The sequence below is a fragment of the Vigna umbellata genome, chromosome 6 (assembly GCF_029865625.1).
Source record: "Vigna umbellata cultivar VRB3 chromosome 6, Vumbellata_1.0, whole genome shotgun sequence".
Classification (NCBI taxonomy): Eukaryota; Viridiplantae; Streptophyta; class Magnoliopsida; order Fabales; family Fabaceae; genus Vigna; species Vigna umbellata.
Genome location: NC_142170.1, coordinates 24,199,939 through 24,272,027, shown reverse-complemented (window position 1 = coordinate 24,272,027; position 72,089 = coordinate 24,199,939). Strand labels below are relative to the sequence as shown.

Sequence of the window (72,089 nt, the reverse complement as noted above, 5' to 3'; positions counted from 1 at the left end):
AGACAACTTCAATGAATAACGGCAAACACAGCTTCGATGAGCGATGACAGATGTAACTCCGATCAACCGCGACAGTTGTAGGTTGGAAAACATTCTCTCGTGTGGGAAATTAAATTTTTAATTTTTGAAATTCTGAAAATGAAATCCATGAAAACCCTACAACCTCAAATCCTTTGCATTTCTATGTCATTTAATTTTTTTTTTTCAACTAGATAATCAAAGTGCGACACGTGTGAAAAGTTTATCATGTGTGAAATTATCATTATCCCAAATGAGGTGAGTAGTTTTCGGTGATTCATGGACCAGCTGAATTAGCATGACGTCATGTACCAAAAGTTCTGGCCCAAAGAAATAATATAGAAAAGGAAAACTGTCCCACCCATGTGATTAACCAGATTTATAATATAATATATTAAAGAATAACTCAATGTTGAAAACAATCAGCAGCTCCAAAGGCATTTTAAATCAAAGAAAGGAATAAAGCTAACTGGTGCAGTAAAAAATAATAAAGAAAATATACACCATTTGGAATGATTGGATGAACAACTTATACTGCGTTCGATCGGAGTGATTTACCGTGGACGAGAATTTAAAAGGACAGATTTGTGTGGTAAATGGTTTTCACTTGGTGTGATTTGTGACGATGAAAAGCAAGTAAAAGAAATGATTTGCAAAGATTGTTATTTTTCTTAAGTAATGTAATATTATAATTTCTTTTAATTATTTATTTATTTAAAATTAATCATTCCCACTCCTGTAATAAATAAATTGAAACTATTTGATAGTAAATTATAGGCTTAATATCCTATTTTGTTCCTAGTTTCGCTCGACAATGTCAAATTAGTCCATCCCTTAAAACGTGCGTCAATTACGTCTTTACTTAATAAAATTTATATCTTCCGTTAAATCCGTACAAACGGCGTTAATAGAAGAGAGAGAAAAATAATTAACGCTGTTTGTACGGATTTAACGGAAGGGATTTCATTGATATAAATTTTATTAAGTAAGGACGTAATTGACGCACGTTTTAAAGGATGGACTAATTTGACATTGTCGAGTGAAACTGGGGATAAAATAGGGTATTAAGCCTAAATTATATTACAAACAAATATTACATATAAAATAAATTTATTTTATTACATTATAATTTTTATAATTTTTAAAAATTAATTTTCAAAATTATTTATAATTTTTGTCTTTTTATAAACATTTTTACAATTAAATATAACATTAATAAATAATATTTTATATTACTTTAATAACTACGGACATTTTGGTAATCTTTAATTTCTACGAATTAAACTAATCTTTTAAATCTATCACATCAATTAAATCCTACACTAATTCTCAGAAACTTTACTTCCAAATTCACTCTCAATTACCCACAAATCCATTCAAAAAGACAATTACAAAATTACCCTCAAATCCACTCAAATTCATTCAAATCATCTCCCCAAATCATCTTTTTCAAATACACCCAAAAGAAGAAAGCCTTAGATAGGATAGCAAAGTGTTCCAAAAATTTTAGAAATAAACAAGGTGCAGCAATCAACATAAGGAATTTGACTCTGCGTTAAATAAAGTCCAGTATCAGTAAAAATTGGTTTTATAACAAAATTACCTCACTTTGTTTAACTTATATGAAATTAAAAAATAAACTAAGTACCCATAATCTTTTCAAGAATGACTGGTTTTCAATAATTAAACAAAAGATGTAGCTTGTTCCGAGGATAACTTAAAGAGACAACAGAATTAATTAAATGTCATTTAAAATGGTTTAAACTCACAAGGATCCTTTGGAATGTTTATCTACGTCATATCGTGATGTCTTCTCATCACGATCAGATATTCTCTGATTTTGGACAGACCAAAAGAAATGACATGCTGCAGTCTTTCTTACTAAAGAATTAATAATTAAACAGCATATGCAATGGTTGAAATATTTTATGACAGCAGAAAACAACAAAGATTTACTACAAGGTAGGGTAAGAGTGAGAGAAGCTACCAGCCCTATGTTTGGACGTTTTCAATCAAAAGAAAGAATCAATTTCCTAAATTCATGTCTAATGTCTCGGTAACCTACATCCAAGTTCTGTGCATATTTTGTATCATTTGATTATTTGGAGATAAGTTTGGTTGGAAGTCAAAACATAAAGTTGCTAAGCTGAAAAGAAAGGAACGGTAGATGTGGTGGTGGGTGGGGTGGGGAAGACAACTTTCATCATGGAAGAGAAGAAAGAAAGGGATTACATTTTCATTAGAAAATAATGAGTATTTGCACTGCAGACAAATCATATACTGTATTCTGACTTAATAAAATATCTATACATACTCTGGTAAAATAATACACTGAATAAAATACTAGAATCATACACTCAATACTTAAACATCAAACTATATTATCTCACTAATAGACTTTTTACTTACTAAACTATATTGTGAAAGATTAAAATATCTGTTTCGCTAGGGTATGGAGGTCCCCTGCTAAAACACTATCGGTTTTACTTAAGATTCGGTGGAAGTTGAAGACCGGACGGATGGACTCTGTTCGAAGCGCTTCAGGTTGAAGATCGGACGGGCTTTGCTCCAAGCGGGCGGACGTCACTCGTTCTTACTAAGATCGAGCGGGCTTTTCTCCAAACGGGCGGACGGGCTCCCTAGTTGTCCTCGCACTCCAAGTTGTTCATTCTCCCACCTCCTTCTCCAAGTCCAATGGGCGGGTACATGTTAAAGGCACCCTGACGCTCAAGTCAGTAAAATGAGCGAGCGGTCAACACATCAAATAATGCGTGTGTATTATGCATCGTGGTTAAAGTCATACCTAGGACCTTTATTTATACTAGTTGTGATAGGCTTTTACCTTTTGTCAACCTAATGACGGCCCAATCACACCTTAACCTTTATTAAGGGCTTAATGAGTCATTATCGTTTCTAATTTAACCATGTGGTCGGCCTGGTGGTTAGCCTAAATGATTGGCCTGGATGTTTAGACTGGTGGTTGGCCTAGATGATCGCCCTGGACAGTCGGCCTGGTGGTTGGCCTAGATGGTCGGCCTGGATGGTCAGCCTAGTGATTGGCCTGGATGATCCGCAGTCGCCGACCTACGGTGAGGCTAGCCGGGATTTCCTTTGGTGAAGATCTACAGTCGCCAACCTACGGTGAGGCCCGCCGGGATTCACTTTGGTGAAGATCCACAGTCGCCGACCTACAGTGAGGTTGGCCGGGATTTCCTTTGGTGAAGATCTGCAATCGCTGACCTACGGTGAGGACGGTCGGGATTCCTTTTGTGAAGATCCACAGTCGCCGACATACGATGAGGCCGGCCGGGATTGCCTTTAAGGTGTGGCCGAACGGTTGTGTCTGAATGTTGGAGGCCAAATTTGGCTAAGTGCCTGTGAGGCCATGGACGGCCGAGCAGTTGAGGCCGAAGGACCGAGTATTTGATGGCAAATTTTGGCTAAGTACCTATGAGGCCGAATGGCCGGATGCTAGATGCCAAATTTGGCACCTGAGGCCGAATGGCCGAATGGTTGAGGTCGAAGACTTGTCTTGGAATGATGATCATTAGTTGCTAATATGCCCTACATGAATCCCAAATATTTGGTCGAATAATTTGCCTTCATAAAATATTACATTTAGTAGCATACAAATCAATGTAAGGCACAAGATGTATCTCTCTTTTTGACTCAAATATTCATATTTGTAAATAAGTTTGTTTGTGCTCAAATGTGTTTCTAGAATATTGAATGGTTTATGGTTCAATAAATCCATAAATGAAAGCCCGACCTTGGTCCATAATGACTGTGTCTAAGTACCTATAACGAGATAGTTAAGTATAAACGAAAAAGTAGCAATTCCAAGATTTAAATATAGAAGACAATGACAAATCTTACATGCACAATAGTTGTATGATTGAAATATTCCACTTCTTATCTCCCAAAATGACCTTTAATGTATCATTTAGACTAATGTACAATAGGACATGACATTGGAGGCCAAATACTCCTAACTCCCTAGTTTTACTGATCCTCTATTTAACCTGTTTAATTTTGTCTTGACCTTTCTAATAGGATCATCATTTTCTTTTGCCATGTCATCATCTTCATGGATAACAGGTTGACGCATGACCTGCTTCTCAGTACGGGAGAACTGAAGTAAATATTTTCAAAGGTATGGATCATTTATTTATAAAATGTAAGATAAAAATGCTAAGAATGATCAATGATAAAGGCTAAGCTATAAAAGTGCCTAAGGCCTCCCCATAACTTAGATTTATGAAGTTGGCATAAGCACTTGAGCATAGGGATCTCGAACTTCATCAATTATCACAAGTGTATAATGGGGTAGTTGAGGAGCATCATGAATAGGCTGCCCTCTTTCAAGTTGTCATCATATGCTCACTACTCACAGAGGATTTCCATCAACCAATAGCTCATACTGACTTATGTAGTCAATATGATCAGTAGAAAAGCATGAGCCTTTCTTTCTAAAAAGATGTCCTATTGGATCTTTAGTGGGTAACTTCATATTTTACTGCTACAAGGACTGAAGCTTTTCTTCAAGTGTTCTTTGTATTTCTTGTTGTTGTTGAAGTTGTTCCATGAAGCATTGTTTCATAACTACCATGCGTTGGTTGATTTTTTTTTCTCCATTTGGACCTTCACCTTCCTTAAGGCCTCTTAACTCAAGGACTCGTTACTTCTTTCTGGAGGACCAAACTAATCTCGAAGATTAATTTCACCTCTAACACCACGCACACAACCTGGTTGCTCTGGCTTTCCAATGGCTGTTGTTAGTATATCGTCCTGACCATGGCCAACAAATGAACCCGAAGTCTTTTGCTCAACTAAATTATCTTGCATCACATCATAAACAAGTTTAACCATAAATCACTTCATATGAACTATGGTTTTGGGTTTAGTGTTTGTACTTACTATTTTTTCATATATCAATTGAGTTTATTATGATGTCATGTGCCAATGGGACTTAGTCCGAGCAACGTTCCACATCTCATACCTAAGATATGCATGTACTAGGTCATGGGACTCAAGTCCTAAAGCCTCTACACAAGACTTTCTCAATCGTTCTCTAATAATGCATAGTCACCTTGTGAGAATACTTGTGGTGCATCATTAAGCTTTTGTCTTTGTTGGGCTGTTATCCTTTTTCCTGTGACACATAACATAAACTAACTATAAATCACAAATGTATACCTTGTGTGATTATAAAAATATTTAAGAAACAAGCTTTCTAATTCTTAGACTCTCTAGAGGCAAGAAACTACATCCACTCCTCCTTGATTTTTTTTTTTTGACCTATTACAAGGAATGTAATGTTGTTTGTCTTTGAACACATAAATACGTGAGCCTTGTCATGAAATCCCTCCATCTCATGGCTATGTGAGATAAAAACCTTCTTCTTGATTTGCTTTATGTTCAAAATGTCAAAAATTTTCCTGTTGAAAAGAAAAAAGATGTGAATGAATTAAGTAAACATATTAAACACTATATTTATTTTAAGTAAACATATGGAACATACTAGAATATCTTGCCATAGGAGGTTATTCTCTATCTCTAAGACGTCATCTTAAGCTGAAATCTTAATTAAGACATGTATTTTAACCAACATTCCCAAATAACTACAAAACTTTTCTACATATGAGCCTTTAGGTGTACCCGATCGAGGATCAATCTCGATCACCAACCTCTCCATGGAAATTCGTCGGGTTGTGATATATGACAATTGTGTCACAGATCTACCAGGTCTGCTCTAACCTGATCCATAGCTCATCATACTTGAAACCACATTGGTAGTAAATGTAAATAAGAAATATATAACTAATTAACTTTATAAGGTTAGAATAGGAAAAATAAAAATTTGTAAATGTGGCAATATTAATAAATAAACATCTATTAAGATATTATTTTCTCCCATATGTCTTTATTGTGATCACTTCAAATGACATGGATATCATTGCCTACATCATCGACCATTCCTTCATTGCTCATAATGAGAAAGACGTTGTCTCAAGTATATCTTTGTCTTGCTTGACAAGCCATTATAAATGGTTCATTCGTATAACTCATCTTGTTAAGATTCACCAAAGTGAAATCGGGGTCATTTGTCTCCACACTCGAATTGCTATCAACTCATTTACACTTGAAAACTAACACTCTAAAATTTACATAGTCAACTTCTCATATCTCTTGTATTATTCTGAAATAACTTAGGGATGCCATAATTGGAATTGTGTCCTTAGAACTGACAAAGTGTACAGCCTCAACTTGAAGTATAACCCCACTATTTTGAACTACCAACGTAATTGTTTATGTAGTAGCGCCATTATATGTGACCACATCGGTGTTTGGCTCATGAGCTGCCTCTCAAAAGTGTTTCAGAAATATTTGGAATCTTGTAAACTTTTTTCTTAAACAATGGTAAGAAAATTTTGTTATTGTCATTAAGTATCCATTTTCAATCATTTGTGGGTGTGCAGACTTGATTTCATAAATATGTTGCGAAATGTAAGGAATCACCTCGACAATGTTGTTTAAGACACATAAGTGGGCTTGACCAACTTCCTTTCTACTTTAATTTCACAACTTGGTATATAACTTAAGCAAATTTCAATGGCTTCTTTTGCAATGTACCGCTCTGTAATTGAAGTTTCACGTCGATACTGATTCTTAACATATCCCTTTAAGATCTTCATGTATTTCTCAATTGAGTACATTCATCTCAAAATACCATCCCACATAATCAATTTTTTCTTACTCTATGAACTATAAAATGACTCATGATATCGAAAAAAGAGGGTGTAAAGTACATTTCCAATTGAAACAATAGTCTGATGGCCTCATTTAACACTCGAGGGTTAATAAATTTATTGCATATTAAAGAACATACTCAAACGTGTTAGAATACCTCTAACAAAAGCAAGTAAGATGGCTAGAATAGCCATTGTTAAAAAGTGTTGCATTAGCACGTGACAATTGTGGGACTTTAAACCAACTAACTTCAAATCTTGCATAGAAATAAGGCTAGTAATATTTGAAAAGAATCATTGTGGAACCTTCACACTACTTAAACACCAACAAGAAGTTTGCTTTTCTTTTTTAGGAAGAGTGTGATAGGCTGGAGGGTAGGTATGTGCATCTTCCAATTGATTGTGGATATAACTCAGAACAAATGTCTGTGTTAGCCAAATATTGTCGTACTTTTACTCTATCTTTTGTCTTTCCTTTTACGTTTAGTAAAGTTCCAATGACACTATCACATATATTTTTTCCAACGTCCATCATGTCTTTAAAATGTCGTACATCAATTTCACACCAACATGGAAAATTACACAATATTGATAATTTTTTCCATATGTTTTTCTCGGTGGTCTTCTTCTTTTGATGTTTTCTTAATAAAATGTCAATGTTTTTAACCTGGTTGTATACTTCTTTAGCATTTTGGGGTCTCAACACAACTTTATTCTCAAGACTTCCATTAAATGCTTTTTTTATTCTACAATAAGGATGATTTCGGGAAAAGAATTTTTAATGTCTTATTTACACAGTTTTCTGACCATGTTATAATTTAATATAACTCGTGTTTTCTTCATAAATGAGACATGCAAAATGACCTTTAACATTGCAACCACTCAAGTTTCCATATGTTGGGAAATCATTTAGGGTGCAAAATTTTGGCTCTGCACCAAGTCTTAAGTTACTTAGCTCTGCACCAAATTTGGGAAATGTTTCATCAATCTTCTTCCATTGTGGAGAAGCAGTTGGGTGTCGAAGAAGATTATCACACTTTCTTCCATCAACTCGCCATTTTCATGTTCTTTGAATCTTTTTTAAATGGCAAACAATCGCTTCAACCTAGTTATTATAGGCAAGTATCACACCACCTTAGCAGGTGGACCATCTTTGTCTTCATCACCACTATTTCCATCAATTTTCTTTTTAAACCGCGATAAACCACATGTTGGAAACATATTCAGTGAAGTAAATGTGTCTTTGTAAATACACAATCATTGGGGCATGCATATATTATTTGGTATTCCAAACCCATTAGACATAGAATTTTCTTCGACTCATAATTACGGATAAGTAATGTGTTATTTTTTAGAAGCATCTCCTTCAACATCTCCAATAATTCTATGAAAATTTTATTGGTCCATCAATTCCTTGCCTTTAAACTGAACAATTTCAAAGTTGTCAACAATCATGTAAATTTAATGCATCGTGGGAGTAACTCTTCCTTTGAATCGGACTTAAGAGAGCCATATAAATAGGTTCTTCCAAAATTTTCTTCTTCAACATCATATACTATGTCGTCTAAATGATCACTCGTCTATTTGTCCACATAATTTGTTCCTCGTGATATTGTAGGCTTGTGTAATACTTCTCCATGTCAAGTTCAAATTGTATAACTCCTCACTGTATCAAAGATGAATATATTATCACCCATTGTGCCCAAGTCCTGAAGTATATGATTAAGACAACGAACACAAAGATAAAAATATGTCTTATCCAAAAAGATTATGGGTTCTTGAGCATATTACAAGAACTTATAAACTCCCTTTTCATACTTTTCATTGATATAATTTTCATTCATCTAGCTTCGATCCATACTATGTTCGTAACAAACTCCATCAATCTCAAATTTTTAACTCTCACAAGGTGAGGCCTTACCCATTCGAAAAAAATATTTTTAACATCATAAAGTTGATAAAATTTCGGCAGCATTTTGCATTAGTCTCTGAAGTACACAAATGAAAGTGATCACTCATGACCACAATCAAGTATTCATCTGAAAAACAACACAAAATGGTCTCAATCGAAATATTATCAAATTTATGCATAAACTTCAATGTACACATCATAGAAATTTATGAAAAATATTTTTTCAAACTATTTGATGAACAATTCGAGATTTAATTCAAATGATTAAAATTTTAATCATTTGTACTAAATTTCAAACGAAAACTAAGATTCACTTAGTGTTTATCTAAAATTATAACAAACCTTAATAAAACTAAAATTATTTAAACATAAAACATTTAATAAATATAAAATTAATCAACTATCTAATATAAATTAAAAATACAATTTAATAAATCATCTAAAAATCAATCCAACATAATCAATATTTCCTATCTAAATATTCATTTTAAGACTCGCGTCAAAACTAAATTTGATTGTAAAAATATTCTACAAGTTTAAATGAAACAAACATGTCAACAAAGTTCCTCAAAACCCTAAAAAAAATTGTCAAGATAAATAAAATAATATGAAACCTTACCAAAATCACATGTAAATCAAGTCATATCTGAACTTGAACAAATAAATCAAACTTCAAGTTTCATTCAATATTTAGTGTACATATCCAAACCTTGAATGGAGTTGGAGGGTGATGGAAGAGACATGATTGTTGTTGCGAAGGAGTGGTCGTCGATGGAGAAAGGAGAATTCACACTGCCACTTGAAAGGGTTCAAAACACATTCTCTACATGAAATCAATTGGTGAAAATGAAAGAAAATCATGTCACAAGAAGCCAAGCAACATACATTTGCATTAGATGATCAAATACTTACCTTAGATGGTGGTTTCACAGGTCGTCATAGTTGTTGGGAAAGAAGAAACTATAAAAGGAAAATGGTGGTTTCTTAATTTTTTTAAACAACCTATAAGTTCAAAGCTTATGGGATCAAAGTCAATTAACGATACATATACGGTAGGCGATGTCATTTAGACCATCAAGGAACCATTGTCAATTTTATTCAAGATGTACATATATGGATTGATGTGAAAATTATTTGCTTGCATGACGTTAAATGGGAGACGTGAAAAGCATTGTTTGTGTTAGTGTACCCTTCCAAGACTTCAAGACGTACATATGGATTGATGGATTCAAACTCTTCTTCTATTTTCTCCGACATTTAGAAGTTGAGATAAATTCGAAAAAAAAATTATAAAGAACCTAGAGCTTTGACTTTTGTAAGTTGACTTTTAACCCTTATTAGAGCCCATGTTAGATCCATAATTTCTTCAAAGCTTGAAAAACTAGAATTTATGTCGCCTATTTGAGGCCTAATTTTACTCAAAATACACAAATCAATTGCACAATTTTAAGATTTTAGTTTTTCTCTTTTTTTTATCTACTTTTGTCTTTTCATATTCTTCTTTTTTTTTTCTAATGTGTTTTTGTTATTATCTAACGGAGAATTAAGCCATTGAGATAAATTCACAAAAATTAACATCAAACAGCATAAATTAAGTTTTGCATTTGATCGTTCATCGAGTTCAATGTTTATCACTTTCCTAATTTTGATTTCTCTTCTTTGATATATCAATTTGCATTTCAGAAATTTAAATTTAAATTAAAAATCAATTGAATTTTAATGAACGGTATATATTAGAAAATTAGATAAATTTAATATTTTTGTTTTCACCCTACCATAATGGAAATCAAATTGTCGCCTTTGTCAAGGACTCAAGACGTGTCACATTTTAGTGTTCTTTAATTTTATTTCTTAAATTCTTCTTGTTCTTCATTCGTTTTTTTTTTTTTTGGTTTCTTGTATCGTGGATTCCTGAATTGGATTTCGTTCACTCTTGAATTCTTTTGTTTTTATTTTTTTTTTTAAAATAACAATAAATAAAGAAATTTGAATGAATTTTCGAAAAAAATATTGCAATTATTTTGTCTTATTTTATCTGTATTTGTTATTATTCTTGTTCTTTCTGTTCTTAAATTTTTTTGTTCTTATTTTTTTGTATACTCTTTCTGTTTTTTTATTTTCTATTTCTATTTTCTGTTTTTATATTTTTGTTTATATTATTAATATTTACTATTTCTATTTTATTATTTATTGTTTCTACTTTTTATTTGTTTATTCTGTTGCTGTTTTTGTTTTATTTGTTTCTTTCTCCTTTTTTAATTTGCAGTTTCTATTCCAATTTTTTTTTCTGTTTTGAATTTTTCTATTTCCTATTTTAGTTTTTCTATTCATGTTTTTAATCTTCTTCTATTTTTTTTTATTTGGCTGTTTTTATTTATTAAATTGTTTCTGTTTCTTTTATTTCTGTTTTCAGGGTTTTAATTTACTGTTTCTATTTTTATTTATGTTTCTATTTTTCATTTCTTTTGTTTTTATTTAATCTTTCTGTTCTTGTTTTCTTAAATTTTACTGTTCCGTTTTTTTTTTAATTTTTCTATTTATGTTTCTATTTTTTATTTTGTTATTTTTTATTTTACTTTTAATTCCTATTTTTGTTTTAAATTTTTCTCACAAAAAAAAACACATGCATTGTCGTTGCTTAGTTTATGATTTTTATTAAGATTTTCTCATAGCTAGTTTTATTCAGTTTTTAAAAACTAATTATTTTTATTTGTGAATATAGATTTGACTTTAATAATTAATCAATTAACATATTTACAAAATAACTCTTCAATATCATGTTTATATGGAAGTTATTATTCATTTTAACATATTCAACAATACAAAAATGGGATACATTTCGAGTCATATTGTAAGCAGTCATTACCTACCTTACTATGAGCTGTTGGAAATCCAAGTGTGAGTCTAAGTCTCACATTGGATAGAAATGAGAAAGTAAAGAAGTATATAAAAGTGAAAGATCCATTAACTCATTGCCTTAAGGTTTTGGGTAAAGAGTGGTGTCAATCTCTTATATGGTTGGGCTCAGGTCTCATTGGTATTGTGTCTCTCCCGTGAACCTCCTCTTTGATCTTGGTGACCGGCTCAGATGAGTATAATGATCCCTATACCGAAAGTCTTCCCGGCAAAAGGTATTCAGGTAAGCGAGTTTCGCCGCTGGAGGGGAAGTGTACCTATGTGGAAGGGGACTCACCCTTGAGGGGGAGATTGTTGGGAATCCAAGTGTGAGTCTAAGTCCCACATTAGATAGAAATGAGAAAGTAGAGGAGTATATAAAGGTGAAAGACCCATTAACCCATTGTCTTAAGGTTTTGGGTAAAGAGTTGTGTCAATCCCTTATATGGTTGGGCTCAAGTCTCATTGGTATTGTGTCTCCTAGTGAACATCCTCTTTGATAGACCCAACATGAGCCACATTAGATCATATTGCCATAGTCTTTTAAGCAACAATAGCAACCTTCACAATTGTATGAGGAACCATTGTAGTTTTAGCCATATTTACACTTTGTTCATTTGAATGGATTTGGGGAGAGTGATTGAATGAATTTGAGAGGATTTGAACACAATTGTATGAGGAACCATTGTAGTTTTAGCCATATTTACACTTTGTTCATTTGAATGGATTTGGGGAGAGTGATTGAATGAATTTGAGAGGATTTGAAGGTAAATTTTTTATTGTTTATTTGAGTGGATTTGGAGGTAAGTGAGAGTGAATTTGAAAGTAAAATTTGTGAAAATTAGTGTAAGATTTGATTGATGTGACAGATTTTGGAAGTAAAGCCTTATAGTATCATAACAATCCATATTTTGAACAATCATTATAACCAGATGTTGAGTAGTGCTTTTATGATGAATGTGACCAAGTTAAACCATTAAACAATGTTGTCACTCCTAATTTTGAAGAGCCCTCTTTAGAGGAGTTTTTGAGATTCCAACAAAATATAAAGGCTAGCCTCGTAATACTTAAGAGTCAGATTAGTCAGTGGGCTAGTAATGTGCATAAAATTGTTGATCCTCCAAGCAATGTAATTATCATGTTGTATGGTGTAAATGAAAGAGTTGAAGAGCTTGTATTAGTAGAAGATGACGAAAAAAAGCATGTGTTCCAAGATGTAGTGGAGTTTGTATTAAAAGAAGAGGAACTTAAAGAAGAGATAGAGCAATCTAAAAATCGCATAGATTTAGATTTTGATTTATCACAATTTTCGGAAACTTATTCAACATGCACTTATGGTTATGGTTCTGACGTGTGTTCTATGTGTTGAGATTAATTGTCATACATCAAGTTCTTATTACAGGTACAGAGTTTTATTCACATGACATAACTCTACTGATTATTAATGATCCTGATAACATTCGTAATGCACCTTTTAATACTCATTGAAACTCCTATTCATATTGATATTTCTGCAATTGATGACCATTCTAACATTGATGATGATTATGGACAATATTTGTAATGACCATACTGTCATTCATGTCTTAATTTTGTTTTTCTACAGAGAAATTGAATGAAAGAAGTTTTGTAAATTAAAATAATAAATCAATTATCTTTGGCCTTTCTTGGGTTCTATCTATTATTACTATTTCCTTATATTTTATTTTAGACTTGCTCTTCTGAAATGAATGTAGAATTATTAATAAACTTATCAATTATTACATGAAACTTAGGCCATGAAACTTAATTTTGGTGATGTGGAGTGTTGAGATTGTTAACCCATTGGTCATCTTTGACCTAAGTTCATGCATTTAACGAAGTACAGCGCTCCCCCCTTCAGTTAGATTGATTTAATTCAAATGTCTTCAGTTAGATTGGTTTATTTGCACTGATTTTACATAAAAAAATAAAAAATATTAAAAAAATGAACTCGCCTATTTACATAAAAATTGTTCGAGAGTTTTATGAATTATTTTTCTACCAGCCAACTTGTGGTCCTATTTCTTAGCATCTACACTTTCTTGACATACCGAAATATCTTTAAACAAAATCATAATAAAAACATAAAATTCCAAAACCAGCACTGTTTCATACTCAGATGATATCATCCAAGGGATTTTTGTAATCCGTTGCAGCACACATCACATAACTCGTCCCACTGTAACATTTTAACACTTCAAATTTTACACAAGCTAATAATTGTTTGATCCCCCCACAGTCCCAAAGCCTATTTTGTAATGTGAAGTGTCAGTAAAGCAACCAACTGCAAGCGAAAATCAGTTTCAGAAAAAAGTAACAAAATGTGCTTAACTTTCTCTAAACTTACAAAGGTCTCCAAAACCTTGCTGAGCAGCGTGACACGAGAAAAGGATCAGTCACTGTTAATGCCCGATTAAATGCAGAGATGAGATGCTCCGTCTCTTTAAAACTACCCTAGATACACTTTATGGCATTTGCCAGAACTCCTTCAGAACATTAAATAAATTCAAAAGAGAGATGGAAAGTATATATAACTTTTAAATGGATAAGAACAAAATTAGAAGACTCAACAATCAAAATTCCGTTTTTGCTTTAGCAGTTTTCTTCTATCCGTAAAAACGGCAAATGCAACTACTGTACCACCCTCTGTCTTTCATCACCATCCTCTTGCTCAACCTGACAACAAAAATCAAGGTTGCAATATCAGATTTTGAACCAAAAACTAAATACGGTTAAATTATAGTATAACGATTTTATAAAATTAATTTAGGGTCATAGTATTTCTAAAGTGAAATAAAAGTCTATCTTAGTAAAGATTGCAATATCAAGGTTGCAATATCAGATTTTGAACCAAAAACTAAATACGGTTAAATTATAGTATATCGATTTTATAAAATTAATTTAGGGTCATAGTATTTCTAAAGTGAAATAAAAGTCTATCTTAGTAAAGATTATTAGGCCACACACTTGAGATATCCAATTCTCAATGTGAGAAAGTATGTTGAAGATCTTACATTGACTATAAATATGATCAAATTATAGTCTATAAATAAGTATGTACAAACCTCCCGTTACAAGGTTTTGTGAAGTTTTTAAATTTGAGTTGAAGTTCACTTTTTAATAAAACTCAATTAACGTCAACAGAGAATAAATCCACTCTAATATGCAATGGCATTAAATTCAGCACTGTTTGGCACTCATACAGTTCACTTTATCATTCTTTTTTCTTTCTAAACGTTATTTTTAAAATTGAAGATGGAATGAAGTTAATTAGTGCCTTATTCTATAAACACAAATGCATATTAACAACACGTGTCAGAATGTAGCTTTGGCAAACCAAACACAACAAAAACTAGGTAATATCAAGTTCACTTTAGCATTGTTTTTTTGCTTTCTAAACGTTACTTTTAAAATTGATGATGGAATGAAGCTAATTGGTGCCTTATTCTATAAACACAAATGCATATTAACAACACGTTTCAGAATGTAGCTTTTGGCAAACCAACACAGCAAAAACTAGGTAATATCAAGCAAGAAGGGAAATTATCAACAAGGATTTTATTCACATTATTGTCAGAAATACTCATCACATGGATTAGACATGCATGTATAACATTATTGAAGTAAACATTGGATTAGCTTGTTAATAACTAACTTTCAAAAATAAAGTGGCATTGGCTCTATTTTCAGCTTTAGAAGAACAAAAAGGTTTCCACTTTCTAACAATCTATCTTGAAAGTTCTAAGTCAAGAAATTACAGTCTGGCATCGTTTATTTGAAAACAATATTGAAATTATTATACGCAAAAGTTCCTCTAAGTTAAGATGTTCAGATATTACTATCAAATAGCATTTGAGGTGCCGATAATATTTTCAAAGGAAACGTTGTATAATTACCTCAACAAGAACCCTTGTCTTCTTTGATTTAGAATCAAGGCCATTCTTCTCATGTTTCTTTGAAGCTAAAATCATTTTCCTTTTTGCTCTACTCTGATCAACTGCTTCATCATCTTCCTCTTCATCATCCTCTTCTTCAGAGCTTCCAGCTGCATAAGTACACTTTATCATGCTTTTGCTTTTCTAATGTGTAAGTTTGGAACTTTTTCCAAATTCACGAACACAGATTTCTTCTCAATATGAAAGACTCTCACACACAACAAATAATGAAATAATCAACACACAACATAAGCACCTCACACAAATGAGCATTTCAAGTTCTAGCTAAGCAGAAACTAGCTTTATATGTGACTGTTTATTGTATTTCTTCTATTTGAGGGGCTATCATTTGTGAAGACGTGATTGTAATCACTATACAGTTTAAATTACTTTTTCCCTTTTATCATCATCATAATTACAATTAAGTTCGTGATTCAAAATGAAAAAGAATTGGAAGATCTTATTACTGCATCAAATCTTGAAGAAATGAAGACATGAAAATGTATTATAGAAATTATGCGGCAAACAAAATTCCAATCTGAAACTTAACCCTGAATTTGGGCATCGATCAGGCAAAAGCAAATTTCCTGTCGAGAGACCAATTATTTAAAATAAAAATGGGAACACAATTCACTATTTCGTCACAAATAAAAAAATGACATCCATATACATTTCAACAAATGAAAAATACTCAATGCATGTTCCAAAGCTTCTAAACTAAATTTGAGCATTTTAACCAACATCATAATTACCCTGTGACTTGTGAGTAGCAAAACCACCAAAATCCTCCATATCTTCTTCCTCTTCAAGTTCATCATATCCTTCTACATATTCTACCTCTAGCTCCTGTCCATTCCAAAACAAAAAATAAACAGATCGAAAAGATTAAACACATTTAAAAAGGTAAATTCCAAATAAGTTTTAAATTAAACATGATAACAGACAAAAAAAATCGTTAGTGGACACATACCTCTTCATCCTCTTCCTCAACAGGTTGAAGATTCTCCATATCAAGAACTTTATTGTACTCTTCAAGAGGATAATTATATATATCACTTTGTTGATAAACACCTTTTTGAAGGCGTTCCAATAGCTCTTTTTCAATAGACTAAATAATATTGAAAAGCACCAATGAGTAAAGTGAAAAGTGAAAAAACATACAATATAATGTGTATGGGTTGTATGGGTAACATTAGGATTGACAATAACCTTTTCCAACAAAGCTGCTTTTTCAGCCTTCTCTTCTCTTCGAGCCTCTCTCTTTATCTGTTTCCTTGGAGTCGTCATTATTTTCTCCCTGCAAAACAGCAACCGCTATAAATAATATGATAAACTGCTCATAACAATTAATTGCAACATCAGTTTAAAAAATAGAATCATAGATAAAAGATAGAACACAAAATGTATGACCTCACCTTAAACATAAAATCATATTCAAAATAATGCATAGATACATACATGTGTATAAAAACAGACAGGAAGAATACCTATTAAGTCACAGCATTCAGAATTACTCCAATAAGTTCTGGAAAAAGGAATTTATACTTAAATAATGGGATTAAAATTAATTAACTAATAATGATGTTGTAGAAAACTTAGAGCCTAGCGTTGCAACACAAATGTAGAATAAATTATTACTAAATGCTCAAAATGGTTCAATACAAAAAACAAATCCCACGAGACCATCATTTCTACATAAACATGCATTGGTTGGTGCATTACAATATACAAGTAAATGATTTCATAATAGTGTTTGCTAATTAAACAAATATGGTACGGGAAAAGGACAGAGAGAAGGAAAAACCTGGACAACAGAAATAAATTATTACTAAACACTCAAAATGGTTCAATACAAAAAACAAATCACATGGCACCAATTTGTCCCTCTCTCTCTGTATACATACATATACATACATACATACATATATATATATATATATATATATATATATATATATATATATATATATATATATATATATATATATATACACATATATGTGTAGTGACCAGGTAAACAATATTTGGCTGATGCATTACAATATACAAGTAAATGATGATGAGGCCCAGAAAATGAGTGGGCTACATGAAACCACTAGCCCATAAAGGTAGTAAGACAAGATGTGGAAAAGTGTATGTGAGAAAGAAGAATCGGATGGCTGAGGTGGTATAACTTAGGGGCAGAGCAGTTACGGGAGAGAGAAGAACATTTGGGTGAATGGAAGTCCTATTTGTATTCGGTTTTGCTATTAGTCAAGAAAAAGGATGAATTCTGGTAAAAAAAGGAAGGAACAGCTTGTGTTGCTCCAGAGGAGTGTAGCTCTGGGCAATGGGATTTTTATCCTTCTTGATTATGCTTTCATTAACAAAATAATACAAACATCCGTGTTTCCTTCTTGTAACATGATTTCTTATAGTCTTTCCTAATTAGACAAATATACAGGAGGTAGAAAGAAAAGGGAAAACCTGGCCAATAGAAATCAATCATAAGCAAATAAGCTGCCCCTCTGGCACAAACTTATCCAAGGAATGCATATTGAAGAAGTTTGGAATACAACTAGATGCCAAACTACCAAAAACACACAAAAAAATTCAAAAAATTAAAAGTGAGGAGTAAAATTAAATCTACAAGTGGGGGATCCAATTTTTTCCCTAAGCTGAAGCAATATAACGTGTTACTTTACCCAAAATGAATTTTCAGCAACAGAATTAAGCATGATGATAATAGTACTAGTAGCCCAATTTTTACTTTGCTAGTCTGGCTTCTTTTATTTCAACCAAATTTAGCCCAAAACCAATATAATCAGTAACCATTCAATGAAAATCAGATGAAATATGGAAGGGTATTGAGGTTTTACTCCATGTGACAATCTCATTCATTCACAGAAAATTAATTTTCCTTCACACATGCAAAATTGCCTTTATCAGACGGGTTATTCAAATGATACAAAAATTAGAGCATCTAGACTACAAGCTACTTGCATAAAAATTAGGCATTGGTAAACATGATAAGATAAAACAAACTGAATATGAGAATATGATTTCGAACCTCGTCTTCAAGGCAAGTTTCCTCATACGTATCCGCATTTGGGTCATTTTAGTCAGTCGTTGCTTTATCTTGTGTATAAGAAGCTTGGGCCAATACATCTGCCAATGCAGAAACACATTTAACTTGACAATAACTAACCAGTAAAATGTTGAATACTTAAATATGCCAAAGACTACATATATCAACAGTACCAGTTGTTTGTCTATGACTTCAAGTGCCTTCTCATAATTCCTAGGCAGCTTTACTCTTTCCCACAAATCTTTCGGCATGTGAGCCCGTTCTATAGTTTTCATGTAAAGATAAAACACTCCTGCAACACCCAATGCAAATTTATGATTCTACAAATATTTTGTCTTCAATTACCCATTTATTTTTTGCATTTGTCACTCGTGAAGATAACAATTTAGGAGCGTTCGGAAGAGCATATATGAGCTCATTTAAATTTATCTTCAGAAGTTATGCAGAAAGTTGAAGCTATCTGGTCAAAATTATGAAAGTGGCTGGCATAAACTTTTTCTAACAAATTTCAATAAGTTTTGCAGTGAAGCTTATTAAACTACAGAAATGTTTGGATAAACTTCTCAACGAGTACTTCTATAAACTTAAATAAATAAATAAAAAGTCAACATTGAACACACTACAACTTCTATAAAAGCTCTCCTATCTAACTTCCCCATAAATCGAAGTATACAAGTTAATATTACCTTCTGTAAAATCGAGAAATTTATCCAAACAGGTTATACCAAATTTATAGATCCACCAAAATGATAACATAAGCGTCGTAACCAGCACTACTACATAGTACAAAGCATCAATTCCAGCCAAAACAAAACATAGCTCCAAAAAGGCAAAAAAAAAACGTGTTTGTAAGCAAAAGTACCATTATCTTCTCGAATAGTGGCATATCGACTATTAGCCAAAGGGCACGAACTTCTGTTACAGACCCCAGTTACGTTGTAAGGGTTTCTACAGAAATTCCCCGTCGTAATTCTACCAGGAAAAAAAAAGTGAACGGTTATCTTGTCAGAGCATTATCAATAAAAAAAAATCATAAATCGGAAGAGAGACTAAATAAAAGGAAAATCGAAATCAAAAAGTTAGGGAACTGCTTACTTGGCCAAATAACTGCAATGGTTGTGCCTGATAACTTGCCATATGACCTCGTCGTGCTGCATCGTAAGTTTTAGGGTTCAGCTTCGGCGGTGTTGTTTCACGGTGCGACGGACGTCGTTTTACTGCGGAGTGAGTGTACTGGAGGCGCCGCTGTGAACTACGAAGGGAAGGCTTTCTTTACGAGAGATCAGCAGTGGCCTCCGTTGAAACACTGTCGTCTGCGAATGTTTGGATGGGAGTAGGTTTTACTTGAGGGTTTTATTTGAGGTTTTTAATACAAAAAAAGGGGATTGACCTATTAATTTTAAATATATATATATATATATATATATATATATATATATATATATATATATATATATGTAATCATATAAAAAACTTTTAAATAATAAATTGATCAAAATATTTAATTATATAATTCATTTTAATTTTAATTGTTATGTTCAAGTTTAGGACATCTTTCACATTTATTTGTTTTGATATTGAAATATTTCAATTTTAAAATTTGATATTGTATTGTATGACTGGACGGCCACTTAAACCCAACGTCACCTCCATTGATCTACATAGACATGACCGTCAGGTCATCAAAGAGAATAATTGACCGATATGGACGGTCGGCCGCACACGAATAATGATTAAGGAAATTAAGGCAAATCACGAATTAAGCCTACCAGATCAGAATTGGGCCGAGATTAAAACATTGTTAATCCTAGGCCACGCCAAAAAACTATAAATGTAAATCAAAGGTAACAGGTACGTGGACGCATTTACTGTGCATTAATTTCTACCATTGTTATATTGGATAACCCAACGGTTCAATTACTAACTTTGACGTCGGAGTATTTTTAACAGATACACACCAACCGAAATAAGTATATAATATTTTTGAGATTTCAACACAAGATTCTAAAGGTTCTTACTGTCAATTTAACATAAGAAATCAAATTTATTTTATTTAAAAAATATTAAAATTTAATTAAGTTTAAAAAATATAGAAAATTATAAATTTGAATATGAAAAAAAATTATTAGTTAAATTTAAAAGGGTTAAATATGTTTTTAGTCCCTAAACTATTGGCCGTTTCTGGTTTTCGTCCCTGTTTCAAAGTAAGGTACAATTTTTGGTCCTCATTCTTTTCCAAATGTTCGTCTCAGTCCTCGAAAACTAAACACTGTTTAAAAATTTGGTCCTCATTTAGCAACAAATGAGGACTAAAACGAACGTTTCGAAAAGAATGAGGACCAAATTGTACCTTACTTTGAAAGAGGAACGAAAACCAGAAACGGTCAATAGTTTAGGGACTAAAAACATATTTAACCCAATTTAAAAAACAATAATTGATATAAATATGTGTGATGTTTAATTACCTATTGCCCATAAAAATATTACCACTACGCAATGAACTTTTTAACCGAAAAAAAAAATGCATTAGGAGATTTAGAGTTTTAATTCCTTCTCTTCTCTTCATCCAATTATTTTTATATAGCCTTCTTCGAGAAAAAGTTGTTACTTGGATAAAGTTGACTTCAAAAAAAGCAGGTAACTTCTAGGTACGAAGTCAGATGCAGGGTAGCACCACAACAATAGTGTTTTTCGCAAAGGTGGTGTGTATGACTTCCTCAGAGTAAAAATCATTAAGGAAACATTCTAAGAATGTCTTTTTATCTCTTAAAGTCCTTCTAATCTTGTATAGACTTTTGAATAAAGTTGGTATTGTCATTATCTACACAAACAAAAAGAGGCAAAGCACCACAAACAATAAATAAAAATCGTACATGTATTTAATGTTATAAATGTTGTAAAGCGTTTAGGCATGTTTAGTGTACTAAGGGTTAGCGCACAAGTATGCTCTTTTGAGTAATAAAGTGTTAAGAAGATACAATGTTTAATAAAAGTTGTCTTAAATAGTTTGAAATGTTAAATGCACTTTCGTCACAAATTGTTTATGAATTTTATAAAATATTATTCAAGCTCAACATAGACTATTTGCTCACATTATTCAGTATTGTTTTTATAACGTTCTTTAGACGGTTTAAGCTACAAACACTATTTCGTTAAAGTTTATTTGTTAAATTTCAAAACAAAAGTTGTTAGATCATCTTGTTTCTCTAGACAACCTTTGTTTTAATAGTTTTTATAGATTTAAAATAATATTTTAAAATTCAATTCAATTTTTATGTATTTATTTTATTGATTTTAAAAAAAAATAGACACTGCAATTATACGGTTGTTTTAAGATAGGTTTCATTTTTTCAGTCCGTTTGGACTTAGATATAAACAGATAGCGTTGTAGTAAATATTTACATGGCTAACATACTTTTGGCTGCAATGCAGTGGGAATTTTTTTTAACCGAATTCTGACCTTCATTTTGATGCATGTGGTCACAATTCGTTTATTGGGAAACCCAATTCTAAGTTGGGCATTTTAATTTTTATTTTATTTTAATTTTATTAAAATAAAAGAGAAGGAAAAAAATGGTATATAGAGAAAATATTTATTTATATGTTTGAATTTTTTAAATTACATTTTTTAAATAATATTTTTTATTTTCAATTATTAAACAATAGGAGATAGGAATAAAAATTAGGAAATGAACAGTGTATAAATATATGAAACAAATAAAATTTTCATTATTCTAAATTAACAAGTCTCTCATAAAACACATACATAAAGAAAAGGATATTACATTGACATACTGACAAAACATATCAAAGACTAACATTAGTAACTTTACCATCATCAGTGGATGATGAACCACAAACATAATCAAACTTCTCAACCTTCATGAAATTCACATAAAAAGGCATCGTCTCCATAAGGACCATTACTGGATGTCAACGAATCACATGTTTTTCATCATTCCTTAAGAGAACGAAATCAGAAGCTCCTTCTCAACAAATTAGGAAGGAATGTGGTACCATATTGACTTAACACTAGCTTTCATGATCCCAACATGATCCGTCGCATATGACTAATAGTAACCCCATTTGGAAAAAGTACAAAAGGCAAACCTTCCATCTTGAAAATATACACCAACATTAAAAGAATTGAAATCATTCATCTCCTCAAGAAAAACCATCTCTATTTATTCTACTAAACAACTCCACAACTTTTAAACATACTACAATCATCCTTTTATAGTATTGAACTATCAACCATCACCAGCCTACCAACCCTTGTTTGGAAATTTCACATCAGATAATTCAATTTAGATAGACTTCATTATGAACTTGATAGGACTTGACTTGTTAGCTTTATTGGATAAGTGTGACAAAGACTCAGTCTTTCAATGAATGCTCTAACATTGGTATATTCTTTAGTGACATAGTCTCTTAATGAATGTTACTTTAAAACTTTATTGGGTGTATGTGCCAAAAACATTTTTGCTTTAAGTGCCCTTCAATCTAACATCACTTTGGAGATGTTCTAATGACTCAATCTCTCAATTAATCCTCTCACATGCACTTTGTCCATAAAGACAACACTTAACATTTTTATTGGTTAAGCAAGTGAAACGCATCTTTACATTTATTGACACATATAACACACTATTTTCAATATTATTAACGTAACACGGTTTTGGTTTATGTAAGAATTTGATTTCGAGTAACACAAATTATGGAGCTCATATGAGCATAAATTAAACGAAATAGCAATAAGAATTTGGTTCTTGGAGAACCAAATTTTGAACTGTATTTTTTGTTTGGTTTTTAAAATTAAAAAAAAAAGATAGGAAGATAAAATATTTTTAAGATGAAATAATATTTATATTTAAGTTGGAATTTGTAAAATTATATTTAAGATTGTAAATAATTTAGGTTTAATATTATTTTGTTGTTCAAAAGATTAATATATCACAAAATTATTGTATTAATATATTTTAATTGTGTTAGGTTATGTGGTTACATTTTTTTATATGGTTTTATCTTTTTATTTGTGTGATTTGTTTGATTCTTTAATAATTTATTAAAGAATCAAACAAATATTTCCATGAACACTCACTAAAATAGTGAGTGTTTAAGGTTAAGGTTTTAACAGTTATGGATTTTGAAAGTCGGTTAAGGTTTTAATAGTTTTCGAAATCCGTAAAATTCTTATTTAATTTTTAATATTTAAGCATTTTATTATTAGCATTAATATTATTATTAGAATTTAGTGAGGTATTGACCGATAAACATGTTTATCATGTAGGTGATTAATATTTTAGGATGAACAAGTATCCATTTGAGTTGATGAATCCATAAATAAATTTGAGCTTTCTATCCGAATTTTCTTCTTTCATCAATGAAGTGGCGGGGGTGATTACACAAATAATTTTTCAACTGATAAAATATTTCCCTCACACGATGGGTTAATTGAATGGGTTTAAGGGATTGCATTTGATCTTGGATTTGTTATAGTTATTGATAGCTTCATCCAAGTGCAGAAACCAGCAAAACCTTCGTAAAATCTGGATTAGAGGAAGTAATTGGAAACTGGCAATGGAGAAGGTATTGTTCGGTGCCTGTTTGGAGTGGGTGAAGTGCCTAAGTGAAGTGGCTATAGCTTAGAATACCATCCATCAAGGAAGGAAGCTATAGGGGTGAATGGGGAAGTAAGGGAATGACTCTTGGCTGTAGAGAACATGGCTGGAAATTACATCAGCAAAAATTCTCAAATATTCCAAAAGTGAGTTACAAGAGAGGCAAAGGTGAATTTATAATGGATCCACCTAGCCTTGTACGATGCAGATCATTCTCCTATACTGGTGGATCTTTAGCCACGTAGCAGTGCATGTGACGTGTGAAGAAAATCTAGAAGAAGCAATTGGACTCGTGTTCTAAAAGTGGTAGCCAAGACGTGGACGTTGAGCGGTGGACCGGTTACTTCTTTTCAAGTTCTTGATTCCTCTTCATGGCTTGAAGTGTTTCACATTGAACCATCATGTTAGCTCTGGGTTGCCATTTTTAAGTGAATAACTCAGTTTTGGCCTTCTGGAGATGCATCCTCACAACTTTGTTGTAACCTTTTAACCATTCTATGGTTATTGGATCCTTGATTTGAAATTGGTTTGGACCCCGTCTATCAATTATTATTAGATCTAATACAACAAGTGATGAACTCAAAAGAAAGACGTTTGTGTTGTTAGATTGTGAAAGGAGTGAGAAGTACAAGAAGTACACACCTGATGTTCAGTTGAATGTATCCAGCAAAAGAAAATGTGAATGTCCCTTTAAGTTGAGGGGTAAACCCTATTATAATGGAGAAGGTAATGTTAAAGGTAATCTGCAGATATCAATACCATGAATTGGCTGAGACTTTAGGTGGTCACTCTTTTTTCTGGTAGTTTAAATCCTATTAAACAGTTATTACTTGTTGACAAAATGATTCTACTAATTTTCAAAGAACATAATGATTCTAATGTGACAACAATGAAGCAAATCTAAACACAAGGTATACATATAAATGATATTTGAAAGGCTCGAGAACTGAAATGCAACAGTTGATGATGGTGTTGGCTCGTGATAAATACATCCAATGGAGTAGATGTGTCGACGAATCTGAGGTGGTAAATGACCTCTTATGGACACATCTTGATGCAATGCACTTGTTGAATGCATTTAATATTATGTTCTTGATGAATATCACATACAAGACAAAAAAATATCGACTCCCCTTACTATATATTGTTGGCGTCACATCTACAGGATTGACCTTCTCATCTGCCTTTATTATCAAGTGAATGTCAAAATAATTTCACTTGGGCATTGGAAAGGTTCAGAGGTTTATTTATGACATCTGAGGGCGATTCACATGTGATTGTTATTGGCAGAGAGACCTTGTTTTGATGAATGTCATTGGCAATGTATTTCCCGAGTCTTTATCAGATGTTATGTGGACTCCACATTATGAAAAATGTAAAAGCCAAATGCAAAATATTAGTAGATTCTGTTCAGGCATGAAATGTGTTTATGGAAGCATGGGAAAATGTCATACACTATGAGTAGGAGTTCATGTTTTGTGATTACGTTGATCGTCTTTGGTATGCTTCTACTTCATGACCTTTCTTCTTGGAATATGTCAATCACACTTTGATTATTCCATGTAAGACATACTTTGTTCACGGGTCGACTAATAGAGTTATGCATTTAGGCAACACAACAACAAAGAAGGTAATTATTATTGTTATTATTTTTTTACTTATTTATGTTATGTGTTATGGTATTATTAATGTTGTTTATATCAAAGTTGAGTCTACACACTAGAGTCTAAAGAGAGTATTGGGGACTATTATAGGAGACCTTTGTTCATGTTAGGATGTTATTCATAACATCATCATTCTCCAACATAATAAGATAAAGACAACATTTGAAAAAAGTCTTAACCTCATGAGTGAAGCTTATAAAGGAAGCAGATATAAAAGACTTGTTGGATGCGTTTCGAGATATGCTTTGAGACTCATTGCTAATGAATTTGAACAAGTGAAGCATATGGATAGTGGAAGTTGTTGATACGTTATGAGATCAACGTATGGTCTATCATGTGCTTGTGAATTAGCATGATATGAGCCTAAGATAATTCCTTTGGTTGAAATTCATGTCATTTGGACCAGATTGGGATTTTCAACTATTGTGTCAAATGAATCACAACCAATGTTATGCATTCAACGTGAACCTGATATGGTTCACGAACGCTTCAAAAAGGTTGACATTGGACAAAGGGTGAACATCAAGCAGAAGTTAGTTAAAATTGTTTATCCTGCAATGACATCTATGATACCTCATTCACATAAAGTCAAAACCAAAGGTGAATAGAAAAAGTAAACTTTAGCGAAATGAAAGGTCTACAAAGAGTGACCCATCATATTTTGAACACTTAGATTCCTTACATTCTACGACTGAGTTTTCATCACGAAAAATACAAGTGAAATCCCATGATAAACTAGTTCAACGAAGGAGAGTATCGATGTTAGATCAATTCCATCCCATTTGTCATCTTTCCATTATTGATGTTGTAGTTGATGGTCAATATGGTTATCGATGCGTTGCAGCTTACTTGGGCCTAGGTGAAAAGGCATGACCCATTATCTGACATGACCTATATGAAAAACTTACTTTATGACGTTATGAATATGCAAGACTAGTGGAAAGTTATGATCAATTGGAACAACTATGATAGTCTTTGGAGGTCCACGATTGATCACACGTTCGTATTGCTTTAGTTGAGATATTACTTATTATTTGATACATTTTTCTTTTAATAATAATTGGTTTCATTGCTTACAGAATAATGTGGAGAAATGGAGGACCATACCAATTAGAGTTGTCAAAATGGGTCACAACCCGCGAGCCAACCCGGCCCACCACGAGTTTGAGCCGGGTTGGGTTAGAAAAAATTGTATTTTTTTTACGCGGGTCAGATTTCAACCCGGCTCATTTAAACCCGGCTCATGCGGGTTGAACCTGTGGTGGGTCGGGTTGGCCCACCAACCTAATTTTATTTTATTAAAAATTTAATTTTAATTTTATAAAAAAATATTTATTATTTTGTTTTTGCTTGAAAAAATTATTTAAGTTCCTTATTTTCAAAATTAATTAAACACCCATGTTGGGAGTGAAATTTGGGAGTGAAATTTGTTTAAATTTGTATTATAGAAAGTTTGTAATTTTTTTTTGTTTAAAAAAATTGTAATTAAGTAAGTCAGTGAGCCAACCTGTTTACCCACCAACCCGTGGTGGGTCGAGCCGGGTTTGAATTTTTCTGACTCACTAATAAATAAGCCAGGTTGGATTGGCTCATTAAGTGACCAACCCGTGGTGAGTCGGGTCGGGTCGGACCGGGTGGCCCGTTTTGACAGCTCTAATACCAATATTGGGTATGCTATTGCGAATCAATATAATGTCATCTTAGTTTGTCTCTCATATGGTCAAAGTTAAATGATATTCCCATTGCGTAGTTCACCGCCTCTTGATATTAGACAACATCAATTGATATGCATTGGACACGTTAATGAATGTCATTTCATACAGGTAAAGTTATATTGTTTTTGTTCCATTATAAATTAAGATTCATTTACTAATTTTAACTTTGCAAGTTCACCTACAACAAGATTGTCCATTACCTATGGTGAACATCATATCCTCAACCCATTATTATCCTGAGGTGCAGGCGTGGTCCTCTTTTTACATAAGTAGGATCCAAACATATGTGGAGTTAATGGGCGTTACTACAACTTATATAGACTTAGTTCAACCTGACATTTTTTTGTAATGTGATCACATGTACATATGATCATTGAATGAAATTATTTTTAATTCATCGCATATCGTTAAACTGTCATACATGTATATATTGACATCGTCTCCATGAATATATTAAATCTGTAAATATCATTAAATTGATTAATTCTATAAATAATAAAGGTCTTTTCATCAAAGATATTGCTTAAATAGTCCAAATAAACAAAATACATAGTAGAATAAGGTGATATCCGAATGAAAATGATCGTTTGTCACCTACATTACGACGACCTCTACTAATGAATGATCGTCAATCTACACGCAAACTATCTCTAGGGCCTTGTTAGTATGATCTCACGCCACAGTACCTTCGGTCACATCCTGACGTGATATCAAGGTATGTAAGATCTTTACAACACGCCTAATAAAATCCTGCATTGACGGTAACAAACAAAATAAATAAAGAATCATAAATGTCATGTAACACATAAACAAAGTTTCATTATGTACCAACAAACTAGAATTTAAGGGTGATCTACGACGAGCTAGGACATCATCTAGAATGTGTCGACAAAGTTGTGGTGCGAGACTCGGTTAGTCGTCGTTGGGGGTAGGAATAATATGCAAACGAGATACCCTCCTAAACCACTATAAGTATCCCACATCACAAGCAGATGGAGATGATGTTGGTAAAACATGGGTTATAAAGTGGTTTACATAGCACAATAAAGTACTATCAATGGTTATTGTGTATACCTCTATAATATAGCGATCGTGGAATCAACTGCTCAAAATCAAACTACCTCAACACACGTTCAAGAAGATGTTGGTGAAACATCTCACAAACTCTAATCCACCCAAAATACATACAAATATTCATAAATGGACGAGTATCCCTATGTAACTTATATGGGCACTAGATGACCCCATCGTACATTAGTCCATCTAAATATGACATGCTCTCAAGTAAACTCCAAGCCTGCCTTCCTGTCACCCATTGTGTCACACGAGGATTGTTTTCATCTAACACATGCCTCCTTCCCATCCGAGGGAAGTACTCATAAATCCAACTCTACAAATTAGTTAAGTGTGGTATACATTCTAAAAGTATATGAAATCAAAATGCAAGAGAAATTTGTACCTATAAAAGAGTAGAATATCTAGCCATTTGCTTCATTTTAGCAAACATGGCATCCCCGAGTTGTTGCTCATGCATATGGGCAAGTGCAGCAATGCCTCAAGCATATTCGCGAAGCCTTAACCTTAAGGCTTCATTTTCATTTTCAATCAACCACAAACATACAAATATCCTATTTTCTAGGCATTTACAATGTTGAATTCAAATCAATATCAAACATCTAAATCGCAAAATGAAATTCAAAACTAATGCTTACCTTTTGGTATAGTAAGGATGAAGATGGGTGGACTTGTAATGAGAAAGAAGAAGGGTAGATGTCCAAACCTTCCTAAATTCGGCAATGCACCAAACTATGGAAGGAACGAAGGAGAAAATGAGAGAAAATAATACAAAAAAAGAAAGGCAAACCAATGGAATGCAGCAACGCAAGGAATAGTGGAGGAAAGGGCAAGGAACAACGGTGGAAGGAATGAGTGCAACAACTAAGGCAACAAAATCAAATTTAAAAGCGTACACAGAAAAAAGACAATTACAAAAAATTACTTTGGTCCAAAAAATATCTACTTGGTCAAAAGAGTTTTTACTTTTGTATGAAGGTTATATTTAGAATTTTATCAAAATTGGAGGTGTAGAAAATTTTGTGTAAAATTTATACTTAATTAATTTATAAATCTCGTACAAATTTTGGTATTTTCAAATAGATGTGTCAGAGCGGCGCAGCGGAATGGTTAACGCGTTCAACAAACCAAAAGGGGGGGAATTGGTTTCTTATCTCAAATCGTTCTTTTAATAATTTTCTCACGTAAATATAAATTCCTTAAAACAATTTACACAAATTAAAAGAGTAAGGATGAGAGAAGACTGCATAGATAATTTTTATCCTGGTTCGAATCACAGAGATTTTACATCCAGTTGTTAATCTCAACCGAGAATTAACGCTTCACTAGCACAAACCAACAAACTGTTACAATCACAAAAAAAATAAACAAGTTAAAGGTTAGATCACTTCTCTTTTTACCCTAAGAAATGAAACTCACTTCCCCTGTAACCCACAAGGGATGAACACCTCCTCCGAATGCTTCACAAAGGATGACCACCTCCCTCGAATCTTCACAAAGAATGAACACCTCTTTTGAATCTTCACAAAGGATGATAGGCTTTTAACTCAGTAGTAGCAACAACACTCAATCACACTCCTAGTGAAAGTTCTCACTCTATGCCAACACGCCAAGTTCTCAAAGCCACAACATAAGGGTTATACAAACCCTAGAACACTTACCACCACACTGCAGATAATAATTTTGAAATACACTTATTTCGTATGTTGTATTTTAGAACGAGAGTCTCAATCTAATTTATAGAGATCTCATTCAAGGGTACCTCCAAAAATCTGTTGTCAGCTAATTAATGTGTGATAATCAATTATCCACTTATGGTAATTGATTATGCATTTAATGAATGCACAATGGTAAAAAAAACTTGCTTAAAAATTCTTATAATTGCTCGTGATAATCGATTATGGCAAGTCATAAATGATTATTGATAATCGATTATCTATAAGTTGATAATCAATTATCTTGAGTATAAAATGAGGTTTTCTGATTCAAAACGAATTTTAACGCAACATAAGGCAAACAATACATAGAATCAAAGATAAACCACATTCTATACATAAATCTACTAAATTAAAAAAGCTTTAATATAAAAACAAGTCTTCAGGAAGATCTTCCAGCAATAAAAACACTTTATACTTGACTTTGAGACATAATCAAAATTTCTATTTTTCAGCTTTATGCTAACAATCTCCCCCTTTTTTATGATGATAAAAAATATTTTAATTTAACGCTTTTTGTAACATGTATTGATATGTAACTCATACATAACTTAAAAAAAGAGTTATTAATAGACAAAACATAAATATAATTAAGTCTTTAAACATATTTCTCCCCCTTTTTTATCATTATTAAAAAGGCGTTATGTATGAATAAATCATTTCTCCCCTTAATATAAAACTCCTTCTTTAATATAAGCCAAAAAAAGGCAAAACAAACAAATAAGAGTTATCATAATTTTTATTAAAGGGAAACATGAGGCATAATTCAAAACATAGTAAATACAATAAATTAAGAAATCATAACAAATAAATAAAAACAAAAGTACTCCTCCTTATTGAGTAACTTAAATAAAATTAAAGTGTCTCTAAATTTGATACCTTAAGGTAGAAAGAGAAGTAGTTTTAAAAAAATATCAAAATTTTTCTTTTCATGTTAAAAACTCCTCCTTAATTTGACAAACCATACTTTACCAAGTTTTGGTGCATACCCAAAAGTTTCTTCCTTAATTTTGAAATAACCTGCAAAATAGAAAAATAATATTTTGGTCCCTAAAAATACTTATTTAGGTCCTTTAAAGTTAGAGAAAAATTATTTTATAATAGGAATCTATGCATATATTCCATTTGGAATATCATAATGTTTTATTCTACATTTATTTGGTGGATGACCATTTTTCATGCAATAAAAACATGTAGCAATATTTGGTGATGACCTTTTTTAATGCAATAAAAACATGTAGCAATATTTGGTTTTCTATAATTAATTTCTTGCTCTACCCAAATTTTACAGGTTCTTTTATATTTAATTTTATAATCATAATAATAATTTTGTTGTTATAATTAGGAACATACTTGATTTTGTTTTTATAATTACAATTATGATAATTATAATTATATTTAGAAATATTTTTAATTTTTTTACCATAATTATAATTATTTGTACATGTTCAACCAACTTTTAAATTTTTGAATTATTACTACAATAAGTGTTGATTGTTTTATTTAAAGACTTCTTTTATTTGAACATAAAATACATTCTTCACTTTTGGTATATTTACATTTCTCATAATATAAAATTTTATTTTTCAAATCCTTATTTTCTTTAAGAATATTTTCGTAATTTGACTTTAATTCTTTAAATTTCTTTTTAATTTCTTATGAGCATTATCTAATTTTTCTGATTCAAATAATAATTATTTATATGTGTCAAACAATTCACTCTCACATTAATTTGAATTTTCAGAATCGCTAGAGGAACTTACTTGATTTTCAGAGATGTCATCAGCTATCAAACATATGTTGGCTTGCTCATCAGAGTTACTTGAGCTTGTTGTAGATTCATTATCTTCCTCCCAAGCAATATATGTCTTCTTTTTCTTGAACACTTTTTTTTTTGCCTCTTTCTTCACCCTTATTGGGTTTGGACAATCTGTCTCCATGTGTCCTTTTTCTCCGCAACCATAACAATGATAGTTTGATGATGATTCATTGGTTTCCTTCTTCCCATTTTTAAATTTTATTTTGCCTTGGACTTCATGAACTTGTTAAATTTCTTAATGAAGAGATCCATTTTTCTTCATCTTCTTTAGAGTCTTCTTCTTCATTAAGATGTTTGTTTTTATCAATCTCATATTTCAACGCCAGAGTCTTTTTCTTTCCTTTCTCTTCATCCTCGCTCAATCTCCCGAGATCTAGTTCATGTTCTCTCAACTTACCAAACAATGCAGCCATTGACATGATGTTGAGATTTTGTGACTCACAGATGGCAGTCACCTTTGATTGCCAAGTCCTGTCCAAAGATTTAGGAATTTTTATATTTAATTCATCATTATCAAAGAACTTACCTAACCCAATGAGATGATTCATATATGCGTGAAGCACTTCTGAACATCTACAATAGTTTCTCCTTGCTTCATGCGGAACATCTCATACTCTTGGATTAAAGTATTTCTTCTAGCTCTCCTAGCATCATCAATTCCTTCATGGGTCACTCTCAACATCTCCCACATCTCTTGAGCAATCTTACAGGTTGAGATCCTATAAAATTCATCAATAGTTAAAGTAGATGATATTATGTTACGAGCCTTTACGTTCTGTTGGGATCTTCTTCTATTATCAGCATTCCATTGTTCTATCGGTTTGAATTCTTGCAAATTGTTAATAAACACAATAGGAACCAAAGGACCATTTGTGACAGTTTCTCAAATCTCACTATCACTAGATTCCATGAAAGTTTGCATTCTCACTTTCCAAAAAGAATAGTTTTCTCCAGTAAACAATGGAGGTCTATTGATAGAGGAACCATCAACAAAGGTTTGATGTTGCCTGTCATTTTGAATTACTATCAAAGCAAGCTCTGATATCAATTGTAAGAACGACACAACGAAATTGTTAAGGTGTTCAACAAACCAGAAGGGGGTGAATTGATTTCTTAATGCAAATCGTTCTTTTAATAATTTTCTCACGTAAATATAAATTCTTTAAAACAATTTAAACAAATTAAAAGAGTAAAAGAGTAAGGATGAGAGAAAATTGCACATGTAATTTTTATCTTAGTTCGGATCACATAGATCCTATATCTAGTTGTTAATCTCAACCGAGAATTAATGTTTCACTAGCACAAACCAACAAACTATTACAATCACAAAGAAAATAAACAAGTTGAAGGTTAAAACACCTCTCTTGTTACCCCAAGAGATGAAACTCACTTCCTCTATAACCCACAAGGGATGAACACCTCCTCCGAATGTTTCACGAAGGATGACCACCTCCTTTAAATCTTCACAAAGGATGAACACTTCCTTTGAATCTTCACAAAGGATGATAGGATTTCAACTCAGCAACAACAACAACATTCAATCACACTTCTAGTGAAAGTTTTTGCTCTATGCCAACACGCCAAGTTCTCAAAGCCATAACACAAGGGTTGTACAAACCCTAGAACACTTATCATCGCACACTACAAATAAAATTTTTGAAATACACTTATTTCATATGTTGTATTTCGTAACCGTTGTCAGCTAATTAACGTGTGATAATCAATTATCCACTAATGGTAATTGATTATGCATTTAATGAATGCACAATGGTAAAAAATCTAGCTTAAAAAAATGTGTGATAATCAATTATTTATAAGTTGATAATCGATTATCTTGACTATAAAATGAGGTTTTCTAATTCAAAACGAATTTTAACACAACCTAAGCCAAACAATACATAGAATCAAAGATAAACCACATCGTATACATAAATCTACTAAATTACAAAAGTTTTAATATAAAAACAAATCTTCAAAAAGATTTTTCTCCAATTAGAACACTTGAGACTTGATTTTAAGACATTATCAAAATTTCTGCTATTTAGCTTTAAGTTTTTTTACTATTTCTTTTTGTATATAAAGTATTCAATATTTTTATATTTTTCAATTTAATATATATGTTATTTTAGTTCTTTCCCGACCATCATTATTTATTTGTATTCATATATTAAAAAAATATGAAAATATAAAATAATATTATTGAAAATATATAACAAGTAATCTTTATTATTTTAAAATGTATTAAATAATGACACCATCATAAATAAGACTTAAGAATTCACTTCACACCATCCATGATAGGTCATGATAATACATTATTATCTACCATATTTGTAATAAAAATAATAAAAATCATATACCATTTACTTTAACTAAAATATACTTTTATAGCCTGAAGATGTATGAACAAAATTACAAAAGAATACAATCATATGACCTTGTTAATAAAAAAAACTACAAATACTTTAATGAAAGATATAAAAATTTGGAGTTTTAATAAAATTTAATGAAGTCTAAAATTTATTATAAAATTCAAATATTAATTATTAATCCGAAGCAATTGAGTTCAAACTTAAAAAATTTCATCAATTTCGCAAACTTCGCGAAGGTTTTCGAATATGAATAAGTACTAATTTTTTTCCTTTTTACTTTTCCCGTACCTTGTTCTGTTCTGAGCAGACCATCTTCTTGTTAAGCAAGAAAGATACGGTGATGAAATACGGTCGTGGATCACACGCACCCAACAGAGGTTCCAAATTCGCTTCCCTGTTATCAACTTCGTAGCTCACTTTCCTATTCTCGAGAGATGGTGGTGCTTCCCGTGGTGAAGCTGGCAACACTCGCCCTCAAGACCGCGTGTAAACCAATCGCCAGCAGGCTCAAGAAGGAGGCCGGTTACCACCCTAAGTTCCGCAGCTTCATAATCGCCATTGCCCAGGTCCCACTTTTCTTTCTCCCTCCCGCACGTGTCTTATTTCCGTTTTCACACTCGCACGTGGGTTATTCTGTGCTGTGTGTGACTCTGGTTCTTCCTTGGCTCAGGCCAATCACAGATTGACGACGAGAGTGCAGAGAAGAATCTACGGTCGTGCCACCGATGTTGCAATCCGTCCTTTGAACGAGGAGAAGGCTGTGCAAGCTGCTGCGGATTTGCTTGGAGAACTCTTTGTGTTCTCGGTAATGATAACATAACGTTTTCCTGCTTCATGTTGTGCTTCATACCATTACTATCATGTTCGTTATGTGTCGAGAATTGTCTTCAACCTGTTTGTTTGTTTTACTGTTTTGATCATCACTGAATTCTGACAGAAGGAAATCCCACTTTGATTAGTGATAAAGCTAAAATAGCATTTACGTGATTGACAAATCTTGAGGTATTTTTGGATAAACTTTTTTATAAAGAGAAAAAGAAAAATTATATATAGACTAAAACTAATTTATATATAAGTTAGAAAATAGAAACACTAATATGATATATTTTTGTAAATTAATTTATATATAAGTTAATTTTATTTTATGGAGAAACTAATTTCGTTTTTCTTTCTTATTTTGTTCTTCTATACATCTATGTGAAATTTATAGAAACATACTCTTAGATCAAGAATTAACTTTTTAATTGAGTTTGGTTCAAGTTCAAATTATTAGACAGTGCCGAAACTTATCAGTGTGGTTGTTGTAAGGCATATCGTTTTCTTTTTTATTAGGTTATTCTCAATTTTAGAAATTTCACGCTTGCAATATTCTTCGGTATAGTATGTATACAGTTCAATGGACATGTTCCCCCATTGTTTTAAGACTTTTTCTCAGACTAGATCGACTCAGTTGAAAGGTACTAAAGTCTGGTCAACGATTGTTTCTACCAACTATAGAAATTGGGTTGTGTTAATTCGACCTTAGGTTCAACATATCAGTTACTTGTTCCCAATTCCTTGGTATCGGTATAGTACATATGGGTAAGGGGCAATCCTTACCCATTAGCTAGTTGGGTCTAGTTGTGAAAGATTTAATATTTCTAACACTCCCCCTCAAGCTGGAGCATACAAATTGTATGAACCAAGCTTGAAATAACTAAACTAGGTTTTCAACTTCAAAAATGTACGAAGGAGAGCAGCAGAGAAGGAGAGCAGCAGAGAAGGAGAGCAGCAGAGAAGGAGAGCAGCAGAGAAGGAGCAACAAACACTTCAGATCTGTGTGACAGATACAATAAGAAAGGAAGAAGAAGCAAGAACAGCAATACAGAGGCGAAACCCTCTACAGCAATACAGAGGCGAAACCCTCTACAGCAATACAGAGGCGAAACCTTCTACAGCAAATTACGCAGAAAGAAGGAGGTCCAAAGATGCAAAAACATGCGACGAGAAGAAGACAGATTTTGATGGCAGCAATCACTGCTCTGGAAGGTCTAAACAGAGAGAGGGAGGTCCGGTCATTCAGAGGAGGCAGTGGTTTCTAGGAGACTTGTCTCTGATTCTGGATATTTTTAGGGGCTGCCGGCGACCATGACGGCCAGCCGCCGGCAGACAGCAAAGACCACCGGAAGAGATCAGAAAACCAGGCTCTGATACCATGTTAAACATAATGAAAATTATATATGGAATTAATCTTCCTTGTGTTAAACACACATAGGGTTCTCTATTTATAATAGAAAAAATATGGGCTAAGCCCAAAATACAAATAATAAATATTAACAAACTAACTGAAAGATAAACTGAAAGATAAAAGATTTAATATTTCTAACATGTTAGAAATATTATATCTTTTATCTTTCAGTTTATCTTTCAGTTAGTTTGTTATTATTTATTATTTGTATTTTGGGCTTAGCCCATATTTTTTCTATTATAAATAGAGAATCCTATGTGTGTTTAACACAAGGAAGATTAATTCCATATATAATTTTCATTGTGTTTAACATGGTATCAGAGCAGGTTTTCTGATCTCTTCCGGTGGTCTTTGTTGTCTGCCGACGGCCGACCGTCATGGTCGCCGGCAGCCCCTAAAAATATCCAGAATCAGAGACAAGTCTCCTAGAAACTACTGCCTCCTCTGAATGACCGGACCGAAACCACTGCCTCCTCTGAATGACCGGACCTCCCTCTCTCTGTTTAGACCTTCCAGAGCAGTCATTGCTGGCATCGAAATCTGTCCTCTTCTTGCCGCATGCTTCTGCATCTTCGGACCTCCTTCTTCTTTCTGCGTAATTTGCTGTAGAGGGTTTCGCCTCTGTATTGCTGTAGAGGGTTTCGCCTCTGTATTGCTGTAGAGGGTTTCGCCTCTGTATTGTTGTTCTTCCTTTCTTATTGTATTTGCCGCACAGATCTGCTGCGTCTCCTTCATCCACTTCTGAAGTTGAAGTGTTTATTGCCTCCTTCTCCGCTGCTCTCCTTCATCCACTTCTGAAGTTGAAGTGTTTATTGTCTCCTTCTCCGCTGCTCTCCTTCATCACTTCTGAAGTTGAAGTGTTTATTGCCTCCTTCTCCACTGCTCTCCTTCATACACTTTTCAATCCTTACCCATTAGCTAGTGGGTCTAGTTGTGAAAGTATGGTTCTCGACCCCTACATACGGAAACACTATGAATTCCACTATAAATTCTAATATATATATATATATATATATATATATATATATATATATATATATATATTTTTTTTTTTTTTTTTTTTTTTTTTCTAATAAGAGCACTCTGGACCAATATTGAAGATCTTTTGACTACCATTTGAATCTGTACAAATGACACTTCTGTTCATTAAACTGATTGACCCTTTAGATAGTTGTTTGAAAAATTTTCCTTTAAAAGTACAGAAGGGATAACTTATGTTATGGAAGAGTCGGTCCACCTTCTTTCAAACTTTGCAGGACATATATAAAACTTCATAGAAATAAAAGATCAAATAGTTTGTGTGCATTTTTTCCCGTGTTTGTTTTCATATTGAAAGATGAATTCCCAGTTTGGTTAGCTTTGATCCAAGTAGAGATGAGATAATCTGTCCCGTATTTAGTCCCTTCAAAAGGAATATGTTATAACCCCTTTGTCAGATTAGGGTTTTTAACTCTTTCAGAGTTTAGTTTTCAGTTAGTTGGTTTGTAACAAATATGTTGTTTGGGTCATAAAAACCCTAACTTTTGATAGTAATGGTAAGTAGAAATATTCAGATTACTGTGTTGAAAATTGTGCAGTGTTACCTGAGTTCAGGCAGTATTAGCCGTGAGTTCTGTCGTTGCACTGCTGTAAGGAAAGGAGGCAGTGGGAAAATTGATAGAATAGGTTGTAATCACGTGAAGAGGTGGAAACGGTGAAAGATTGTGACTGGAAGAGGTGGAAAAGGTTGAAGACAGTCAATTGAAGGAAGAGAGTGACAAAGGAAATTCAGTATAAAGAAGGAGACCGTTACAGAATACCATTAGTGAATGCTAGCCGTATATGGCAGGGAAAGCTACTGTTCCTTAAATATATGCATAAGGTACTGGGAATTGAATTAATAGATTTGACTTGTGCAGAGACACCTTGGATGAATATTTTGTTGGGAAGGTCTCAGCTCCTCAATAATAGACGTTCGTTCAATTCATTGCCCAAAAATTCGGTCATATTAGCTTGCTTTTTATTGCCTCTGGTATTAAATTGAGTTATGGTTAATTCTAGGATGTTTTAAGAGAATGCTTGTGTACTTTTCAATTTACTCCCACGAAGCACCTAAGCCAAATAGAGCCATTCTATGAAAAGCTGTCTATGGCCTGTGTGTATGTTTTTGCCATTGTCTAAAAGTATTTATAAACTTGTGTAGGCTAGGTTCTTAATGGACTTCCCTTGTCTAATAGAAGAGAAGAAAAAGATTTAAACCAGAAAATGAGATTTGAATTATATTATTTGAGTGTGTGAAAGAGTCCTCTACGATCAAAGTTGTTCTGATTTTGAAAACTACTAGGCTTTGTATGTATTAACCGACAAATATCTGTCTGAATGGTAGCATCCAAGATTACTGTCGACCATATGAAGATTGTGATTTGATAACCAATGTGACTTGTTTGACTTTTAATCCCATTTCATTTTTGTGATTTTAAAAGAATATTGCAAATATATACGTACGAAGTTCTTACCATAAAATTGTAGAATTTCCACTTTCTTTCATCCATCTGTGTCATCTATCTTTGTATCTGCCATCACCAATTTGTCTTCCTCATAACATAAAACAGGAGTTTTTGCACAACATAAATTTAATTTCCTTCTATTTAGGTTGCTGGAGCTGCTGTCATTTTTGAGGTGCAAAGAAGTTCAAGATCAGAAGCAAGAAAGGAAGAAATACGTAGACAGGAAATACAGGTTGTCTTTCTGCCTTCTCTGTTATAGATGATCCTTTGTGAGGGTGAAAAGTTGAGGGATTCATTGAAGAAAAGTTGGTCTTGTAATCAAATATTTTCTCTGAATGCTATCAAGGATGGAGGTTTAAATTTAGATTTTTGCCATCTCATCTACGCTATACTTTTACCAACCTATCTATTTAGTCTTGTTTTCTTTCATTGGAGTTGGAGGAAAAAGTTATTGGGGGACCAAAAATATTCTAAATCTCATGGACGTACTCAAGTTTTTGTGACTTTGCACTTTTGCAGGCAATACAGACGAGGAATGAAGAGTTGGCTAGAGAAATGGAACTTCTTGCACACAAACTTGAAAAGCTGGAACAACTTTCTAGAGGCCGAGGATTATTTGGCACTCTTAACTTCGGACCCACTCATGTCTCCGAAAATACAAAATCCAATTGATTGCTGCAATTAAGCATTGACCACAGATTTTGTTAAACAAACCATTGCTCTTGGTTTGGAAAGGAAACATAACTGATAAAATAGCAGAACACATAAATTCTGCCTGCTAATTACAATTTTCTAGGCTTTGGATGATCTATACATATGTTTCCTCCAAAATTTTGTTCATCCTCATGGTAGCTCAAATGATATTGTAATTTGTAGCAATTGTCTGATATTCTATAAAACAAATACAAATCAGATACAAGTTGTTTCCTTGGCTCTTAATGAAATACTACATATAAAATATAACCTTAAATGAGTTAGACTACATGATATAATTTATATTGATGTTCTGCAGTGCCACCTGATATACCAGAAAGAAAAATACAGTGCAGTGTATAGAAAACAACCGAAATACAGCTAAATATGATTTAATTAATAAAAATTTAAGAATATATAAAATTGATTAAATACGATTTAATAAAAAATTGATAAATCAAATTTTAGATATAATTTAATAGGATTTACTTTGTTACTAGAAATAAAAATGGAATTTAGTTTTTATTAAATAGAAACAAAAGCTAAATGTGGGTGTTGGGCGAAGATAGAATAAAACTAACTTCAAAATATAGATATTGAAGTGAGAAGCTTACTTTCAAAACTTAAGAGAGAGGTGGCACCAATTTAATTTTAGGCTTAATACCTCTTTTGGTCCCTCAAAAGAGGGGGAATGATCAAAGTGGTCCTACCTTTTTAAAAAAGTTGAAAACTGTCTCAAGTTGTGAAAAAATGAGTCAAGTTAATCCTTTTTCCTTATGGCGTCAAAAATGTAATAATGCAGGTGCCTCCTGGACAAAACATAATAACCTGTCCAATTCTTGTCATTATGTAGCACTATGAGGTTAAATGACGTGTCAATTTTGAATTTTTAAAATTAAAGTTAATGATGTGGGAATATTTTAACATAGCGTTAAAGGAAAAAAGATTTAGGTTAGAATCAATTCGTGATTTGGGGTGGAAGAATTTGGTGAAAGTGGTGTTGAAAATAGGATCGTGGTGTTTTGTTGAAGGTGCAATTTCAAGAGCGTAGCTGAGGTCAGTGTTTTTCTTTGTATAATTTTGTGATTCCTATCTCACCACTACCACTTTCCTCACCTCAATGGTGACGCACAAAGCAAATGGCCATGGTTAGGGGTTTTGAGACTCACGCGAGAGAAGAACAAGTGAGAAACGGGATGAAAAAACAAATTGGGGATTTCCCAATTTTGGGTTTTTCCAATTTGGAATAAGGGTTTTTGATTGAGTTTCTTCCGTGGTGGCACCAGAAAAGAAGGACACTAAAAAATTGGGGATCTTCCTTAGGGTTCCAAAATTGGGGCTTTTTCCAAATTAGGGTTTCTTAACAAATATAATCAGGACTTTCATATATTATAAAAGGAAATACTTTATCGGGTTTTAATTTCCTTTATTTAATCAAACTATAATCATTCTTCCTATTGTTTGCCTCCTGCTTGTATCATTCAACCTGTGTAAACCACTCTTTCAAGTAAAGAAAGTGATACAACTTTCATAAGCCACTGTCAACCACGGTAATAAGAGCTAAAGGACTATGAACCTTAAGCACGAACAAGGGAACAATGGATCAAAATTCACTACAGAGGTATACAATTTGTAATCAATTAAAGAACCTCAAATTTGGTTCATGCTATCTCGCCCCTAGGAAGAAGTCATTCCTATCTCGTCACAACCACTTTCCTCACCTCAGGGACCAAGTTACACGAACCCAAACCTCAACCCCTCTTTTTTAACCTTTGCCAAAACATTACCACGTAATCAATATTTTTTGTCGCAATTTTAATTTTACATGTCATTTAACCTCACACTGCCACACAATAACAAAAATTAGACATGTCATTATGTTTTGTCCAGGGAGACACCTACACCGTTACATTTTTTATGTCATAAGAAAAAATAATTAACTTGATCCGTTTTTTCACAACTTAGGACCATTTCCAATTTTTTTTAAAAAGGTAGGACTACTTTGAACATTCTCCCCCTTTCGAGGAACCAAAAGAGGTATTAAGCCTTAATTTTAAAAGGAACTCTGCTTTTAAGCTTTCGTGGGAATCTGGTTCCACGAGTCATATATTAACACAACAAGATTAGTCTCACTGTGAATCCATAAAGTTTTAGGATCATCACAGTCAAATAAAGTATATTTTCTAAGGGTGTGTTCACTTTATAATATTGATTAAGGGAGAGTGGGTAGATGAATTTGAAAGGATTTGAGAGTGAATTGATTGTTGTTTTTTTAGAGAATATGGAGCTGAGTGAGAGTGAATTTGAAAATAAAGTTTGTGAAAATTAGTGTAGAATTTGACCGATATAAGTTATAACAGATAAAAAAAATTGTTTAATTGGTAAAAATTGAAGATTACCAAAATACTCCTAATTATAAAAGTTATATAAAATAATAATTTTTAATCTTATATTTAATTGTAAAAATGTTTATAAGGAGAAAAAAAATAAAAATTAATTTTTATAGATTATATATATATATATATATATATTTTTTAATTTGAATTTTACTAATCAATAAAGTAAAATAATATTAATTATTTTTGTAATTATGTCTTTTATGATGTGAGTTATTATAAATTTTTAAAAAATAATAATCAGGTTATTAAAAAGTTAAAATTAAAGTTAATTTCAATGTAAAAAAGTTATTTATACGTTTTAAAATTATCTTAAATAGTTAAATCAAAAGAAATATGGTTGCTGATATAAAAATTGTTACATAATAAGAAACTGGTAAATTTAACTAAGTGACATTAAATTATGTAATATGAAAATAAAAAAAATAACGAACGAAAGTTATACTTTAATTATGTATAATGTAAAAATAAAACAAATTTAATGATAAAAGAAACATTATATAAAAAATTTGCTGTGAAGCTATGTGGGGAGGAATAATTGTGTTTTGTTAAATGCTGTGCTTAGAAAGAGGGTTTTCATCATAATTACCCTCAAAAAAACGCAGTTGATCTTCCAAATCAATCTCCTCCAATTCTTCTTAACAGTATTTTCTCTTCAAACAAACATAGTATAAAACGAACGTAGTATAAGGGAATTTACAGTTCAAAAGAATTAGCAAGAACGATTGACAATTTAAAATCTTTTAGTTTTGAAGCATTTATACGTAAAAGAAGACGATTATTTGAAATGATTTCCGATATATCAATTTCTTTGAATTAGGGATGATATATAGATATTTAAATTGATTTAAATTAAATCTTATTTTTATTCTTTTACCATTTTAATAATTTCAATTTTCATATATAAAATATTATAATATTATGTACTGGAATTCAGTTTTGTTTCGTTAATAACAGTAATATTAAAATAAAAATAATCATAAATAATAAAATAATAATTTTGAATTTTTGAAATTTCAATTTTTAATTTTAATTGTTTATATTTTGATATTTTTTATGTTTCAAATTGTATCTAAGCAAAATATTTTTTTATTAGATATGGTTATTTTTAAAAAAAATATTTTTTAAACATTATTATTTGATTTTATTTAAATATAAATTTATTTTATTTTCAAAATTAATTTTAATCTTTTTTCTTTATAATATTTTTTATCAATAAATATATTATTAATAAATATCATTTATATTATTTTTATATTTCAATAATTTTATTTTATATCAATTAAAATAATTTTTATCCATTATATTTATTAAATTTTTTACAAAAATTTACAAACTTTATTTCTAAATTTATTATGAATCATTTTTTATTTTTTGAGTAATAATATCTTAACATAAATTATATAAAGATAAAATAATTAAAAAAGTATAAATTTTTATATTATTTATAAAATAAAAATAAAAAATAAATAAAAATAATGAAATACTTAGACGTGTCAAAAAAATCTTTTATTAATATCTTTTAAAGAAAAGTAAACAGAAAAACTTTTCTTCGTTTTCATTATTTTTATACGTTATTTAAGGAAAAGTATTCATTATTATTTATAAATGTGATTTACAACCTTTATACATAACACTCAGCTTTTTCTGTATGTAATGTCAATCAAGTCTGATCCACCCACTTCTGCAGGTTTTATAAACAGCAGAAACCGTACAAACGAAACTACCCTTCCAAAGCTAACAACATAACACAAAGGATAAAACCCTAATGACAGAATGCAACGTATAAGCAACATGTTATTTATTTTGCAAATATTTGGAGACTAGTTATAGCTCTTATAATTAAAGAATACATAAAGTTTTTTTAATTAATTTCTAATAATGTTTACTTTTTATCGAATGTATATGTTTTCTAGTTCATTTGATAAAATTACATTTTAAATTAAAATTATTTTCTTCTTTAAGTATTAAATATATTCTTTTATTTACAGCTTATTACTAATCTTATTTTTTCAATGAAATTATGTTACTATAATGTTTTATATTTTGTGTATCAAAATTAAATCTAATATATTTTATTTTTGCCTTTGTCTAAACATTATGTATGATAGATATACAATGATACATTTAAATAGCTTTTACTTTGCTCTTTTAGAAGTAAAAACTTAAAATTTAAGATTAAAATAAATAATCTAATCAAACATATTGAAATGACAAAAATATTATTCTCAACAAAAATAAATTGAACCACAAAAATTCTCTTAAAAGTATGATGAATATTTAAAGGACTAGCTTAATTGTAGTTTTTTTTTTGAATTACAATAGAGCAGTCATCCCATCTCTGGAAAGTTTTTTCCTACACTTCCAAAATTCTAATATTATCTCTTCCTTTAATAATATCGAAATTCGAAAACTGGTCAAGAAACTTACTTAAACAGTTTTGTAGATAATTTTTTTCATTTTAATTTTTTAATTTACTTTTTTATTTAATAATAGTAAAAATGAAAAATAACAATAAAATATATTAAAAAAAGTTAAAAAATTAATATTTTAAAATTGAAAACAAATTTGAAAAAATTATTTGTTTAAATTTAATAATAGAAAAAATATTTTTCTTACCTAATAAATATTTAATAAATTTATTATTTTTAAATAATTTTGTATAAAATAATATTTTTATTAATAATAATAATATTTTTTGATTACTAAATTAAAATAAATAATTTTTTTATTTAAAATAATAAATTTTGTTTTTAATTTTTTAATATGTTTTATTATTATTAATGAATAAAAAACATAAAAATGGACTAAAAAAAGTAAAAAAAAGAACATCTTAATCGTTTTTAAAAACTGGTTAAAGAATTTTTTAGTTGACTTTTCGAAAGTTGATAAAAAATTCTTTTTTTAAAAATCTTTCTTAATCAATTTTTAAAAATCGGTTAAATAAGTTTTTTAATTGGTTTTTTAAAATCTGAAATTATTAATTTAAAAGATAATATTAAAATTTTAGAGATAGAGAATAAATTTTACAGTAAAGACTCATTTACTGTGACAAAACAAGTTAAAGTATGATAAGGAATAATTAGAAAAGGCACAGACCAAAATTTCTTGCGTCTAATTGAAGTTTCCAAGGTGCAAAAGATCACCACATCATTATTATTATTATTTATTATTAATAATAAATAGAAAAATAAAATAAAAATCTGCGAATTCATCGTAGGAATTGAGGGCTTCAATTTCCACGATTGGCTTCTGTGAGTCTCTCTCACTCGTCGTGAGCTGATCCCAGTGGAGCCGTCATCTACAGTCATCTTTCCCCTTTCTACGTCGTCGTTTTGCACCCCATTGCTCCCTTCTCTCCAATTCAAGATCAAAGGTAAAATACCCATCGAGCTAATTTCGGTTGAACTAGTTTTAAGTTCAACGTAGATGTAGAAAGCCCCAAGCTTTGTCATTTGGGTGCACCGTCAATGTTGATTTTTTTGTGTCACTTTTTTTTTTTCTGAAGAGTTTTATTGTGGATTGTGGTTTGATCAGTGACATGCATAAAACTAGATTCTGTTATGTACATGTTTGTGAAAAACGTTTGTCTAAGTTAGCCCAATGCTTACGAACTGAATCAGCCTCGGTTGCATGTTACATTTTTAAGATTTTTCTGATGTGATGTTATTTAATTGTGCTAATTAGTGCCCTACATTGGTTATTGTGTGATAATTGTTCTAGGAAGGTATGATGAGAGAAAGTTCCAAGGGCAAGTTTGGATCCTCTTCTATTCAATCCATGAAGGAGAAGGAAAAACACCTGGTGGATAAAATTCAAGGGATTTTCAGCAATCTTCAGTGTGCAAGAAAAGAGGGCAGGGGTAGTGACATTGTGATCTTTGAGGAGCAGATGCATCAGCTTCTCCGCGAGTGGAAGGCGGAACTGGAGTCTCCAGCCACCTCCTTAGCTGTATGTATTTAGGTTTTCGGACATGGCTAATTATTATGTCTGTGCTTTCTTTGTTCATCTCAAAGAAGAGTTGACGGTTGTTGTAATATGTTCTGGCAATAACATTCTGTAGGATGGAAGCTTTGATTCGTTTACCAGTGAACTTGCCCAACTGTTGCAAGTGATTGAGGAGAAAGATGATGCAACTAGTCCATTAACAAAACCTGGGCCGTTGAAGACTGAGCTCCAAACAAGTAACATTAATGACAACAATTTTCAGTTTTTTCAGGAGGTAAGTTTCTTTAACTAGTGCAGGACTCATTTTTGTATTTGTGGTTTGTTTCCTTACCCTATTCACTAAACTTTACCAGCACTATTTTTCTTTATTATACTTGGCTGTTTGCTTTTGTTATATTTGAAGATGGAAATAATGTGTTTTGTTAATCCATACAAGTATTTTCTAAATGGTATCAATTCAACCATATGGAAAAATGTGCCAAGGTCAGGTGAAGCTTGTGTTTGCTGACTGAATTTTATAGGTGTAAAAGTAGAAGGATTATATGTTTTAACTGGCGAATTTGGTTATATCATGCCAACACAGGACTTTTGGTTACATCAAAAGTGTTCACTTCAAATAGTTCGAGTGCTTTTCTTGGTACTAGATAGTTAACCAAAAAAAATATAAAATCAAGGAGAACTTTTGAAGTTATGAAACCCATTGGTTAAGATATTTTCCCAACTTTGTGTATATAGAAATTGAACACGAGTCCAACGCCATAAGTGCAAGGAACATCAAGTTGTTGAAAGTTTTAGTCAGAACATGCAGCCTCGTTTACATTTTAACTTCTAGGTTGCTTCCAACTTGTCAAACTTCATTGGTTGAGGGAGAGATACAGAAAAGTGAACCCTTATAAAATACATCTAGCTAATAATAATTAACAACTTAATTGGTTAATGCTTGAGTGGTTTGTTGTTCCTAAAACAAATTGCAATTTTCTCAAAAAAAAAAAAAAAAAAGAAAAAACTAATGCACATGTATAAAGAAATACATGCATGAACCAAAAGTTCTATTTTTTGAATAATATTTCTGTGCTTTAATAATTGGTACTTGGTATCTTGCAGAAACATTTTGATGATAACCAACCTCTAGGTCATAATTTCGAAGGCTCTGCTTCAACTGTGTACAACAATGCTTTTAATAACTCAGATATGGAACAGTTGGATTTTCATCCATTCAGTTTAAATCAAGATATGAATCACAACCAAGTTGGTCACAACTCTGATTTGATTGGTCAGGTGGATTTATATCAGGACCTCGGGCATAACACAGAAATTAAACACTCAGAATCAAATCAATTTAGCATAGAAGGTTTTGATTGTAGCCAATTCTTTGGAGCTGAGGATACTGTGCATCATGGAGAAAACATTATACCTAACATTCTTCCAAATATCTGCCCTCCACCATCTGCTTTCTTAGCTCCAAAATGTGCCCTGTGGGACTGTTTCAGACCCGCTCAAGGGGTAGAATGGTGCAGGAACTACTGTAGCAGTTGTCATGAGCTGTTGGCAAATAATGAAGGTCTTCCTGGCATGACTCCAATTTTACGACCAGGGGGCATTGGTGTAAAAGATGGTCCTTTGTTTGCTGCTGTTCTTGCGAAGACCCAGGGAAAGGAAGTGGGCATCCCCAGTTGTGAAGGCGCCGCATCAACTAAATCTCCCTGGAATGCTCCAGGTGAGTACACCAAATTTATTACCTCTCTGTTGTATATCACTGCTTAATTTTAGGATAAAGAATACACACATTGGTCATGTGAAAATCTTTGACATTGTTATCCAATCAGAGACTTTGATGTATTGAAAGTTTGTTGATTGTATAATAACTACCATAAAATTATGCTAAGAATAATTTGGCTGATAATATAGAACTTTTTACATTGACTGTGTGTATGAATTAAATTCTTAATTATGTTGAATTGTTCATTAAAGCTTCTCAAATTCTACCTTTAGGCTTGTCTAATGAATGGGTTATAGAAGAAATTGTTACTGTCCATGTTTTATTGTTTTTCATCTACATTGTTTAGGTTTGAAATGTTACCTTTTCTCTGGTGCAGAGTTCTTTGATCTTTCTTTTCTTGAGGGTGAAGCTATTAGGGAGTGGCTATTCTTTGACAAGCCTAGAAGGGCATTTGAAAGTGGAAACAGAAAACAAAGATCACTTCCAGATTACAGCGGACGCGGTTGGCATGAGTCAAGGAAGCAGGTGATGAAAGAACATGGAGGACAAAAGAGGTCCTATTACATGGACCCCCAGCCTCTTAGTTATCTGGAGTGGCATTTGTACGAGTATGAGATCAACAACCACGATGGTTGTGCATTATACAGACTAGAATTAAAGCTTGTTGAGAAAAAGAAAAGTCCTAAAGGAAAAGTGACCAAGGAATCTCTTAATGATTTACAGAACAAGATGGGACAGCTTACTGCTGCTGTTCTATCATCTGATGATGGAATACCCATCAAGGGAAAAACAAATGCCAAGTCTGAGAATGATGGATCTCCAGAAAATTAAATCAATACTCAATCTGGTGATTTTACCATATGACTGACAAACTTGTACATATTTGAGGATATATCATAGCATGTGAAAGTTTCTTACTTTCCTTCAACAAGGTAAAAGGCAAATGGAATTCTCTTTTGGTAGAATGAGCTCACACTCTTGTGCTGAATTTGTCGTTAATTATACTTTTGATATTGGCGTTATTTGAAGTCTACTCATAAGAAATTCGTTATGTGCTTCATAGATTAGAAGTTAGATCTATGTTGTTAGGAAGACTCTGCATACTTTCTGATGGGTCAGTGTAAGACTCTGCAAATTTCTGACATATTCATAAACTAATTAGCATTTATTTGGTTGTAAATGTTCTCTAATTTATGGATTATTTTCAACGTATATAAGTAGTACAATGCTGCAATTCCATGAGGGAATGCAAACTAGAGTGGGGAAAATTTATTGAAATGGTGAAATTTTCAATGTTGTTTTCGAAGAAAATGAGCTAAATATAATTTTTTTTTTATCCATATGGCTAAATCCGTGGAATGCAGGACTTCAAAATAAGGAAGTTGGCTAATGAATTTATTATACAATGCAGTGAAAAAAATGTGTTTGCATGCATAACTTTTCTTACTTTTTTAATAGAAGTTGTGTTTGTGTGTACAATCTTGTTTTTTTAGTAATAGGCTGTTTTCATGGAGGATTTTCCCTTTTTCAATTAGAAAATGTGTTTCTATGCATAACGTCTATTTTTTTTTTTTGCTTTTTTTATAAAAGGTATCAGAGATTTCACAGCTTCTGTTTATTTATTTACTTACTACTTTTGTTTAATTTATTCCGTGTATACAAATTATTCTGTGTGTATGAAAAAAAAAGTATTTATGAAAATTTGACAAGTTAATATTATTTTTTTAGGTCTTCTTCGCTCTAGTAGTTTATTTGTGGAGTTTTAGCTAAAAGTAACCGACCATAATGCAGCAGGAGTGAAAACTTAAATATGATTAAAACCAACTTGTAATACGAGTTTTCATAAATGTCTTTATTTTGTTTCGGTTTATTGAAATAATATTCGGTATTTCTTTTAGTTAAGAAAAAAAAATCCCATCTCAAATTTGTTTATTGTCTAAAAATTCATTAAATTCATAAAAATTATAATTTAGTAAGAAAATTTGGATTGTATAAAAAAAAATCCAAAATGATAATATTAAATAAAAATTAAAAAACAACTTGGAGCCAATAAAATAAATTTCAATTTAAAAAATGCACGCATAGATAAAAAAATTCACATATTTTATCTAAGAAAATACAAAATAACAAAAGGAAGGTAAAAATAAATGATAGAGAAGTTTTTGCTTAATAGATTAAACATGTAAAAACAGAAGTAGTGATATAAATGATTACTTTTACGAGGAAAACAAAATTAAAAACGTGCATGAAACATTATTTTTACTAAAAAAAAAGAGAAAATAAGATATGGAAGAATTACTTCTATTTAAAATAAAATTCGTATATGCAAATACATTTTTAATAATAAAAGAAAAAAAGGAAAATTATTAATGCAAGTCATTCACTACATTATAATTAGTCAGTTGTACATTAGAATACGACTTTATTTTATCTTTTCTGAAGTTTTGCTTCAAAATAAGATTTATCCATATATCATTAATTTTTTATACTTTTACCCTTTTTTTTACTAAGTGGAAGTGAAAATCACACTATTTTGTTTAATTCCCCCAAAGGTAAAGTTATTTAAACTAAGTAAAATAAAATGGAAAATAAAAAGAAACATTAAATAGAACGGAAAGTTCTAAACAAATGCATTTTGTAACATTTATGCAAGATGATAGTAAAATCCTTAATACAACCATTTAAGATTAACGAAACTGAAATTTTCATTTTTTTGTTTAAACAAGTCAAAAGTAAGATTCAAAATTCCATAATTAAATCAAAGTGTATATTATTTCATAAAATTCTTTATTTAAAATAAATTCATTTATAAAACAAGTTATTTTTTTAATCAATCTAAAGTTTTTTCAGTTAAATATTCTAATCAACGTTTCCAATAAAATCGGTTCCCTACATTTTCATACACATACATACATACATACATACATACATACATACATACATACATACATACATACATACATACATACATACATACATACATACATACATACATACATACATACATACATACATACATACATATATATATATATATATATATATATATATATACACACACGTTTATTGTAGTTAAACACACATATGCAAGAATAATTAACATAAACAATAAACATATAATCAATAATATACATCAATAATAATATCTCACTGATAATATTACATACATTAACTCATTCACTATCAACAAATATTATACTGTCAATCAATAAAACTCCACCAAAGTAATCTACAAGCACCACATATTTAATAATAGAACAATCACTACAACAATTCTTTGAAATACTGATGAAAATAAATGTTAGTAAATTTAAATTATCAATAAAGTTTGAAATTTTAATTATCAATATATTTTATTGACATATTTATTATTGACGACATATTTCATTTATTAATGAATTTTTTTCATCGATAACATTCATCGATAATTTTAAATCTGAAAATTTGTCACTAATATTTGTCAATAACTTAGAATATTTATTATTAACAGATTTGTCCGTCAATAAATATGCTAATAAAAGGAACAATAAATTTCTTGTCCACGTCATTTCATCTTCTTTCCTCCAATAATTCTACCTTCAAAATCCTAAATCACCAACAAATATGCACGAAAGTCACCACGCACCTCCATTGCACAAGCATCAAAACTAATTTTCAAACAACAATAGAACTAAATCGTTAGGGTACTTCACAAGTGCTCCTGTTCTCCAATCCACTAGACAAAAATGCAAATCATCTGTTTAAGTAGCACAAGTTGCCAAAAGGCTCGCATCACTGTATCTCCTCCATTGGACGAACCACCAACAAAGCGCGACCACACAACACCTGTTCAACCACCTTAACCATATTACATCGTCATCAACTCATATATGCACCTTGAAGTAGTTCGAACAAACCTTAAAGCGCAAATATGCAACCATTAGATGCAGCAAATTGCAAACACACACCATTGGAGCTAGCATCAGTACCAAACCAAACTATGATGCTCTCATCAAACTACCAACCTCTTGTGCAAACCATGCTCCAAATCACAAATCCATCTCACAATAAAATAGCCACATTGTGCAGTAAGCCCTAATCGTGCCACCACCACACACAAAGCCATCTCCACCAGATCTCTATCTTCTTGTGCACCATCACCTCATTGCCTCACCATGAAATGTGAATCCATTAACGAAAGAAAAATGAAACACCAACAAATATCCATGCATAAATTCACTAGGAATAAAGAAAAACTAATGTATAAGAATCTGAGATGATGGGTTCTCCACGTGATGCTTAGGGGAGATGCATTCTCCACTGGTGATTGAGGATTAAATGAGATGTGTGTTAGCCTTATACAGAAAAAAGGTTACATTTTAAGAATATATCTATCCCATTTATTTTATTTCCTTTTCAGTTAATATTTTAAAAGCAGTTAATATTCTGAAAGTGGTCCATTTTAAATAAAAAACCGTTTTCAAACGTGTGGGTGTGTCATTATTCCCACAACAATCTCTTCTAACGTTATAAAAATACTCTGTGATGGTTTTTTGGAGCACTACAAAAAATTTCATATCAGGTTACTGAGCCTACTCTTTACTTTATATACATCACCATCGTGTTTTAAGAGCAAGGGTTCAGAAACCAAAATTTAAGCAAGCATACAACAATGGCTGGAGGTTGGTCTTTCTGCTTCCGCTTTCTTTCTTATAAATCTGAATATGATTAAATGTGCTTGTTTGAGATATTTAGATTTATCGAATCTTTAGTATGAATTTTTACATTTGGTATCAGAGCTGTTTATCCTCTGCCTTGTCTGGTTCACTCCTCTGCGTATTGTGTTTTTAGTTTTATCAATTGTTTTGAAACTGAATCAAAAGAAGAAAGTTTTTCTGTGAAATTTTGGTGCTAAAACCCTCACATATTATTGGGTTCGTGTTTGAATACGCCTTGTTGGAACCATGCTGGAGGTTGAAGATGATTGAAACGACATTTGTTTTTGCGTTTCATTTTGGGCATCTTTCAGAAAAAATATATTCAATTTTTATTTTTTCTTCTTTATCTGTTGTACACATACGCGCACTAGAGATTTAGGTACGCTGCTTCTGGTTTTAATTAATAATGTACGCTTCTGGTTTTATCTCCTCTGCCTTGTCTTTTCATTCTGCACACACAGATTTCTTTTCATATATATATATATATAGCACTGGTATACATGCAATTAGGATTAAAGTGTACGTGGATATTATACTAATATTTAATGTTAGTATAATAATTTTTGAATATTATATATTTATAATATGACTCTTATATTTTATTTAGATTAAATATAAGACAGAATTTAATGTTTAGTGATAAATATAATTTTTTAATAATTAGAGAGTAGCCACAACATCTTTAATTAATTAAATTATATTATAAAGATCACTTTATTGAAACATTAATTGTAATTAATTATATATAATGTGATGAAATATACCCACAAGATTTTCCTTACATTTGTATGATTAATTAGGATAAAATATTTATTATAATTCTTAATTTTCCCACAGGAATTAGGAATGTGATATAATTTAATAGTTTTATCATAAGGTTAAATGAGTGTAATTGAGTAAGACTTTAGCCCACAGGCAAGTTTTATGTTAATAGACTCATTGGTAAAGACATGTTTTGCATTGGTAAAACATGACATTTATTTTAGTCTCAAATTATGATAATGAACATGAATATTTTGAATTTGCAGTTTCTCAATCTGTGAATATTTCTGATATCAAGTGTGGTATTCCCGAGTTGAAAGGAGATAATTATAAGATTTGGAAGGAGAGAGTTCTTCTTCATTTAGGCTGGATGGACATAGACTATGCTATTAGAAAACCTGAACCACCGGGTATTACTGAGACTAGCACTTCAGATGCCATTGAACTTTATGAAAAATGGGAGAGGTCAAATCGTCTCTCCGTAACGTTCATAAAAACCAACATTTCCGCTGGAATCCGGGGTTCGGTTGATCAGTATGAGAATGTCAAGGATTTACTGAGGGCTATTGATGAGCAGTTTACGACATCTGATAAATCTCTTGCCAGTACTCTTATAATGCAGTTTTCATCCTTAAAGCTCACTTGAATTAAGGGAGTGCGTGATCATATCATGCGCATAAGGGACATTGTGGCTCAACTAAAAGCTTTGGAAGTTACCATGTCTGATTCTTTCCTAGTGCACTATATTTTGTGCACTTTGCCTCACCATTACGCTCCCTTTAAAATCTCTTACAACACACATAAGGACAAGTGGTCTATTAATGAATTATTGACCATGTGTGTTTAAGAAGAAGAAAGGCTATTGATTGAAGAAGGGGAGAAGGTGAACTTGACCACTTCATTTAAGAATAAGAAGAACCAAGTTAATAAGAAGGGAAATATTCCTGCTCAGTCAGTTATTAAGAAGGAGTCCAGATGTTTCTTTTGTAAAAAGAAGGGACACATGAAGAAGGAATGTCAAAAGTTTAAGGATTGGCTTGAAAATAAAGGTAATTTGTTTGCTTTTGTCTGTTATGAATCTAATTTGACTAGTTTTAATCATAACACATGGTGGATTGATTCTGGTTCTACAATCCATGTTTCTAATACCTTGCAGGGTATGGAAAACCTAAGGAAACCGATGGGAAGTGAGCAACACATCTATTCAGGAAGCAAGATGAGTTCACATGTTGAAGCCATTGGGACGTGCAATTTAGTTTTAAGCAGTGGTTTTGTTTTATGTTTAGAAAAGACCTTTTATGTTCCTAGTTTTAGCAAGAACTTGATTTCTATTTCACAACTTGCACCTTTGGGTTTTTCCTTTAATTTTATGGATTCTGGTTTTACTTTATTGAATAAATCCAAAGTTATTGGCTTTGGGGAATTATGCGATGGTCTTTACTTTATTAAATTGCAAAATAACGCTGTTTATAGTTCTATGCATGTTTCCGCTGGGTTAAAAAGATGTGTTAAGAATGAGGATTCTTCTGTTTTATGGCACCGTAGATTGGGACATATCTCCATTGAGAGAATTAAGCGATTAGTAAATGAAGGAGTACTTAGTACTTTGGATTTTACTGATTTTGAGACTTGCGTGGATTGCATTAAGGGTAAGCAAACTAACAAGTCCAAAAGAGGTGCTAAGAGGAGTTCAAGTTTACTAGAAATTATTCATACAGATATTTGTTGTCCGGATATGGACGCAAGTAGTCCAAAATACTTTATCACCTTTATAGATGATTACTCACGATACATGTATCTGTACTTACTTCGTTCTAAGGATGAAGCCTTAGATGCCTTTAAAGTTTTTAAGGTTGAAGTAGAGTTACAATGTGGAAAGAAAATTAAGATTGTAAGATCAGATAGAGGTGGAGAGTACTATGGTAGATACATGGAGAATGGACAAGCACCTGGTCCGTTTGCTAGATTTCTTCAAGAACATGGGATTGTTGCCCAATATACCATGCCTGGCTCTCCAGATCAGAATGGTGTAGCAGAAAGAAGAAATCGAACCTTGATGGATATGGTGAGAAGTATGAGGAGTAATTCAAAACTTCCTCAGTTCTTGTGGACTGAAGCACTTAAGACAGCTGTGTATATAGTAAATCGGGTCCCAACTAAGGCTGTTTTAAAAACACCTTTTGAGTTATTCAAAGGTTGGAAACCTAGTTTACGACATGTACGCGTTTGGGGATGTCCATCTGAAGTGATAATTTATAATCCACAAGAGAAGAAACTAGACCCAAGGACTATTAGTGGGCATTTCATTGGATATGCTGAAAAGTCCAAAGGTTATAGATTCTATTGTCCAACTCATAACACTAAGGTTGTGGAATCAAGAAATGCAAAGTTTCTTGAAAATGATTTGATTAGTGGGAGTGATTTAAATCAAGACGTTGATCTTGAAAAAGATCACTATGAAGCTCAAACCTCTCAATCAAATGAAAGATTGGTAGTCATTCATGCTCCTCCAGTTCAAAAGCAAATTAGACAACCAATAATTGAAGTTCCACAAATTGCTGAGAATGATAATATAGATCAAGTTGTTGATGAGGAGCAACAAGTAAATGTTGAACAACCAGTTGAACAACAAGCTTCTCATCAAGATGTTGACACAACATTAAGAAGATCTACTAGAATCAGAAGACCAGCAGTTTCTAGTGATTATGAAGTGTATTTACAAGAATCGGATTACAACATTGGAGCCGAAAATGATCCTGAAACGTTTTCACAAGCCATGAGTTCTAAAGAATCAAACCTATGGTATGATGCCGTGAAAAACGAGATGGATTCTATGGCATCCAACAAAGTCTGGGATCTCGTTCAGTTGTCTGATGGTGTAAAATCCATTGGATGTAGATGGGTCTTTAAAACCAAGAAAGACTCAAAAGGCAACATTGAGAGACATAAGGCAAGACTTGTTGCCAAAGGATTCACTCAAAGAGAAGGAATTGACTACACAGAGACCTTTTCTCCTGTATCTAAGAAAGATTCCTTCCGAGTAATTATGGCATTAGTAGCTTATTTTGATTTTAAGTTACATCAAATGGATGTGAAAACAACATTCCTTAATGGTGATCTAGAGGAAGAGGTTTACATGAAACAACCTGAAGGATTCTATTCTAAAGGCAATGAGCACTTGGTATGTAAGCTTAATAAATCCATCTATGGATTAAAACAAGCTTCCCGCCAATGGTATCTAAAATTTCATGATGTTATCACTTCATTCGATATTGAAGAAAATGTCATGGATCAATGTATATACCAAAAGGTCAGTGGGAGTAAGATTTGTTTCCTTGTATTATACGTGGATGATATTTTGCTTGCAACCAACGATAAGGGTTTGCTATATGAAGTGAAACAATTTCTCTCAAAGAACTTTGACATGAAGGATATGGGAGAGACATCTTATGTCATTGGCATTAAGATCCATAGAGAAAGATCTCGAGGCATTTTGGGTTTGTCTCAAGAGACCTATATCAACAAAGTTTTAGAGAGGTTTAACATGAAGAATTGTTCACCAAGTGTAGCTCCCATTGTAAAGGGTGACAAACTTGAATTAAGTCAATGCCCGAAAAATGATCTTGAGCGGGAACAGATGAAAAATATTCCATATGCTTCAGCTGTCGGAAGTCTTATGTATGCTCAAGTTTGTACTAGACCTGACGTTGCATTTGCAGTTGGAGTTTTAGGAAGATATCAGAGTAATCCAGGTGTTGACCACTGGAAATCTGCAAAGAAAATAATGAGATATCTTCAAGGAATAAAAGATTTCATGCTCATGTATAGATGAACTGATAATTTGGAAGTGGTAGGCTACTCTGATTCAGACTTTGTTGGTTGTGTTGATACTAGAAAATCTACATCTGGCTATGTTTTCATGCTAGCTTGTGGAGCTGTATCTTGGAGTAGCAAAAAGCAGACCTTGACTGCTACTTCTACTATGGAGGCTGAGTTCGTTTCTTGTTTTGAGGCTACTTCACATGGTGTATGGTTGAAGAGTTTTATATCTGGACTTAGAGTTGTGGACTCAATTGCTAGGCCACTGAAGTTGTATTGTGATAACTCTGCTGCTGTTTTTATGGTTAAGAATAATAAAAGTGGAAGTCGAAGTAAACACATCGATATTAAATATCTAGGCATAAGAGAATGTGTTAAAGAAAAGAAAGTGGTCATTGAGCACGTAAGCACCGAGTTGATGATTGCGGATCCTTTAACTAAAGGCATGCCACCAAAGAATTTTAAGGATCATGTAACACGAATGGGACTTGGTTCCATGATATGACAATCATTGTAAGTACTTTCATTTTGATAAAACTCTTATTCAGTTTAATGTTTTCTCAATTATTTGTGCACATAATTAGTTATTTTGAGAAAACTCATTTAATTGTGGCCTAGAATAGACATATGTTTTATTCATTAGAGTTAAGAGCATGTGATGTGAGACTAAATACATCGTAATACATGGGAGATAATACTCATTATTAGAGGAACTGTCACCATGATTCATATATTTAGTCTCTTATTACGTTTGATGGTTGAATAAAATGGACCAAGTGGGAGAATGTTAGCCTTATACAGAAAAGAGGTTACATTTTAAGAATATATCTATCCCATTTATTTTATTTCCTTTTCAGTTAATATTTTAAAAGTAGTTAATATTCTAAAAGTGGTCCATTTTAAATAAAAAACTGTTTTCAAACGTGTGGGTGTGCCATTATTCCCACAACAATCTCTTCTAACGTTATAAAAATACTCTGTGATGATTTTTTGGAGCACTACAGAAAATTTCATATCAGGTCACTGATCCTACTCTTTACTTCATATACATCACCATCGTGTTTTAAGAGCAAGGGTTCAGAAACAAGAATTTAAGCAAGCATACAACAATGGCTGGAGGTTGGTCTTTCTGCTTCCGCTTTCTTTCTTATAAATCTGAATATGATTAAATGTGCTTGTTTGAGATATTTAGATTTATCGAATCTTTAGTATGAATTTTTACAATGTGTTCTCTCCTTTCGTTGTGATGTTCGTGTGGAGGAGGTGAAGGAGGATAAAGTAAAAAACTGGAAAGCTAAAAGAAAGAAGATGAAGAGAGGAGAAAAAAAAGATAAACTAGATCATAATATTTACAAAAACAAATTACTAATAAATTTATAAACTATAACATTGTCATCAAACTACCAGCCTCTTGTGAAAACCATGCTCCAAATCACAAATCCACCTCGCGATAACATAACCATATTTTGCAGTAAGCCCTAATCATGCAACCACTACACACAACGCCATCTCCACCATATCTCCATGTGAATCCATTAACGAAAGCAAAATGAAACACCAACAAGTATCCATGCACAAAATCACTAGGAATAGAGACAAACTAATCAAATATAAGAATAGATTAGCCAAATATGAGATGATAGGTTCTCCACGTGATGAGGGGAGATGCATTCTCCACTGGTGATTGAGGGTAAAATGAGATTTGTTCTCTCCTTTGGTTGTGATGTCTGTGTGGAGGAGGATAAAGTAAAAAAAAAATGGAAAGCTAAAAGAAAGAAGATAAAGAGAGGATAAAAAAAGAGGAAACAAATCATGATATTTACTAAAAAAATTTATCAATAAATTTATAAATATTACGGACTGTACTTTTACTGAAAAATTTCAACTTGTGAAAAATCCATTAGAAAAACCAATAGCTTTTTTATGTTTTCGAAGAAATTTAATCGTTAATAATACTTGTTTTTTTTCTAATAAACTCGCAAAAATATTCAACTTTTACAAACTATTTATTTATTTAATTCATGGATATAATATTAATAAAATAATATCATATAGAAAATGTGTTACAATCTCGATTCTAATAAAATTTGATTTTATTTTTATTATATATTATACCGTATGACTGTCCGATCAACCAAAAATCGGATGGTCAACTAGCCTATGGTTTCAAACGAGTTGGTTGATGAACCGATTGGTTGGATTACAAACAGATAGTGCTGTCAAAACGGGTCACCCGACCCACCACGGGTTGGCCACTTAGTGAGCCAACCCAACCTAACTCATTTATTAGCGAGCCGAAAAAATTCGAACCTAGTCCGTCCCACCATGGGTTGGTGGGTTAAACGAGTTGGCCCAATGACTCACTCGATTACAAGTTTTTTTTTTAAATCCAACAAAAATTACAACTTTTTTGCAATTCAAATTTAAATAATTTCATTCTAAAATGATGTTAAACTCCAAAGACAATTTAAAATAAAAAAATTAACATACAACTCATGTAATCCAAAAACAAACCCAAAAAGTGAATAAATAAGTTTATAATATTGATAATTGTTGTGTTTTATCCACTTATAAGATTAAAGTCTAAAAGGATAAATTTATAATATTTTTCTCTCTTGAAACATCTTTTTCTTTACAATATAATAAAAAAATGTTAACTAATAATATTGAATAACAAAATAATAAATAATTAAATTAAACTAGGTAGATTGGTGAGCCAACTCGGCTCACCACGGGCTCAACCCGGGTGAGCCGGGATTTAAATGAACCAAGCAGGGTTTAAAATTGGTCCGTATAATTATTTTTTTCAAACCTAACCCGGCACGAACCCGTGATGGAACGGGTTGGCCCGTGGGTTTTAACCCATTTTACCACCACTACAAAGAGAGCTAACGTTAAAAATAATTACATTAACCTTAAGTTAGATCATTACCATTTGGGCCATAATTAGGCCAATACTAATTAAAAACTCAACGCAAAATCTATAAATATATAGAAGTTTGGTATTCAGATAGTTGGTTACATTAACTGCATATTTATTGTCAGTACTATAAGACAAAGATTGACTTCAGCATCAGAGTGTTTTTTTGTAAGTAGCACCAAAATTCAACCATACAGCGGAGGAAACAGATTAGAGATAAAACTTTAACCTAAGCTTGAAAATTGAAAATCCTTTGTAAAAGCAGAATTAACCTCGATCCCATTAACCAATATATATATATATATATATATATATATATATATATATATATATATATATATATATATATATATATATATATATATATATATTATAACCTCAACATATTGATACAATTAGGTTAAATAACATAAACATGCTAAAAATAAACATTTTCGCATATACTATACATAATAAACTGCCTGTAGAATAAGCTAAATATCTAATGCAACCACCAAGATATTGTTCACTTTAACTTAAACTATTATAAAATAATTAAAAGAAATTATAAATTATTGATTTTAAATAAGTCTCTAATATAAAAGTAACTAAAATTTAGTAGTTAACATTAAAAACTAATTTAAACTCTAGATCACAAACTTTATAAATGATATTAAATTAATCAAAATTTTGTTTCAAATCACAAACTTTACAAATGATATTTAAATAATGACTAATTGTTTTTATTTCTAAATTTAGTTGCTAGATAATATTTTTTATAGTGATAATAATCTATACACTAGTGCAGCGAAGGGCTTTTACCGCGGTTCATTTTCACTATACGTCGCGGTTCTTGAACCGCGGCATATTCAGCCGCGGTAGTAAGTCAGACACTTTATACCGCGGTTCTAACCGCGGTATATAGGCTGCGGAATATGCCGCGGTTGTCTAGGGAACCGCTGCCTAAATTCATTTTTTTTTAAAAAAAAAATTAAAAAAAAAATTAAAAAATGCACTATATGTCGCGGTTGAACCGCGGCATATAGGCCGACGAATATGCCGCGGTTAGTGTCAAAACCGCGGCCATATGTCTCGTTTGTAAAAAAAAACGAAGCACTATATGCCGCGGTTGTGGTTAGAACCGCGACATATTCCCCTGCAGTTTTTTAAAATTGCAGGTCTGTTTTTGTGATATCCATTACCACAAAAACAGACCTGCATATAAAAACATTTACAGAAATTCAATTTCAACATAACAAACACATGTTCAAATGTATTTCAACATCAAATAAAGTAGAGAGTCTAAGAAAATTCTATCTAATCAAATGCATTGTTTAAATCTAAATCTAAGAGCTATTGTATAATCTAACTATATACTTCGCAGCAGCGTTCCTAATGAATAGTAGTGACTTCTCAGGAACTGGTGTAGTAGTCTTGAATCTCTGCAAAAGACAATTCATTTTAATTAGTGTATATGAATTCAACATTTGTTAAAAAATCAAAATTTGTTAAAGTTAAATATTACCGTTTCCCAGCTTCTTGTGATGTGAGAACGAACAATATGGGTCATCCAATACATTACATAGTATCCACACTCATATGACCCATTTTGTCTGTTACACTACAATATATCATCACAGTTGATAATAGTTAGTGAATAACATTTGTTATAAAACAATTATAACAAAGTATGACTTTAGCATATGTCAAACCTTGAGAGAAATCCAAGCAATCTTTCTACTCTTAACAATTGATCTCCCGTCCATCATCATACTTGCTGGAATAGAACTGTATATAAAAAAATGTTTTAGCATTCAGTTATATAACAAAGAAAGTCCAAACATTGAGGTTCTTACCAATCAATTGCTTGTTTGAGTTGTGTGGGAGGAGGCCTGTGCAATGAGCAGAACCACAAAGCATAGTTGTCTTGCACAGACATAACAAGAAGTTGCCAATGGCGCCTGAAATTCATAATAACGTAACTATTAAATATTAAAATCACATATGGAACATTATTATGTTAACAAAGTTCACTTACCCGGATATATAAGGCAAAAAGTATATTTTCTTGCCCCTTCGAAAACTGTTTATCAGATTCATGTTGATATGATCAAAATCATTTGATTCATGAATGTCTTGGGGATCAATGAATCCATAATCATCAGAACGCCCCAACTTATTAGTGACCCCAGACATATACCTGAAATCAAAAATTAACTTTGATATAAGCATACTTGATATATAAATCAATTTTATATATAAATAATTGGTCATAGACTTACATCGTCCATAGTTGAATAATTGAAATATTCAACTCTTGTGTTCCCGACGCAAGCTCACGGACATCTTGGCTATTAAGGTATATTGGGACCTCAGAGCCATGCCCAAATACATTAGCATCATACTGAACCTCCAAAGGCTTATCATCAAGGATGTAAGCAAGTAGATGCAATGAAGAAAGAGGGTCATCCTCAGATAGAGGAATCTTCTGTTGTTCCTGCGTCTGTTGTTACATGAAAAGATAAGATAAGTTTTGACATCAAAAACCTTTAAAATTGAGAAGTGTAAAGAAGAATTTCATACCGAGGGGTCAGAAACTGGTTTAACCAAAAATTTAGGCCAAGTGATAAACGACTTATATGCTTGTTCCACAGTGAAAATCTCTTCCGTGGACAGTGGAACCGAGGCATCTGGCATGATCATTTCATCCACTGAGACCTTCACCTCATCCTCTAATAGTTGCATACCATGACATACAGTCGCTGACCTAAACTCTGTTCCACGAGCTACCAGCACCATCTCATCTTCTTCTAAAATGTATAGCAGACATGGACTACCATCGTCCATGTCATCCTCTGGGATGGCTGATGCGGAACAACTTCCTTTGCCGCTTCTCCCTGTCAGAGTAAATGTTAGATTATACAAGAGATAGAAATAATTGCACATAAATGTTTATTAAGTTTACCTGTGGGAGGGGGAGGGATAACATGTTCCTCTATAGGAGACTGCACCGGGCGCATGCTCTGAAACTGCTCCTGGTATAGCATCTGGAATTCAGCCCTCACCTCGGCCCTGATCTCCTGTATAAGGTCTTGTCGGACCTTTTTTGTGATCTCTTCTGTCATCCTTTGTGTATCGCTGTATGAATATGAAGGCTGACGAGAAGAGCTCCCAAAGTAATCTGTAATTCCTACTCCAGGACCTGCAGCACGTACACGTCCAGGGTGCTCAGGTCGTCCAATTGCAGCAGCAAGAATATCCTGGCGACCCTCTGGAGTGAATTGGCCTTGGGAGCTCTGCTCAACCAAGGCGTCCTGTAACATTACAAAACACCATTATTCTTTAAATAGTTTAATGTAGTATGTATAATGACAATATTTATTATTTTAGGAACAGTGATAACTTACAATTTTTTCAGAAATCTCTCGTGCTGTGTCGGAAGAGTAGGTGCCCGATGGTCGCATACGGGCCAACTTCCATTTCTCATGTCTAGACGGTGGAGAAGGAGGCTGAGGAGGGCTACCACTCTGAGATGGTGGTATAACATCTGCCTTTTGCTTGAGGATTTTCTCCTCAAGCTTCCTATACCCACCACGAGATAATAGGTGGGGGTTTTTGTTCTTAGCACTTGTTCCTTGTGCTTTGCTTCTAATTGCCTGTCACATACACATTAATTAATCAGTTCATATGATATATATTTGTTAATGAGGAATTGAATAATATGAACTACACTAACCTGCCATTCCTCTGACATCCGACTCTCTTTAAAAAGCCGCCAAGTCTCCTCATCAATGGACTTATATGAACTGCATGGACTTTTATGTTTAAGGTGTCCAAAGATGTACCTTGATGTCAACTTGCTTTTAAAGTTTCTGAAATTTTCTGCAACAGTTGACAAACACTTATTTCTAAGTGTTGGGACATTTGGAATGTCAAATGTCATCTGAAAAAAACATAATAAAGTTGTATTAGTACAAAATTATCAATATAAACAAATTTTAATTCAAATGCTATTAACTAACTTACTAATATATCTTGCCAAATAATGTTCCGATCACCCTCGGACACATGATCAAAAGATGGAATGAGAATGCTAATCCTATCACGTGCCACTACTCCAAGGTATGATCGGAAGTCATCTGCATAGGGGCCAGTTGCCACACCCGTGGTGACATTCACATTCACCGGAGTTCTTTCACCACTATTTTTCCTGATTAATAATTGTTTCATCCTAGTGGGTCCTCTAGTGGATCTGGTTGGGGGAGCCTCATCCCCTGAAGAATGTGGATGATCAGCCATATATCTGTCAAAATAAATAACAACATTAAATTTTCTTTCAAGACTTATGTAATATCATATAAATTAACAAAACATGTAATAGTACAGAAATTGAAAATTCATACATAAAGATATGGATTCATCATATGTATATTCCCTCATCATGATCTGACCGAATTGCATGTACATCATCGTCAACTACAGATTGGTCATCCAAATTTGTTGTAGTTTGAAATGAATGGTTGTCAGCAATATCAATATTAATCAGATTGTCTTCTTTAACTTCAATTTGTTTTTTGCCTTGAAGAGCAACATACCAATGGTCAGACGCAGGATCTTTGACATAAAAAACTTGAGATGCTTGATGTACCATGATAAACGGTTCGTCTCGATAACCCACCTTGCGAAAATCAACCAGTGTCATACCCGAGTCATCTACTTTCACACCACTCTTATTGTCAAACCACTTACACTTGAACAATGGAACAGAAAACTTGGTGTAATCAACCTCCCATATCTCTTCTATTATACCATAATATCTCATTGATCCAAGTACAGGAGATTGATCTTTTGATGTGGAAAATTGAAGTGACTCAGCTTCTAAACTGACTCCACTATTTTGTACTGTGCTTTTATCATCCAAAGTCTTCGTATAGAATGTGCAATTATTGACTTCATAACCTGTACAACACACGACATCAAACTTCAAACCATTTGCAAGCCACAATAAAGTTTCAGAAGAATGTGGCTCTTTGTCAATTTCAGATTTGAACCAAGACATAAATGTTTTGTTATGCTCCATCAATTGCCATTTCTCTGATTGTCTTGGATTTTTATTCTTAACAATGGCTTTGTGTGCCTCCAAAAAAGGGATCACCTCATCTGTGTTGTTCAATATATAAAGATGCGCTTGCAACAATTCTTCGCGATCTTTTGTCACCACATTGACACCTCGGATGCTTTTACTTGTAGAAAATTTATTCAACCATGCTGTGCGAGGAACTCCTATTGGATTCGTTGATGTCATGTAATCTGAACAAAACTCGATACTTTCTTCAGCAATATACCTTTCAATCATCGAACCTTCAGGACGATATGGATTTTTAACGTACCCTTTCAAAATCTTCATATAACGCTCAATAGGATACATCCATCTTAAGTATACCGGTCCGCACAACTTGATTTCTCTAACCAAATGAACAAGTAAATGTACCATGATGTCAAAAAAAGATGGAGGGAAAAACATCTCTAGTTGACACAAGATGATAACAATCTCGCCTTGAAGTTCATCTAACTTTGTAAGATCGATGGCTTTACTACATATTGACGAGAAAAATGAACACAACCTGTTTATGGTGTGCCTAACATTTTTGGGAAAAATTCCACGAATAGCCACCGGTAACAACTGTTGCATTAAGACGTGACAATCGTGAGACTTCATGCCAACAAGCTTTAAGTCCTGCATTGACACTAAACTCTTCATATTTGAAGAGTATCCTTGTGGTACTTTGATACTCTTTAAACATACACAAAAACTTATCTTCTCTTGTCTAGACATTGTGTAACATGCAGGGGGCAAATAAGTACGTTTACCAATCTCCTTGGGTGCCAACTCTTCTCGGATATTCATGTCAACCAAATCCAAACGAGCATTCACTCCATCTTTTGTCTTTCCCTGAATGTTGAGTAATGTACCAATCAAGCTATCACACACATTCTTTTCTACATGCATCACATCTATGCAATGTCGAACATCTAACTTTGACCAATATGGAAGATCAAAGAATATTGATTTTTTCTTCCAAGGGGTCGTTACAGATGACTTCTTCGATGTTTTCCCAAATACATGATGTATTTTATTAACTTTTTGAAGAACTTCAAGGCCAGTAAGTGGATTTGGTGCTTCGTCCCTCTCTTGATCTCCATTGAATGCTTTTTTTAACCTTCGATATGGATGATTACGTTTTAGAAATCTCCGATGACACAGATACACCGTCTTTCTTCCATGTTTCAATTGATGAGCTGCAGTGTTTTCTTCACATATAGGACACGCTTTATGACCCTTGACACTGTATCCTGACAAATTACCATAAGCAGGAAAGTCATTAATGGTGCAAAATAACATTGCACGCATCATAAAAGTCTCTGAAGCGAATGCATCAAATATTTCAACCCCGTCAACCCACAAAACCTTCAAGTCTTCAACTAGTGGGCTTAGATAAACATCTATGTCATTTCCAGGCTGCTTTGGACCAGATATCATCATAGACAACATCATGTACTTCCTCTTCATGCACAATGCAGGAGATAAGTTGTAAATTATCAATATAACTGGCCAACAACTGTGATTGGTACTCAGATTACCAAATGGGTTCATTCCATCAGTGGCTAAACCAAGCCTAAGATTTCTACACTCTTTACCAAATTCGGGGAATTGTCGATCAATATTTTTCCATTGCTTTGAATCAGCTGGATGACGAAGCAGCCCGTCAATTTTTCTCTCATCTGCATGCCATCTAAGATTTTTAGCATCTTTGGGATTCGCAAACAAACGCTTAAGTCTGGGCACTATTGGAAGGTACCAAACTACTTTCAAAGCAGATCCATTTTTTTCTATCTGACCATTATCTTCACTATTGTTTTTTGACTTGTATCGTGATAAGCCACATTTTGGACACTTTGTCAAAAATTCAAACTCTTTCCTATACAAAATGCAGTCATTGGGACAAGCATGTATCCTTTTATACTCCATACCCATTGGACAAAGAATTTTCTTCGCATCATAATTACGAGTGGGCAGTGTATTTCCATCTGGCAACATTTCATTCAACAACGTCAACAGTTCTGTAAAACTCTTATCAGTCCATCCATTGCTCGCCTTCAAATTCATGAGCCTTAACACCGCTGACAAACGTGTGAACTTAGTTGAACCGACATACAAAGGTGTTTCTGCATGAGTCGACATCGTCTCATACACATGAGCTTTGGCAAAATTTTCTGCTCCAACATCGCGGATCATGTCCTCCAATTTGTCTTCATCCGGTCGATCTTCTTCCATGGTGGAATCAGTAACATTTACACTTTGAGAGTCAGTGGGAAAATCCATTTCTTCGCCGTGCCAGATCCATGTTTTATAGCATCTTAGAAAACCATCACATATAAGATGTTCTCTAATTTGAGTTGCGTTCAACTTTCTCCCATTCAAACAGTTCACACAAGGACATCTAAACTTCACTTCATCATCAGTTCTCCCCTCATTACGTTGCGCAAATTGTATAAATTCCTCTACACCTCTCTCGTACTCAGCACTAATACGTGGTAAATTAATCCAATTTCGATCCATATTCCTAAATATTACATAAATAATATTTTAAGGTTTATAAATAATACAAGAACTACAACACACATTACCAAAACCATACCATACATTACCAAAACTATAACAATTTCATGCATTATCAAAATTAAAGCAAAAATTATACCATACATTACCAAAACTATAGAAACTTCATACATTACCAAAACTAATGAAGAAATTACGTTAAGAATGCAAAAGGACATAAATACCTGGAAGAGGAACGACGGCGGTGAGGGTGAAAAACGCAACGAAATCACGATTTTGATCGGCTAAAACTCGTTTTTATCGTCAAAAATGAATAATGACCGAACAATTCTGAGTTTAAACGGTGAAAAACGCAAAATCTGAGATGATGGGTGGTTCGGAGGAGAAGAAACGCGAAAGAACAGAGAACGCGCGAGGAAGACGACACTGTTCCAAGTTTTAATTTTTAACTCTGAACGGGGGAATCTACCGCGGTTCACTACTTAACCGCGGTATAAAAGGGGTATATGTCGCGGTTTCACGTCCAACCGCGGCATCTACTTATTAAATAAATAATCCTAAATGGCATTTTTGAAATTATTTTCAAACTATATGCCGCGGTTCAGCGGGCAACCGCGGTATATGCCTCGAAATATTTCAAATTCATATTAAATTAATTTCAGATAGGCGAATATGCCGCGGTTGCTCGTAGAACCGCGGCATATACCCCTGTAACGTGCTCAACACAACTGTCTCCCCAACAGCCTTCTGGGGAATTTCAGAAGTTACAGGGGGTATATGCCGCGGTTCCCTAGAGAACCGCGGCATATACCCCCTGTAACTTCTGAAATTCTCTGACTGGCAGAGAAGTTGAGACGTTACAGGGGGTATATGCCGCGGTTCCCTAGAGAACCGCGGCATATACCCCCATTGGCAGGGTATATGCCGCGGTTCTCTGGGCAACCGCGGCATATACTCTGTTATTTAATTTTTTATTCATACGTGGCGTCAAAGGCAATGGTTGACTGGAGTATATGCCGCGGTTGGGAGCAGAACCGCGGCATATATGTTCGATTTATTTACAAAACTGCCACCGCGCACCATTATGCTGCGGTTTTCGTTGAACCGTGGCATAATGTGCGCTGTAAAAACCCAATTTTTTACTAGTGATAACTACTTTTATGAGCTTTTTATTGAATAATTTAATTAAACATCTTAATTAATATTTTATTATTAAATTAAGATATTTAATCAAGGAATTATAATAGGTTGACAACAACAACGTTTCATACAATCATTTTTAATAAATATATCGATTAATTTAATTTATATTAATTAAATATATTATTATTAAAAATAGTTATCACATGGACGTGTAAAAAAGAAATGATGGTCAAAAATATTTTTTCCATCTAAAAAAATCCTTAGATTGGGCTCCATATGCATTTTATTCTTATTTAGATTCAAAGCATGAATTTTTGGATAAGTATAAGATTCAAGTGGTTGTCTTTCCTGAGAAAATACCACATATTTATAGGGTTTCTAGACTTGTTAAAAAAATAAAAAATAAAGACTTATAATTTTTGTGATAAATCAACATGATAATAATAGTAATAAATTATTTAATCATATTAACCATATATTCTATTGATATATAGTATACAAGGATATTTATGATGTAATCAAACTATCAATATTTGACCATATATTATGTTAATACATGATAATTGCACTAGCAAATATTGACCACTTATAGGCTATATGCTAATTAGGCCTTGTTGGGTCAAACTCTTTGACTGAGTTGTAATCGACTTTTTGTTTACATGTGGATTGACCATTTGACTAGGCTATAGGCGGTCATCTTTGACCGTAGTTAACTTATTGACGTAGGTGCCATCTTAGACATTTTGAACTTCCATTTTTTAGATAGGTTTTGTGTTGTTGTTTCAATAGGCTTTGTGTTGTTGTGAAGCAGGTGATGAACCAATATTTTCCTCACTTCACTTAGTTTAATGTGCTAGAATTAGTCGGGGAATTATGCTTAAACGTCCGATATTTTCCTGTTTTTCCTAATTGTGCTTAATTTGATCGGAAATTCTTATTTTAACTAATTTGAATTATCTGAGCTTATTATTTTGCATTATTAATTACGGGAAAATTTTGGATAACTTTTTGGGACATTAGAAAGCGAAATGAGAAATGGAAATTGAGCCAATGCATCTTAGCCATTTTTATTTTCGCTGGCTGCCGCGTGAATGTTGTGTCAACTTGTGTGTCTTCGTTTGAGTTCAATTCTTATCCGTTTTCCATGCAATTTTTTTTCATAGTTTCGTCTGGATGTCTATTTTAACATATAGTTTTTACTTTGTTCAAATTCATTCTGTGCTGTTCCCAGTATTTATTTTACTCTCATATGTCAGTCCAGTGATTACTGCTGTTTGTGTCGACTTGTGTGACCTCGTTTGAGTCCAATTCTTATCCGTTTTCCATGCAATTTTTTTTCATAGTTTCGTCTAGATGTCTATTTTCATGTATAGTTTTTACTTTGTTCAAATCAGTTTTGTACTGTTCCCAGTAATTTGTTTACTCCCCTATGTCAGTCCAGTGATTACTGTTTGAGTGTTCTAATATGTTTGCATTGTTTGCTTGCTGTTTAGTACTTGTGGTGGCTGGAATTTATCATTGGACAATGCATCTCATGGCCACAAAAAGAAATTAAATGTGGTTCTAGACTCTTAATTGGTTGCAAGGAGGTCCAAATTGTTTTGAGTTGAACAATACTGCACATCCAGAAGATTGAAGAAATGAAGTGCACCTGCAAAATATTTCAACTGTCATGGGCTGCATTTAAATTGGAATGTAGCTGGTCTAGCACATGATGGGAGGCAATTAATAAGGAGGCTTCATTTGGCAAAGCATTTAGCATATGGACAAAAGTGGGAGCCACAAGGGAATATTATTCTCAAATTGAAAAGCATCACATATTCAATGGAGGGGTCACGGCAATTACATGCCAGCTGAAGTTCAATTCTTTCAAACGAAGAATCTTGCAAAAGGACAAAGCACAAGCCCAATCAAAAGGTGCCACCACTTGGGTCAAAGTTCACGGCCCACATACACAAAGCTTTTGTATTTTCTAATTGGTAAATGGTGTGTGGAGAAGCAAAAAGGGACGTTGCAGATTTCATTCTTCATTCACGGTCCAGCCCACTCACACACACGTCCAGAGCAGAAGCGTGGAGCATCAAGAAATCAACACGCGTCCAATCCCGCAGCAGCTTGGAGGTGCACGAAGAAGCTCACGGTTGCACATCAGGCCCTGCAAAGAAAAGAAGAAGCATCCGGCCTTCAGAATGGCTGCATCCAGGGAGCTCACGGTCCAGCTGCCACGTTGAGGAGAGAAAGGGGTGCATCCAGCACATGGTCCAGCAGAGGTTTTTTTTTTTTTTTTTTAGCTAGCCGCCACGGTAAAAAGAAGGGGGTCTTGGCTTTAAAGAAAGGAGGGTTACGGAAATGAGAAAAGGAGAGTTCCAGTAGGGTAGTGAGGGTAGTGAGGAGAGCCGCCACACGCTGGTTTCATGAGGAATGAGAGATACTTTTCCAATTTTATTTTTTGGTGCAAGGGCTGGAACGTTTCATTTAGCTTTTGATTGAATGAACAAGGATTCAACACTTTTGCATTTAATACTCTTTTATGCTTTAGATTCCAATGTTGTCACGGCTGCACACATGGAGGAAGGTTAAACATTTATTTAAGGATTCAACACTTTTGCATTTAATACTCTTTTATGCTTTAGATTCCAATGTTGTCACGGCTGCACACATGGAGGAAGGTTAAACATTTATTTTCTTGGAGAATGGAATGTACTAACCGTGAGATATCTTTTATTGTCTTTCTTTAATTAATATATACATGTGCGGTGTTAATGTTTTGAAGAAGAAAATGAACTCTTTTGCATTTGAGAGTAATAGGTGTGCATGGTATTTTAGGGGCAGAGAGCCGTGTGAGTTGCTGAGGGTTCTAGTAGTTTTTAGTCTCCAGTAGAAGAGAGGTAGTAGTGTAGGATGGAGCTCCAGCAGTGTAGTTCCAATGGGTAGTGTGGTGTAACTTTTCAGCAGTGTACGTTTCAATGAGTAGAGTAGGAGTAGATAGTAGAGAGTTTGGAAGGAGAGCAAGACCGAGAGAATGCTGAACACCAAGAGCTGGAACTGGATAGTAGGAGCTGGAACGTGAAGGAGGAAACACTCTGATGGAGGACTACGGT

At 32.7% G+C, this 72,089-nt stretch overlaps 3 protein-coding genes and 1 pseudogene across 4 annotated transcripts; 3 read left to right on the top strand and 1 right to left on the bottom strand.

Moving 5' to 3' along the window:
* Nucleotides 1-13,896: 13,896 nt before the first annotated feature.
* Nucleotides 13,897-19,943, bottom strand: LOC124840083 (MAK16 protein-like protein). The gene is made up of 9 exons (XM_047316074.2): nt 19,693-19,943; nt 19,460-19,569; nt 18,771-18,889; nt 18,580-18,677; nt 16,740-16,827; nt 16,501-16,638; nt 16,283-16,376; nt 15,492-15,640; nt 13,897-14,271 (listed from the first exon to the last, which is right to left on the bottom strand). Exons 1-9 carry the CDS (start codon nt 19,752-19,754, stop codon nt 14,227-14,229), a joined length of 903 nt encoding a protein of 300 aa, XP_047172030.1. The 5' UTR covers nt 19,755-19,943; the 3' UTR covers nt 13,897-14,226.
* Nucleotides 19,944-34,844: 14,901 nt separating this feature from the next.
* On the top strand, nt 34,845-40,224 carry LOC124840085 (uncharacterized). Its single transcript, XM_047316077.2, has 4 exons — nt 34,845-35,143; nt 35,248-35,382; nt 39,436-39,522; nt 39,810-40,224. Exons 1-4 carry the CDS (start codon nt 35,012-35,014, stop codon nt 39,960-39,962), a joined length of 507 nt encoding a protein of 168 aa, XP_047172033.1. The 5' UTR covers nt 34,845-35,011; the 3' UTR covers nt 39,963-40,224.
* A 5,366-nt stretch (nt 40,225-45,590) lies between these two features.
* Nucleotides 45,591-49,227, top strand: LOC124840084 (transcription factor VOZ1-like). Of its 2 annotated transcripts, none has more exons than XM_047316076.2 (5): nt 45,591-45,755; nt 46,107-46,330; nt 46,443-46,601; nt 47,432-48,044; nt 48,424-49,227. In XM_047316076.2, exons 2-5 carry the CDS (start codon nt 46,109-46,111, stop codon nt 48,876-48,878), a joined length of 1,449 nt encoding a protein of 482 aa, XP_047172032.1. In that variant the 5' UTR covers nt 45,591-45,755; nt 46,107-46,108; the 3' UTR covers nt 48,879-49,227. The 2 variants fall into 2 exon arrangements, with proteins under 2 accessions (XP_047172032.1, XP_047172031.1); XM_047316075.2 differs by having other exon boundaries at nt 45,592-45,755; nt 46,103-46,330.
* A 4,649-nt stretch (nt 49,228-53,876) lies between these two features.
* LOC148197028 (uncharacterized) lies at nt 53,877-54,842 on the top strand (annotated as a pseudogene).
* The last annotated feature ends 17,247 nt before the right edge of the window (nt 54,843-72,089 follow it).

What these genes read in the sequence shown, in the direction of transcription:
- LOC124840083 (XM_047316074.2), bottom strand. Translation starts at nt 19,754, where the DNA reads ATGCAGCACGACGAGGTCATATGGCAAGTTATCAGGCACAACCATTGC. An exon ending in CACTATTCGAGAAGATAATG is followed by an intron (nt 18,890 to 19,459) that starts GTACTTTTGCTT and finishes TGGGTGTTGCAG; the next exon opens with GAGTGTTTTATCTTTACATG. An exon ending in AGACAAGGGTTCTTGTTGAG is followed by an intron (nt 14,272 to 15,491) that starts GTAATTATACAA and finishes TTTTGTTGTCAG; the next exon opens with GTTGAGCAAGAGGATGGTGA.
- LOC124840085 (XM_047316077.2), top strand. Translation starts at nt 35,012, where the DNA reads ATGGTGGTGCTTCCCGTGGTGAAGCTGGCAACACTCGCCCTCAAGACC. An exon ending in TCATAATCGCCATTGCCCAG is followed by an intron (nt 35,144 to 35,247) that starts GTCCCACTTTTC and finishes TCCTTGGCTCAG; the next exon opens with GCCAATCACAGATTGACGAC. An exon ending in GAGAACTCTTTGTGTTCTCG is followed by an intron (nt 35,383 to 39,435) that starts GTAATGATAACA and finishes CCTTCTATTTAG; the next exon opens with GTTGCTGGAGCTGCTGTCAT.
- LOC124840084 (XM_047316076.2), top strand. Translation starts at nt 46,109, where the DNA reads ATGATGAGAGAAAGTTCCAAGGGCAAGTTTGGATCCTCTTCTATTCAA. An exon ending in ATTTTCAGTTTTTTCAGGAG is followed by an intron (nt 46,602 to 47,431) that starts GTAAGTTTCTTT and finishes GGTATCTTGCAG; the next exon opens with AAACATTTTGATGATAACCA. An exon ending in ATCTCCCTGGAATGCTCCAG is followed by an intron (nt 48,045 to 48,423) that starts GTGAGTACACCA and finishes TCTCTGGTGCAG; the next exon opens with AGTTCTTTGATCTTTCTTTT.